Source organism: Ammospiza nelsoni, chromosome 4 (genome assembly GCF_027579445.1).
Source record: "Ammospiza nelsoni isolate bAmmNel1 chromosome 4, bAmmNel1.pri, whole genome shotgun sequence".
NCBI lineage: Eukaryota > Metazoa > Chordata > Aves > Passeriformes > Passerellidae > Ammospiza > Ammospiza nelsoni.
In genome coordinates this window covers 16119397-16191485 of record NC_080636.1, presented here as the reverse complement: position 1 = coordinate 16191485, position 72089 = coordinate 16119397, and the positions used below count along the sequence as shown (strand labels likewise).

The 72089-nt window shown below is 38.5% G+C and overlaps 1 protein-coding gene across 2 annotated transcripts; it reads right to left on the bottom strand.

Moving 5' to 3' along the window:
• Nucleotides 1-44710: 44710 nt before the first annotated feature.
• HS3ST1 (heparan sulfate-glucosamine 3-sulfotransferase 1) lies at nucleotides 44711-55995 on the bottom strand. Of its 2 annotated transcripts, none has more exons than XM_059470781.1 (2): nucleotides 55904-55995; nucleotides 44711-47378 (listed from the first exon to the last, which is right to left on the bottom strand). In XM_059470781.1, the coding sequence occupies exon 2, from the start codon at nucleotides 47248-47250 to the stop codon at nucleotides 46288-46290; it is 963 nt and encodes a 320-aa protein (XP_059326764.1). In that variant the 5' UTR covers nucleotides 47251-47378; nucleotides 55904-55995; the 3' UTR covers nucleotides 44711-46287. The 2 variants fall into 2 exon arrangements, with proteins under 2 accessions (XP_059326764.1, XP_059326765.1); XM_059470782.1 differs by lacking the exon at nucleotides 55904-55995 and adding an exon at nucleotides 53774-55486 and having other exon boundaries at nucleotides 44711-48185.
• Between the last annotated feature and the right edge of the window lie 16094 nt (nucleotides 55996-72089).

Genomic DNA, 72089 nt, shown 5'->3' with positions numbered 1-72089 from the left:
ATCAGTTGTGTGGACCTGGATCAATAAACACATATGAATGAATAAACATGCATGGAAACACATGGCAAGGCTGTTTATGGTCTATGGAGAGACACTTGTCCTGATGGAAATTCCCTCCTGGGTGCAAAATTGGGTAGGTGGATGCACTTTAGCTATCCATCCACAGTGGCACTGGGAATTTGGTTTAGATGGCAAACACTTTAAAAAGTGCTTATTTAAAATTCTTCTGGCTTTCTTGTCCGTGGGAGTATCACACTGTCTGCATGCAGGCTGACTGACTGGCAGTTAGGGATAGGGTTGGTAATAAAAATAAATGATAATGAAAAATGCATGGGTAACTGGCACAAAACACAGACCTGGGGGAGAGCCTCTCCTGTGTGTACTCACACCAGAGTGCTGCTTCATCACTGCAGCATCTGCAAGTGGAGAGTAATTGCAGTACTGGCATCCTAAAAATGTTTTTAATGAATGCCCATGAAAAAAAAAGAGTCCAGAGTTGGCGTTCATATGTCTTGCTGTCTGAAAGACTACTTTCAAATTTGATGCCACTTTCATGGCAGTGGGACTAAGGAATTTAACGAGTAAAAAATTACTAAAAGTAATGAGTTCTAAATCAGGAATTTTTGTGGGAGATCTGGAGGAAGGGTGGGTATTGGGTTGTATTCAGTGTTGTTCACTCTGTAGATCTTTGGTTTAGGAGAAAGGGCCCTACTGGACTATCACTGTGACAATTTCAGGAACCACAGGATCCACAATTTATGCTGAAAGCTATCATGGGGAAAAAATAAGCAACCAAAAACCTGTATCCCAAATAAATGTACATGTCATCAGGGAGAAAAATGAAGATTTAAAGAAGAAAAGACGTAGGATTCTAAGTAAATTTAGAAATAGCTGGAGAGCTGGTGGGATGGAAAGATATGAAGTTTATCTTAGAAATGTGATATACACAATAGAGTTCTAATTCCAAAAGAGATATTGGACAGTTCTAAGTCCAAACAATGGAGACGAGTAAGTTTGTGTACACATTAGTGCAATCTTATTGAACAAGAGAACTAGAGATGAATAATTTTTTTTTTGTGTGTAGGCTGTATCACAGCTAGTGAGTAGTTTTGCAGTTTAACTTGCTGTTGCCTTCACTCTGTTTTCAAGGAGGAAAAAGACCACACTAAACCCCCTAAAATGGCCTACCAGCCAATCCATTTAAGTTACAGGACTGTGCTTGCTCACTTTCCAAACAACATACCTGTTCTTGTATTTTGAACGCTTGAGGGTTCAAAATACAAGAACAGGTATGTTGTTTCATACCTGTTCATTCCTGTTTCATACCTGTTTCATACCTCTCCAAAGCTCCAGGTCTTCCTTAAGAGTGGACCTAGAAAGTTTTGTTTCTTTTCTTAGAACTGTAACATAATTGGTAATTCAGGCTAGAAAGCATCCCTGGCCATCACCTAGCTTTTTTGGAAACAGGTTAATCTAGGTCAGACTTCTCTAAGCTTGTCCATGCATTTTCTGAGTAGTATCTTCAAGGATGGAAATTATGAATCCTTTGGGGACAACCTGGTCTAGTATTTGACCACATTTCTGCTGCAAGAGTTTTTCCTTACATGTAAATAGAATTTCCAGCCTGTTTCCTTTGTGTCTTTTCTTATCACTGGGTACTTCAAAAAGATTTTGCTTGTCCTTTCTGTATCCCTCTATTCAATATTTATTGGGGGTTAAGAGGTCCCTTTATCTTTCTCAGGGCTGAACAAACCCAGTTCTCTTGGCTTTGCCTCATAATTATTGCAGGTCTTTGTCCAGGTTCAGGAAGTTTGGACAGATAAGGTGTGACAAAGATCGAGCGCACTACAGACCAAACTGGGAGGTCTGTAGTGTTCAGAGTTCAACTTTTCCTAAGTGTAGCAGAGTTAATGTCCAGCCAAAGCTCAAAAGAAGTAAGCAGGGACATGAACAGCAGTCTATTCCTCCACTCTTTTCTTTGCTGTTATGACATTTCCTTATCACTGTTTAAGTTAATTATGCAGACATGCCCGAGGTCTGTCCCCAGAACCACAACTGAAATGTATGTACTGTTGTATTGCTAGAACATTCCCTAGAAAGCTTTGGGCCCAGATCAGCCTTTATGCTCTCAAATATTTGCCATGAGCCAACTGTTCAGAAGTTAGCCTGGGTCAGGAACCATTACCAATATCTAGTCAAGACATCATGGCACATCTTGGAATAATGTTTAACAGGAACATGGGCTCTTCTATGCCAGCTGGCCACAGGGCTAGTGAATGGTCCCACACAGAAATAATTTGTGGATAGAGCTGTAATTCTAGACTTGACACTGCTACAGCAATTGAAGGTAGCTTCAGTCCAGTGTAAGACATCTCTGCTGAAAAGGCATTGAAAGAGGGTAGTGAACTGGAGCATGTGGGAGCTGAGTGAAATTGAATTTGAATTGGGTAATACCAGAAAAGCATGCCTTGAAGAAAAGCACATAAATCTTTCTTTAGCATTCTTTTAATGTCCATTTTTTTTTTTTTTTACCAGAAAACTCTTTCAAGCTGAGCAGGATGCAAGCAAATGAAAGATAGGAACAGCTGAACCTTTAAGAGAATTCATGTTTCAGGAGATTTACAGCTTTCACCTCAAACTTTATTTCCTTGCAATTGATTCATTGGCCACTAGGTTATGTTGTTTTTGTATTTCAACACAACTTTATGAAAAATCATGCACGTCAGGCAGAATAACTTTGATTCTCAAAATGCACAGGAGAAGAACAATCTATGCCTGATTTAATTTATATTTTTCTCTACATTCAGATAATACTTAAATATTGAGAGTATGTGTAATGGAACATTTTAAAACCCAGGCACTGCTTATGGAACCACTTCACATTCTATTCATAAAGAAAGAATCCTGGAAATACTATGAGAAACGGGAAAATAACCACATATGAGAGCTGCTTTGGTACCCAGCATTATGATCTGATCTGATGGCTTACCCTGCTTGGAACAAGAGGTTGAAGTGGAGACCTTCTGAGGTCCCTTGCACCTGAATGATTCTGTGATTATCATAATTATTAGCTGCAGCCAAGTTCACACAAATAGTGTAACAAGGGGAAATGACATATCACTTGGGAGCTGATTTTATGAGCTGTCTGCAAGTGCTAGGTGCTCTTAACTCTTGCTGATTTTGATAGGAGGTGAGAGAACTCTGCAAGTTCATAGAATCACAGCATCATAGAATGGTTTGGGTTGGAAAGGACATTTAAAGTTTATCTAGTCCAATCCCCTGCAATGAGCAGGGACATCTTCAACTAGATCAAGTTTCTCAGGGCCCTGGCGAGCCTGGCCTTAAATGTTTCAAGGGATGGGGCATCCACCACCTTGTTGGGCAACCTGTTCCAGTGTTTTGCCACCCTCAGCATAAAATTTTCTTTCTTATATCTAGCCTAAATCTACCCAATTTTAGTTTACTACTTCTTGTCCTACCACAACAGGCCCTGCAAGAAAGTTTGTCCCCATCTTTGTCAAAGCCCCCTCTAAATGTCTGCTAAAAGGTCATCCCCGAGCCTTCTCTTCTGCAGGTTGAAAAACCCCAACTTTCTCAGCCTTTCTTCACAGGACAAGTGTTCCAGCTCTCTGGTATTTTTATGGCCCTTTTCTGGACATCTCAATTCAGTGGGCATTTAATTCATGAAATTGTCTTCCTCTACTTTCAGAGTGTCTAAAATAACACTAAGTGTAATGAAGTAACAAACTCTCCAACTAAGATTTTCCTAAAAGCAGTTCTAGCTGTGGTAAATGGAGAATGTTTAGATTGATTATGGGAAAAATTACTGATGGGCATTTACTTCTGCATGAATCACCAAGCTGGGGCAGGTTAAGGTTAGTAGAGATAATAGAGCTATATAAAATATATATATCATGGGTAGGCACCACCTGATTACCATGGGTCAAATCTAGATTTTCTGTACTTGCCAGGTCTTTAGACAGATACTGAGGCAACTGAGAACCAGGGGTTTTTGCCACATACAGTCTTGTTGACAGAAGAGATAACTCAACCTACCCAGGGAGAATTTTCCTTCAAATATCCAGTCACATTTTGACTTGGAGCCATTTACAACCGCGCTGTGGTTTAACCCCAGTCAGCAGCCAAGCCCCATACAGCCACTTGCTCACTCCCCCACCAGCAGGATTGGGGAGAAAATTGGAAGGATAAGAGCTAGAAAAGGCATGAGTTGAGCTGAAGAGAGTTTAATAGCGAAAGCAAAAGCCACACACAAGCAAAGCAAAACAAGGAATTATGTTACTGCTTCCCATGGGCAGGCAGGTGTTCAGCCATCTCCAGGAGAGCAGGGCCACATCACACATAACAATGACTTGAGAAGACAAAGGAAAACAAAGGCCATCACTCCAAACATCCCCCCCTCCCTTCCTTTTTATTCCTCCCACTTTATACACTGACCATGATGCCACATGCTCTGGAACACCCCTTTGGTCAGTTTGTGTCACCTGTCCTGGCAGTGTCTCCTCCCACCCTCCCATGCACCCCCAGCCTCCTCTCCAGTGTGGAGGTGCAGAAAGCAGGGAAGGCCTTGGTTCTGTTTAAAACCCGCTCAGCAATAACAAAAACACCTCTGTATTATCAACCCTGTGCTCAGCACAGATCCACACACAGCCCCATACCAGCCACTGTGAAGACAATTCTACCCCAGCTGAAACTAGCACAAAGCTGAATCACAGAAAACCCATACAAAATATTCTGGTTGGTATACATGTCAAAAATAGTAATTTAAATTAGTGATATATATTGATTACAGGAATAAATCAAACAGAGTTCAGTGGCTGGAGGAGTGTCCCACAAAGTTGTTCTCTCAGATGCTGTAGGCTCACAGCACTTCATTCAGTGGTGTCACAGTCCACTTTCCTTCTTCAGGTTAATTATGCCTGGCACTCTTCCTTCTCGTCCTACTTTTGTACCTGGCACAATTTCTGCAGCTGGAATGAACTGTATCAGATGGTGATCAGTTATAACCTTTTTCCTCAGTTATTCTTAACCTGGCCATTCTCTGACTCACTGCTCAGCTGCACAGATGCTGGTACGACTGAGTGGGCAGTGCTGAGATAAGGTATGAGCATGTCATCAGCAGGGGAAAAGGTGAAGCTATTGAAGCAGAGATACTGTTACAGAAAAAAAATCTGGTTGAATTACAGCCTGAAAATGTGGTTCAATGGAAGTTTAAAGCAATCTGAAGCAGCTCTTGCGTGGTTCTAATGTTTTTTTTAACAGAGAAGAACTGTAACTCAGCTTGTGGCATGAGTTTCTTCTGGTGGCTCATGGTGCAGTCATGCAAGGAGGAAGGAGTAATGCTCTGCTGTGGAACAGATGTTATCAGGATAAGCTGCTGTGGAACTCTGCCTTTTGTCATCAAAATCATCAGGAGGATTTACCAGCTGGTGAAGTACTGGATATATCACTATTCCCATCCAAAGGGTTGATGCAGTCCTTACTTCAAAGGGGGACATTAAAAATTATCTCCTGTTTAAGTCTGAGGTAAGTGTAGCCTCTGATTAGATAGATTCAGATCAATAAAAGGTATTTCAACTGCTGAACAAACTTCTCATCTCCTCAGCAGATTGGTCCAGTTTGTCCTCAGGAGAAATGGGGATGCATAAAAAATTATACATGCAGTTGTAAAAGCTGGTATCACAGATACTAGAAAAGAATGAAGTATCTTTCAGAAATCACCCATAACCAGTGTAAGAGAGATAGCAAATCTGATTTTGCAGGTAAATAAAAGAAGGTACACATCCCAAAAGACTACTGGCACTTATTTTTTTTGGAAACTAATAGCCTGAAAAAATGAAAAGCCTCATTTCCTTAGAGGAAATAAGACTGAGCTGTCTCATTTGTTATCACTGAGCAGGAAGTTTTGAATGAATTTGAGGCTACAGTTCATTTTGCCTCTGAAAAATATGAATGTTTGAGGTGGTGGTATTAGAGGCCCATAGGTTCTGATTCTGCAGCAGCCAGCAAACAACCTCACAGGGAAAATACGATTTTTTGAAAGATTTGACACACCAGATGCATTACTACATTTGCTTGGTTTCTGCAAATTAGCATTCTCCAAAGGAAAACCATTGATTCAGAACATTGCCAGCTACCACTAATTAATGAAACACTGTCTTCAAAGTTAATATTTGCACCTTTAAACGGAGGTTATCATACCTGAAAAAGTTCAGGAAAAAGCTACACAAATTAGTCAAAGTCTGAAGTATTCTGCTTATCACAACAGATTTAAACTCAGGCTGACTTGGGAACAAGGGGTTCAAGAGAAGTTTTGCTATAAAATACATACATAAAGAAGAAGTCTGAAGCAGATGCTTTTTTAAATTTATCGGACAAAGCAAGTTATTGGACTCTGAAGTGAGATAAATTCAAACTATGAACATGATGTGAGTTTTTTTTAATAAATCACTGAGCAGCTTAATTTTCTCCATAATTTATGTCCTATTAAGACTGGATCTGTTCTTGACAGATGTTCTTGCACATCCACAAATGCACTGGAAATACGACAAAATGAAGGAAGGTGTCCCCCTTACCCCACTCCCTGTCCCCAAATCCAGCACTGTTCCTAGAATGGGCTGTTGGCTGTGACAGGACTTTTTTTGTTGGGCCTGCTCATATCACAGCTGAGAGCTCTGGGTTGGGAATTGGGCAGAATTTCTGCTGCTTTGCTGGCTCAGGAGGCTGGGCTTGCTCCTCTGCTGTGCTGTGTAGCCTGTGCTGAATACCAAACTGGAGCTTTTTGCATGTTCACTCACTTTCTAGGATAAAAGTCAAAGGAAAAGCATGGCTTCTTATCCCAAATGGTATCATTGTATACTACAGCTTAGCCCTGAAAGCTGGCAGGGAGGGAGAGTATTAAGACAGAGGTGAAACACAGAATAGAATCAGTCTTGTCTTCTTGCATCACAAATAATGTTTTGGTGTATACAAAATTACTAGATGTTGGAAATCTGTCACCTTAAGTAAGTTTTGCTGACTTACCATAGATGAGGAATTGTCCTTTTTATTTGTGTGTGTTTACTTCTGTGATGTGCAGTCTCACTAGAAAAACATTTGGAAAAGCAACATGCATGAAAAACATTTACAGCTGTGTATCAAATTAGGTGAAAAGAATGAATGGCTGAGATATGAGAGACCAATGGAAGGAAACTAGTCTTATTTAAACCTCTATTAATATTTTCAGAACTTGCAGCCTCTTAATGAAACATCCAGGGAATAAATTAAAATCAACACGAGAAAGACCACAAAGTAGCAGTAGTCTTTCTAGAATAATATTCATCCAGGACACTATTGCCTGAAACTTGCAGCAACACATGGGAATATATTTAGTTAGTGAAAGTGTATTGAAAAACAATAAAGATCCTCAATCAACTTGAAAAGGGAATGGCTTGCCAATTAGATTTGACTTTTCAAATGGCTTGTGGAATCATAGTCTTATTTAGGTTGAAAGGGACCTTTAAGACCATTAAGTCTAGTGATTAACCCAGCCCTGTCAAGCCCACCATTAAACCATGTACCAAAGCATCACATCTAAACACTTTTTGAACACTTACAGGGATGGTGATCTCACCACTTCTCTGTGCAGTCTATTCCAATGTTTGCAACCCTTTCTGTGAAGACATTTTTCCCAATATCCAATCTAAACCTCCCCTTCTATATTCTCTCATCCAGTTAATTGCTGCCTGGGAGAAGAGGTTGACCCCCACCTCACTGCAGGTTTCAGGTAGGAACAAAGTCTCCCCTGAGCCTACATTTTTCCAGGCTGAGTACCCCAGCTCCCACAGCTGCTCCTCTCAGGACTTGTGCTCCAGACCCTTCACCAGCTCCATTCCCTCCTCTGGACATGCTCCAGCACTTTAATATTGTTCTTGAACTGAGTGGCCCAGAACTGGACACAGGATTCAAGGTGTGGCCTCACCAAGCCCAGTACAGGGCGAAAATCACTGCCCTGGTCCTGCTGGACGCATTATTCCTGATATAAACCAGGTTGCCATTGGCCTTCTTGGCCACCTGGACACACTCTGGCTCACATTCAGTCACTGTCACCAGCACCCCCAGGTCCTTTTTCCCCGGGCAGCTTTCCGGCCACTCTGCCCCAGTCTGTAGCACTGCCTGGGGCTGTTGTGAACCAAGGGCAGGGCCTGGCATTTGGACTGTTTGAACCTCATAAACTCAGCCTTGACCCATCAATCCAGCCTGCAGAATTGCAGAGTCTTTCCACTCTTCAGCAGATCAACACTGCTTCCCAACTTAGTGTCATCTGCAGATTGACAGAGGGTGCACTCAATCTGCTTGTCCAGGTTGTCCATATTGAACTGTCCTGGCCTCAGCACTTGAGGTGCCCTGGGGAGCACCTCTGGTGAGCAGCCACCAGCTGGATGTAACTCCATCCACCACCATTCTCTGAGTTTGGCCATCCAGCCAGTTTAGTACCCAGTAAACAGTGTGGCTGTCCAAATCATGACTAGAGTGTTACTTCACAAGAATGTTGAAGAAAACTGAGTCAAAGACTTGCCAGGCAAACCCATTCACACCCTTTCCCTCATCCACTAAGTGGGTCAGCTGCTGACCCCCCTCCTTAGTTCTCCAAGGATCAAAAAACTATAATTTCACAATTGCTATAAGGTTTAGTTTTTTTGCTTTCAGATTGTCAGATTGAGTTATTTTTTCTATAATTCTAATAATGATTTTTTTTCCTGCTTCACTCTCCATTCTTCTTCTGACACAGATACCTTTTCAGAACCTTGAATTTCAGGCAGATTTTTCACTGGCCATTATGTCTTTCATTTTGTTCTTTCTATATTTTCAGAAAGGTATATCTATTTTTGTAATGTCGCATGTGTTATTTTGTTTGCTGAAGGTAATCATTCTCATGATGATTTTGTATGTGTGAGATGAAAATATGCACATCAGCTTCATCAAGTATTCCATTAAAATGGGACTACCGAGCTCAGTGACATACAGCTAGATGCAGTGGTGAATTTATGTTGAATTGCAAAAATATTTGGATTTAGATGCATGTTGGCAAGCAATCAATAATTTTATAACTGATAGCCTGCCTGTACAGAAGAAATAAGAAAGGGTCTACCCTCCCAATATACTGGGGCAAAAATTACACAGTGAACCTGCTAAAGTGAAAATGGTTTCTCAGCTAGTACAATGAATTTGAGAAGCAGCTGGGTAATAGCAGTGCTGTTTTATAGAAGTTTCTTGGATTTCAAAATTTGTTCTTATTCCATGTTAGAATTAAAAAGCTTCTCTTTTTCATTTGTTTTTGAGAAGGAAATGGCACTTAAAATGGCATTTAATGCTTTTTTTAGAGTAAGGCAGGTCAGGTTTTGTCTTGTTCCCCCAGAACTTGAATCACAGAAACTTACAGCTCACAACTTTGTTGAATCAAATTTGTCAGCTTTCCATATTCCTAAAATATTTTAGCAGCTCTACTATGTAGGTGTTTAGTTAAATGTACCTTTTCTACATGGATATTCCAAGGAGACTTTAAGAATTCACTTTAAAAGAGGTGCCTCTCTTCTGCTGTGTGTTTTTCAGAGTTTGTCAGCTTGAGAAAAAGCAACAACTAGATTTACGCAGAGAAACAGAATGGAAATAAGATGCAGTGATCACCTGAGGCATCAAAATGAAAATTGATTATTCACTTATAAAGATAAATATATTTTCCATTTTGTGTTTGGAAGTTATTTGTTCATCTAGAGTTGACAGAAAACGTAACTGGACTGCAACATGCAGAACTGTGCCTATTTACAGTGACTGAAGTTCACTTCACTTCTGTGTCCTGTCTGATTTTGCCTCTCCTTTTTTTCTTTAGGCTCCAATTTTCTTCTTGCTTCGTTTCTTCCTCTGCATAACCCAGCTTTTAAGTTGCCTTTGGCCATCTGTATTTTCTTGCATTCCCAAATGTGGCATTCTCCCTGGAAATACTGTATGTTCTGCTTTGACTGCTGGCAGCAAAGAAGACTTTACTCAAATTCTGCTCACTGAAGCACCAGCTCCACATGGCCATCGGGATGTGAGTAAATTTCACTTTGCTGCCAGCACTCAGAGCAAAAAGCTGCATCAAGAGAAAACAACAAAAGCTGTAAGTTCTAAAAGGATTTTCTGAAAAGCATTAGTTCGTTTATATGATGTGCCTTACATAATATCAAAAGAAACAGCATAGCTGCTGGGCTATTTGGTTCATGATTCTTCTTATTCTTCATCAGCATTGTAGAAGTTACTGCCCTCACTAACTCATGCCATTTTAGTGGCATGAAACAATTCAGTTTATGAGACTACAGCTTTAAAACCTTTTTCTACTGTGGTCTGTCTGTGATACTACATAAGTTAATTACTGACTTTGCTTCATTTTTCCTCATGTAAATGAACATACCTAATTTAAAGCATTGATAAGATTCAAAATATGTTTAAAGGTTTTGCTGTGCTGGAGAACATGACAGCAGCTTGTATGGATGTGTCAGAAGTGGAACAACCAGCTCTGTTGGCAGCAAAGATCTGTGGTGACAGCATAGGTGGCATATTTGGAGCCCTGGGAAATATTTGGTGGTGGAAATCAACCTAACATAGTGACAGGGCTGTCAGTATAGGACTGAATTATGAAGCTGACCTACCTGAGTTACAAACAAAATGTGGAGCTTACACATCCCTTAGACTCCAATGACAAGTGTAACCTCCAATTCTGCCTTACAAATCAGGGCCCTTTATTTGGATTAGTCATGTTCATGCAGATGATATTTTTTTGTCCTGTAACTGAAAAATTCCAGCTATTTCTGGTACAAATATGGCACCTTTTTGGCTTAACAGGAAATTTGCTGTCCTCACACATCCAAGAGCCTTCTTCAACTTAGTCTCCATACAGAATTTGCATAAATTGCAACTGGAAAGTAAACCAGACAAAAAGTGAAAAGAAATTATTTTCCCAAAAGAGATGAAAATGTAAATATTTTTGTGATGTTTGCTAGTCCCTGTCATGTTACTGACTCTCTAATGGAGGTTACAGTCTGCAACAGGACACTTTGGGAAATTGAGTCATATAGATAGGACAAAAAAGTAATTGGCAGAAGGATTCTCTGCAGACTTATGCACAACTTTGGCAGGAGCTGCTTCAATTTTCAGCTCCCTTTCTCATTTATTGTTTCAAAGCAACAGAAGAAATAACTTCTACTCTTGTGTACTTTCAGTGATATAATTCTGCCAAGGTGATGGAAGAGAAGAAAAATCAGGGCAGTCTAACCTAGAAAATGCAATTCCTGAATTTCTGAATAACTGAGTTTGTGGGATCTACAGTGTCTTTAAATGTATTTTTTAACAGTGTAATCCACAAAGCCAAATTTCTAGTTTTGAAACTGAGCCTTTTCAGAATCAATAGCACACAAATGCATTCCTGTATGTGAAGATGAGGAGCCTTAAGAACTAGGTGGTCATGTGAATTATTGTTGCTATTCCTATTAAAATAGCTTTTAGAAGACCCTTGCTCTGTCCTCCAGTAGGATACCACTCAATAAGTCACTGCAGTGAAGGAAAAAACCTTCTAGCAAAATCTAAAATAAATAAATTTTGAATGAAGAAAAAGGAATGTCCCTATTTATTTGCAGGAGTATGAGGAACAAGTTCTGTTGAACAGTTTAAGAAAAATTGTCTAAAATCCCTTCCTTCCCTGTACATAACTCACTGCAGGCATTTAAACATCTGATGATGTCTGCAGTTTCACAGTGTCTTGGCTGAGTGAAGTATCAGAGTGCCTATGCAGCATCTAAAAAGCTTTGGATCTATAGGGAAGATGGATCCTAGCCTGTGTCCATCAGTTCCTAAGAACATTAGGAGTTCAAAAGGAACAAAGTGAGTCTTTTGAATAACTCTGTTTTGTGAATTGCCTCAAATTCAGGGTGCCTGAACTGGCACTCCAAGCAATCTTCCAAGCAGAAAGCTTTGTTGAGGGTGGAGAGGAAGGTCAGGAGAAGCTCAGCTCTAAGGTGCTGAGGAAGTGGAGTACACTTAAGAAAGGTACACTTAATACCAGACTGAGTGACCTACATATAGCATTGTTCTTGGCATGTTTGGACTCATAAATCTTGTGCTTGGCCCTAGCCAAGAAAATAATCTTTTGCACAAAGGATGTTGAAATAGATTGACTTGCATAAGGATTTGTTCACAGAATCCGTAGCATTAACTGAAATGGTGAAAGAAAACAAAGAACCCAAAACAAAATCAAAGAGGAATGAGAGGTAATAAAACTTGCCATCCATTCCTAGGCCATCTAGAATGAGACAAAGAAGGAAAGAGAGCTGTTCCTAGACATGCATCCTCTTCTGGGTCTTTCACAGTGCAGCAGGGGCCCTCCGCAGTGCTTTCCCTTAGTGATTATGTAGCTGTCATTAAAGACACAGACTCCCTTCCAGCAGTGCCTGCTCCAACAAGGGTGCCTGCTGCACCCTGCTTAATAGCCCAGGGCTGTGCAGGCAGTGGAATGTGAACCAAAAGCTATAACAAAATGGTAGGAAAAGTGTGAGGGAGAAGAGGTAAATCTCAGATTTGATCCAGGCCAGGGAATCTAAGGCTTCAGTTAACGTGCAGCTTGCTGGCTGCACTGACTCCAGACACCTGCAAGGTTCTGTAGTAGAAAATTTGTCCCAAAGAGTCACTGGAACATAGGCAAAGCTGCCATTTAGGAGTATCTAAAGTAATCAGGGTCTTTTGGCCTTGTTTAACTTATTCCATGCATGCCATGCATTCTCTTTTGCAGAAATAGTACTGAAACCTTTCCACATGAGCCTGAATAAGCAGTGGGTGGACAAGGTACATGCAAGCATTAAGCCACATGAGTGCAAAGAAAGGCACCAATAAATGTACCCAAAATAGTGATAAATTAGGCAGGAGCTATTTATTTTCTTTATAAGTTAATTGTGAAAGTAATGCTTTCAACAGTCCTGATGACATTAACCTTCTACTTAAATTTCCCTTGAGACTGATCCCTTCTCTTCACAGAACCAAATTTGATTAGAATGTTTTGGTCCCTGATGTTTTAAGCTTTAAATTGTTCAACTAGTGGGAAATAAAATCCTTACTATTGTAAAACCCTCAAAAATGTGGATAGGGAATCAGAGAAAAATATATTATTGAATTATTAAACAGGGCAAGTACTTTACATCACCTATTAGAGGCAGTGGAAAACACTGGAAAACAAAGAATTTTATTCCATACAAAATGGTATCTGTGTTTTTAGTCTAAGCATTCAAAGGTACTGTTTTAGAATGTTAAATGGAGTGTGAAAACTTTATTTTTTAAAGGGATATAATTTTTGGAAAGAGTTATTAAACCATGTCTAATATATCTTGTCAAATGCCTAATCCTTAGCATCCCATCCTTTACTCAATATCATAAATAGGAACATTATCACCTATGTAGTTTATTAATGAATCTTAAAGGGAGAGAGTTTTCCTTGAGACTTGAGCTAAACTTTCTTTTTACTGTTTCCTCTCTCTTTTCATGTCCCAAAGCCCATCACTTTACATATTTCCTGTGTTATTATGCTAAATAATTCCTGTTCATCCTCATTATGTACTTTTCATATTGAAATGCTTTCCTAAACTACACTGAAAATGGTGATTGTGTCATTAAAAATTATAATAATGCTATTCTGCCTCCCCCAAAGTCTACTTAACACAACACCAAGAGGGATCAAAAGCACTTACCAATGGGTAAAAGAGCAGAGCCTTTCCAAAAGGCCAGCCCAATGTCTGATATGTACAATTTTCAGGAAAGAGGTGTTTTGGAGCCTGCTCTTTCCTCTCAGAGACACTTACCAGCCCCATGCCAACTGCTGCTTCATGCTGTGAGTTTCTCCCAACCCTTACATTGACCCTAATCCTTACCCTAGTGCCACGAGGACTCTGAGACTAAGGTTTTCAGCCACACAAAAAAAGAAATTCTCAGTTAAGAACTGTTTTTATAGTCCACTGATTCTCTCAGTTTTTCCCTGCTCCAGCTGCAGTTGTGCTCCTTTTCCCTTTCCCAACTTTAGCCCTACACATTAACACTGTACCTAGGACGCTGTTTAATTTTGAGCCCATGTCACAAATCGCTGTATAATTCCAGCTGCACCTCTGGGTTCTGTCTCTATTGCACCTCCTGAGATGAAGTTAAGGTAACTTGTGTATTTATTGCTGGGTGAAGGAAAAAGCCTAGAGCTGTAACTTCAATGGGGCTGGGAAGTGACTGCCAAAGCAAGTACTGGATTTCAGGGCTCTCCTGAGAACCTTTTCTTCTTGCCATGCATTGTGTCTGCAGCTAAGGCCAAGCCTCAGCCCCTGCACTAGGTTTAGGTTTAGGATTCATGCTAAAGTTAGGGTTTGGATTAGGATTGGCATTGGAGAGAAGGAATGCCCACAGCAACATCAAATGACTGTGAAGGAACTTCCAGGGTATAAGCACATGGAGGGAGTCAGAAACGGTATAAAAAATATGGAGATTGAAGTTGTATTGAAGTCTTTATAGTTATTTGTACCCCAGGCATTTGAGCTTGCTTTTTGGGTTTAGTAAGACCTTTTGTATAACTGAACCTGCATAATATTTTTTGACTGGAAAATGTATCTTAAATTGAGAGGCATTCCTGCTTAAGTTGTTTTTGACTGGCAGATATTCCTGTCTCACTAGGAGTCTCATACTGAAGCAAACAGGGTGTATATCAATACCTATGCTCCTGAAAGAAAAATAGTCAATGTAATGGAAGTAGTTTATGTCCCAGAAGAGGTCTTTCTGTCTGAGAAATTCTAGAGCATGGCAATAGACATTTTTTATCTTTACAGCAGCTTTGAAATATTTCTTGTTGCAGTTGTCTTTTTTTTCCCCTCATTTTTTCCTTTATAATCATCTCTCCTATTGAATGCACATCTAACCAGGAAGAGGTTTTGCAATAGAATGAGCTGCAGTGCCACCAATAATTAATGCCATTCAACTTCACAGCCATGATTTTCTATTTTCTTTCATCTTTGGTAGCTATTTACCCCTGTGCAAAGTGAGTACAACACTAACAAATCAGATTGCTTCTCAATTTACATATATACAATGTCATTGCTTAGGAAAACAGTACTTACATGAGTAAATGAACAGTTAAACAGCTGACTTACCATTTGCATCTGCAATCATAATAATGGCTTGCATAGACTAACTGTGCAATTGTGCATCTCTTTGTGTGTATGCACCTGCCTTATAGTTCTCTTCACCTCTGCTGCACTTATATTTATGAAAATTTAGCAACTAATGTGTTTTAGTCCCCATTTCTGTTTTTTATTTAAAAGATGGCACCTCTATCAACACCAATTTTGCAATTATCTTGGGTCATTTATTCAATCAATATATAGTCTGAAGTAAACATACCAGATAACAGTTTATCACATCTTTTCTCACTATATTTAAAAATAATAAAAGGAAAAAGAAAATGAAAGAATTTATTTGGATTTCTCTCAGCCAGTTACTGAAAAAGATCAATGTATGTATGACCACAGAGTAAAGCATAACTAACTGGCAAAATTATACAGTATTGATGGCGAAAGCTTACTCATGAATGATTTTAAACAGACAAGATCTTAAACAAGCACATTTTTTACCATGCAAAGTATTTACATAGCTGGATAAATGTTTTTTCTTTATTTAGACTTAACAAACACTGTCAGTGGAAGAAGTTGACCCTTTAAGGGGTCTTTGATGCCTCATGAGTGCTGTCTGCTTACCCTGACTCTAAGCAGGCATGCTAAATCAATTCAAAGAGATAAATTATTTTTTCCAAAAGCAGTGTCCTTGCTTTTGCCTTCCTGTTGAAAAGCAACTGAAATAACACAGCTTTCTGGACTTATGTGGGGATTATACAGTACATTAACTTTGTTCTTATCTCCACAACAAGGTGAATTTAATCCTTTTAGGGTGCATACAGGGGATGCTATTTGATCTACTGTATGTTGCTTCATTATTGTTGCTAATAATAATGCTATCTACAGTAGGTAGATACTAGTTTTATATCTTCTGCATCTTGTCGCTCTCTTCCTGTAGAAAATAAATTTGAAGATGTGTCTCAGATATTTTGATTACCACAGAAATCTACCAAATTGAGCATATTCTGGTATTATAGTGATTCCAGCCATGCAAGGCACCTTATTAATTAAGTTTTCTTTTTAATACCTCTGGACTTGAAGCACAATTCTACAAAGAGAAGTAAAATGTAACACCTGCCAGTCTCCTCTGTTTTGCACTTTATTCCTCTGGTAACTTCAGTCAGTGTTGATGTCATCAGCAAATAGCAAGACATAAAACACTAGTGAGCTGAATCACAAAACTTCTTTCATATGATAGTGTCCCTTTAAACTACATCTAATTATTTTAACTGTGATAACAAGATATTATATTTTTCAAAGAAAGATTTCAAAACTGAGTGCTAATACAATGTATTTTCTTTTTGCAGATGATACTGAATCTGAATCCTACTTGAATGGCATCATGTACTGCATTCACATTCTGAATAGAGAAACTAATTCCATATGGAGTACACTTACTGCAGATGCCTTCCCATTGAAACTGAAATACTCTGCATTTACAGTTTTGTGAAATGTTCTAGTTTCAAATTAATTATAAAGGGGAACAAAGAAGTCCAACTACAGGAAAAGTAGCCCATTGTTGTGAAGACTCTCTCCAATATAGCAGCAGCTCCATTTGAACAAGTAATCACTGATTCCTTTAGGGATACAGCAGCTCTTGCCAAGATATGTAGCAGGACTGAAGGAAGCTGACAGGACAAACTGAAATGCAGTGGCTGCTTATATAAATGGAAAAGGATTATATAAACACCAGTGGACATCAAATAGAGTCATGATCAGCCAATTTGCCTGCACCTTAGAACACAAACAGACCACACTTTTTGGGTTTTTTTGCCCCAGGTGGAAAAACCCATACGGCTCATTACTTTACATACAAAATCTGTGAAGATTGGAACTGGCGTGCTTGGAACATACTGCCAGGAATCAGTGTTGATTAGTGGCTTGGCCAGTGGACTGATATTCAGAGAATCCAGATCTAAGTGCAAGATAAATTGGTGTCTTGTACATTCATTAAGCACCATTGGCTCAGTTTCTTTTGTTTCAAAGAGGGAAATAACACTATTTATCTTGTACAGTACTTAAAGTACTCTGGACCCATGCAAGAAAGCAAGCTATGCATGAAACTTAGTATTTTTATTTATTTTTATTGAATCTCTGCCTGCATTTTAAAATTGGTGGGGTTTTTTTTTGTTTTTTTTTTTTTTTTTTTTTTTTTTTGTGGTTTTTTTTTTTTTTTTTTTTTTTTTTTTAAATCAAGCCCAAGATGGTAAAATACTCACTCAGTAAGAAGGTACTTTTAAAGGATTGGGGGATTTCATCCTCCCCAAGATCCCAGCAATATAAATTGGTTATTAACATTAGACCAAGGCTGTTCATATTTGGGATCTGATTTTTCAAATCTCATTTTGAGTAGCTTTCAGCAGGGAAATTCTTCCCTCCTAGGACAGGCATATTGCTTCAAAGTGAGGCTTTGCAACTTCTCCACTTTTGGACCTTATGTCTTTGTTGGTCCAGTTGATATTTGAAAATTAATGCACTTCAACAATCATTAATAACTTGTAACATAAAACTTCTCATCTCGACATAAATATTTTTTCATGATAAAGCCTGATGTGCATCTCTCAGCATGAAAATGAGAATTCTAGAAGAATATAGTAACAATGCTAGTAAAAATAAGCTAGTTCATAATACTTATTTTTGTATTAAAAAACAATTCAGAATTTTAGAGATCTTTTTTGGCCCTGCTACAACAGTTTGAGAATACAAGATTCTCACTGAGGTAGAAAGTGTTTCTTGACTCTTTGCATACCTTTGCAAAGGGATTGTGTCTCCACCTTCTCTAAATCCTTGCATTAGGCAGTAGCTGTGCATAGCAAGGAGATGTCCCCAAAGCTTTCTCTCTCTAATGCTGAACAAACACAGCTCTCTCAGCTTCTCATTAATCACATGTTCCAACTCCCTGTCTATTTTAGTGCCTTATCTCCTGTACTAGTTGCAGCAAACAACATCTTTCTTATCTCAAATAACCCAAAACTCGATTGCAGTACTACAGATGCAGTCTCACAAGTGTCAGCTCAACAAGAATTGTTGATTCCCAGGACCTGTTGTCCACACTCTTGATAACACAATCTGGTAATTGAGCATCTTCTCTGCAAGGGCAAGTTTTTGTTCCATTTTGGTGTTCATGTTGTTTGTTACAGAACTAGAGTTTAATGAGCCAAGCTCACATGAATTGCAGATTTATTTCAGCATTAAAAAAAAAACAACAAAACCAGCTCCATGACAAAAAAACAAACCCTACACAATAATCTTTGATAAGCTCTAGACGGCAGGGTGGCTACTGTATAGGGATTATGTGTTATCTTGCTATTTGCAGACCTTTTGAGATGAAAGGGAAGTAGATGCTATGTTTTGAAAACAACAGATGAAATTTGAAGTAACTGAGAGGTTGTGTTTCACGATTCATGTATCGGTAATCTCAAGATAAAATGTCATCTGTTTGTTCATGTCAGCTACTCAAGAATAACTGAATCAGAGTCTCTGGGTTAGTCAGTCCAACATGTTATTCTATTCCTGACCACAGCACTAACAAGTTCAATCCTAAGATGCAAACTGAAACAGAAAACCTGAGATGCAACAACCCCACACAAATATTTTTAGCCCTGGATTTTACAGAACTGCTCAAGCATTTATGGCATGAAAATGTCAATTTTTAAGTCAAACCTGAAGTTGAGAGTTGGTCTTGACATAACTCAAGAAATTTGGTAACCAGCAATAAATTTAGCTTACAGAATGATGAACTGTACTTAATATATTTAAATTCAGTATTTTAATGACCTTAGAATTTATTGCTCAACTTCCAGTACAAGTAATATTTAGCATAACTCACAAGCTTTTCTATCACAGAGGCCTGATTCACATAACAACTTCAGTTTACTCTTTAATATCTCGCTGACTATATTCTTGCCCTCTTTTTGCTTATTATTTAAAATTTGTGCAAGAAAAAGTACAACTCTATAATTTCCCCTGTTCCTGTTTGGCAACTTCCCATTCATTTTCCCAATAACAATGTGTTAGGCTGTTCTTGGCTGGCTTCAATTGTTTACCAAAGCTCCCTTCTATCACTGCCTTCATAAACAGGACAGAGGAGAGAAAATGCAACACAAAACCTCTTGGGTCAAGAAAAAGATAGAGAGTTTTCACTCACCGGGTGCTGTCATGGGCAAAATAGGCTTGACTTGGGGAAAAAAAAAAGATTTAATCTTTTCCTAATCAAAGCAGAATGGAATAATTCTAATTCCTCCCTTCTTTCCTGGGCTTGGCTGTGCTCCTGAATTCTCTGCCTGATCCCCTCAGTGGCGCAGGTGGTTATTAACATTAGACCAAGGCGGTTCTTATTTGGTATCTGATTTTCCAAATATAGTGCCCCCAGCCTTCAGAGCACCTCCTGCCCCTCCCTCTTCACTGATCAAGATCTCTGTCACAGACATATTTTCTGAAAAATCCTTTTGCCAGGATCTTTTCTCCTGAGAAGCCGGGAAGCTTCAGCTTCTCCATGTTTTGCTGCTTTGGAATGTGATTTGGAGAATTTTTTACCCAGCATGTGAATTGTTTCTACTTGATGACCAATCACAGGTCCACCTGTGTCAGGACTCTGGTCAGTCACAAGATTTTACTATCATTCCTTTCTTTGCTAGCCTTCCGATGTCTCCTTTCTCTTTCTTTAGTATAGTTTTAGTATATAATTTTCTTTTAACATAATATATATCATAAAATAATAAATCAGCCTTCTGAAATATGGATTCAAGATTCTCATCTCTTCCCTTGTTGGCGTTGCCTGCAAATTCCCCAGATCTCGGCAGGGCTGTTCCTCTCACATATTCTCACTCCTCTCTAGAGTTTCATTGTGCAGCTTTTCTCCCTTCTTAACTATGCTGTCCCAGGGGAGCTGCCAGCATCTCCCACGGGCTCAGCCTTGGCCACTCTGGGTCCCTCCTAGAGCCAGCTGGCTCTGTCAGGCACAGGGGAAACTTCTGTCACCTCCTCACAAAGTCCCTCCTGCTACCAAAACCTAACCATTCAAACACAACAAACCCCAAAATGTTATGAAATTCATTTGAGTAAGAAACTTCAAATTTTTCCTAAATGTTTCCATATTTCTTATATTAGCAGTGTATACACTGGAATGTATTCATAAAACCAGGCCAGAAGTCCATTTCATCAAGTATATTTTCTCTGCTTGACTACATATTGCACTGAGAGGTGTAAAAATAAATTATATAGGATATTGTTCTGGTCAAATTTCAATCCTAAATCTGGGAAGGTAGCTAAGGGAAAGTTTTTACAGTATCGTAGACTATATAAATGCCATCAAATTTTGAGGTAATTTGACTCTAAATCCCTATTGTCTTTTTCTGCATCAAAATTTTCTTCAGTTATAACTTGTCTAAATCCAATTAATGAAAATTTTTGTCTTCAGCAAGCTTTGTTATTTATTCTTTTTAACACTATTTTGAAATAAACTGCATCATTGAATCTTTCCCAAATTTTTAACCCTTACTGTGCTAAAAACTAACCCTTTCTGCATATAATTTGTCATTAAAATCCCTTGGGATTTAATTTTCTGTGTATCTTCTCCTAAGCTTTTAAAATATTCAAGTAGATTTTTTCCATTCCTTTTTGTACTTTCAACTGATAATTCTTCAAAGTTCTAAATAATTAAGACAGACATGAGTTTCCACTAGCAGAGCCATCTGACTTCAGGAGAAGCTATCTTATTCTACATCTTTAATACTCAGAAACATGATTTAAAAATTTATACAACACCAAAGTAACAGACACAGTTCTGTTATTCTAGACATCAGCCACATGTCAGAAGTAAGAGAAATGTGATTATACTTATGCTTTGGCACGCTGATGTGGTTACAGATTTTCAAAAGATCTCTGACAGTAGGTTTGTGTGTATCTCTTAATTCTGTTACATTTAGGGTTCATATACTCCCAGTGACAGTCAATTGGTTGTCCACTGTCTGCAAGGAACAATGTCTGTGTACCCACCCTTCTCCTGTGCTGTACACAAGTATCTATATGTCTTTATCACAGATGCAGCCCAGTAAAAATAGTTTTTTTTCATTACTCGTAAAAAGTCTGGGAATGTGGCACCTTATAACTTGTCTGGGTTTGTCTTAGCCTGATCTGATTTTAGCTTGTTTTAGAAGTGTGTAGATGTATTTGGTAACGAACACCACCCTTTTCTATTAATTGGTAAAAAGAAATAAAATTTATTTTAAGCAAATTCACAACTGTACATAAAGCATGATTTCTGATATCATTATTTTAGTATAAAACTTGAACAGCTTGTCAAAACCTCACTATGTATGTGCTAAACTTTAAAATCTTAAACAATTTTCATTGACACTAAAAGGGACAATCCATGTTCAGTTACACAGGTGCTGAAGTTTGGATTTTATTTACTGAACCTTAAACAATACATCTTCATTTTTGATGCTAACTCTTCATGGGAAATACACTTTAACTTGTTGCCAATGCATATGTTATTGTTCAGAATGCTGGAGTAGCCCTAGTGAATATTATCTGAGCTTAATCACTTGACAAATTGCAAGAGCTATTTTTCTACTAATGTCCTAACAATTCTATCAATGTTTTTGTCTTTTTATCTTTATTTCTTTATTCTTCTGTCATTTTTTCAGGTATTTATTCAATTATTTGCACTCCCTATCCTGATATTCTTTGATGTATGATCATTAAAAATTTTGGGCAGTTTTATAGAGTTCAGAAGTTCTTTTTCCATTATACTACAGTTAATATCTCATTACAAGTATTATGTCTGATCCCTTGTATTGGCAAAGGATGGTTTCATTTAAAGCTGTGGAAATGGTAGGAATAGAAGGGACTTTTCATCATCAGTCAGACGGAGTAAGCAAAGATTGCATCATGGTGTTGAGTAAGTAAGCCAAACCTGCCTTGCTGTTGTTATTCCTGTGATATTTATTTTGTTATGGTTACTGAACCCTAGTTGAGGATCAGCTAGGATCAACAGTTACCTGAAGCATCATACCAGATTAGAGCAGATGTTTAGAAAGATTATATGATGCACAGCAAAGTATGCAGAATTTTCCTCTGAAATTGTGGGGAAGGAGAAGTTGCAAACACCTCTTCTCCATTTTTCCTTTGTTAAAGGGACATCTTTTGCTACAGTAAGTATTTTTTTATGCTAAGGATGTTAAATGTTTTACATATGCCCAGTTTCTTCCTTGCTCATGGATTTTTCCCCGGTGAGATTATTTTCCAGGCAGATGTAAATGCTCAAAAGAGACAAGCAGGAAATATAGTGATGAAATTGAGGGTAAGTTACAAAGGCACTGAGTAATGTGCACATTGAATTTAGAATCATTGCACAGGTGAGAATGCTGTGGTTGTTTTGGACACCTTCTAATTCAAATTTTGCTGGTATAAGGGAATCCAGTGATGCTGTTGAATATAATGCCCCTTTTATCAGAATTATGTGCATGTTGTGTTTACACCATGCACAGAGATAATATTGATTTATTATAATTCATATTATGAATTATGATAATCCAGATTATGAATTATGATAATCAAGATAATAATACTGGAAATATGGCAGCATGGCAGCATACAGAGCATTGGATCTAGAAGACTTCTGAATGCTTTTATCTAATTAACCAGGAAAAGCCACTTGTTTTACTGAACTTTTTTCTTCATCTGTTTTAGAAAACTTCTATCAGTACTGAAGATTGTATTCCTTTTATGGCGAAGGATGTCTCATGACTTCATAGTTCCTGAGCAATTATTTATAAATTCTTCATAATCTGAATGAAAACTTTTATTGTTTTAGTACTTGGAATTGTCAAAATGTAAAGAGAAATGGGTTTATGCCTTCAAACTTCCAACCAAATGCAAACCCTCCACGCAACATCATTATCAGAGGCAATCCATGCATGCTTTTCCACATGGATGTTAAATCTCATTTCATTGTCTTACTTACAATATTTCATCTTGTTTTTTGGTTTTGGGTTGTCTCAGCTTGCCTAGTTGTTGGTACTTTTTCTATGCTCAGTGTCTGTTACTGTCATGGAGTTTATTTAGTAATTTCTCCTTAGACAGAGTTTCTGGATTCCAAAATCCTATGATCTGCAGCATGCCTTTTTCTCTTTTTTTTTTTTAAATTGTTGACAGAAGACAACAAATGAGGTAAAATTTCTTTTAAAATGTCACTGATGCATTCGCCAAACATACTCTAGGAATTGTCATTTTTGATTGCACCAACTAGGCCCCCAGGGGAATTCTATAGCAAAAAGTAAGCTGTGAGGCATAAGCACCCTCTAAATAAGTATTTATTTTTATATAATGGAAAACATTAGTGAATCAATTTTTTTGGCCAATTTAGGTAATGGCAGAGCTTGAGTATGTGTTTGTTGGGCTGGGTAGCTGTATCTGTTTCAGAGTTGAAAATGAAGTTTAAAAGAAAATCAGTGAAGGAGACTGTGTGCCTACTCCCCACGAGCTTTCTCTTTTTTAATGTTCTTCCTAACTTGAGCAGAAAATAAGAACGATGAGATTTCCTGTACAGTGGAAGTATTTGAAATACTGCACCTTAGGAAACTCCCCCATGGAGCTCCTGAAACATTTATGAGCCCTGCCTGTCAGCCTCATGGTGTGTTTCTCCGTGGCACGGCCGGCGTGTGCAGGCAGCTCCCACCGGAGCCGCGGGAAGCAGAGCAGGGAAGCCTGGCAGCACAGCTAAGGGTAAAACAATACTTAAGGAGAGCTCTGTTTTTTTGGTGGGCTGCCAAAGGAATGGGGAAGTGACATTACAGCAGTGCAAATTCCTGAGCTAGCTGGAATGATGTGAGATGGAGTTCTTAGTAGTGGAATGACTTGAACATCTGCAGCAAGCTTTTTCTCTAGGAAAATGACAATTTACTTGAAAGAACTCCAGTTCTTGAAGGAAGTGTACAGTCTTAGCAGCTTCCTTCCTTCTCCCTCTCCATTCCCCAGAAATATTTTTATTCTCCAAGATAAAATTATGTATTAAAAAACCACGTATGTTCTCTTCTGTACTCTCAGGTGTGTGACCTACATGCTGATTTATTTAGTCCAATGTACGATAAATATTTAATTATTTTTATAAAGTGGAAGATCTTCACATGGAAGCAAAAGAAATAGCACCTCTTGAAATTCTAGTTCCCAGAGACCTGGAAGGAGACGGAAGTTCCATGTATGACAGGAGGAATAAGCAGATCATGTATTTGGAATGAAATATTTTCTGTTCTTGGCTTTAATGGTCTGAGCAATACTAAAAAATCTTGTTCAATTTCATAAGTTTATTGTATTCCGAGGTTTGGGGTTTCTCTCCTTTTTTTCTAGATTTTTTTCCAGGGCTTGCTGTTCCTAGCTAACTACAGACTGCAAGACACACAGATGTTAATAAGAGAGGTTGATGATCTGCCTCACGTGCAGTCCCAACACCTTGATCCAGTCCTAGAACTTTGTTGGACAAAATGTCCAGTTGAAAATATGTATTAAATTCTGCAGGTTAATAATTTGCCTGCTTGCACTTTCCATGTTTTCTACTAAACATTTCTCCAATAAAAGGTTAATTTTCTGAAGTCATTTCCAGGCCCAAACCAGCAAAGTCATTGAAGCTTCACAGATTCTCAGGATATTTAATGTTACGGTTGGGTGCCCACGCACTGTGGCCCATTGAAATATGTAATTACCTTCAGTAGGAGACAGAAGATTTTAAAAATCTTTCCGCATTTGAATGAATGAAACTCATTTCTCCTAGAAAGAAATTTATTGAACTCTTGTCTTTCTGATGGAATAAAACCACAAAGAATCATATATAGATTTCTCAAAAGCAAAATATTGATGAACCTCCATAAGCTCTCAGGACAGCAAAGTAGTGGTGGTGGTGTACAAATCCCTGGGCACATCCAGCCAGCACATCCATCTTGGCTTCACTCAGTTCCCATGACCAAAACATTTCCAACTCCATTGCAGGGAGCTGTAAAGAGCTGATGCTTGAGGCTTCTTTAGTTGTTACTCTGCATTTGCCAGAATTGTGGCTATGTTTAGCTTTTCTGACACACTGCTGAGAAACTGGGTGACCTGCCAGCAAATGTGCTCTCCTCTGTAGGGAACCTGCCTGCTTCTGTCCACACCCTGTTCTTCTAGAACACTTCTGCACTGATGTAACAGTACAGTGACTAGCTTCCTAACCCTGCCAGGAATAGGAAGGTCACTAAAAGCTCTTTTGTCAGTGCTTCAGCCCAGCTCACTCTTCCAGCAATTTGCAGAGATAGACACTAAGTCAGGGTCCCTCACTTTTGGCCAAACCAGAAGCAAAGAAGTAAATCTTCTGGACAGAAGGGCCATCCATCCCCTTTCAGGTCTAAACTCTGTTTAAACCTCTCACACCTGGAGTTTCAAGGTACCAGTACACACAGCATCAGTCACAATGAGTTCAGCCAGTGGGAGTTAGAGACTGGAGGAGTTTATGTACTAGTTGTGTTAAGATCTTAAAGAAAATTTTGTCCTTCCTGAATATGTTTGTGTTCCTCAGATTTACAGACAGGACTGGTTCTTTAAGTGTATTTATACTCACTGTACACATGTGAAAACTCTAGGGAGATTATTAACACTGCCGTTGCTTTTGCAAGAATGAAGAGCTGTTTCTCACAAAAAGGAACTTTCTTCAACTGCTCTTGTTTCATCTTACACTTTTTGAGCTGCAACAGTCTGAGCTATTTTAAGCTTGTCACAAATTAGCAGAGAATTTTGTAACCCCTTGTTAGTATGGGAACTAATGGGTTAGGCCAGGTTCAGTGCCGATGTTAATTGCTCCATCTCTATTTGAAGTCAATGGCACTGAATTATTTCCTGATAACAGAGGATTCAACCTTTCATTTTTCTTTGGACACACAAGCATTGGTTTTGCTGAGTGGAAATCTCATTTGTGAAGCTTTATAGACCTGGGCTGAGACGCTTTGTATGCTAACACTAGATCTTATCTTGTATCCTTTTCTGTGGCTTTCAATGCAAAGCATAACCTCCTATTTCTCTCATATCCTCACACAGTTTTTTTGAAAAAAAATCAACAAGTGTTTTAGAAAGGAGAGGGCATCTCTTTCCCTCAACTTTTGTCCCCATCCTTCACATGCCTATGTGAATTTTCCATCTTCTTTATTTTCTTCTTTGATTCTGTTTCTAGACTCCTAACAGCAACCACATTCTCTGCTTTGCTGCTCAGTGATTAGATTTTACTTCTAGTTATTATCTTTCTATGTGAATTTTCTGAAAATATCTATCATCTGGAATTGCATCTAGTAATTTAAAATATTTCCATTTATGTGCCTTCCCTTCTACCCTCTCTCTGTCCACCTTTGTCATAAAGATTAAGAAATATTTGTTGACAAGAACTGAATTTTTCTTGTACTTTTACACACTCAGTTATTTGCTTTATATATGTCAAGAATTTCACTGATAACTGATTATTGAAGTTATACTTTTCACTTATTATATGGCAATAAATTAATGAAGAATGTATTATTCTGTTTGGCATTTACATGTGGATTTTTTCTGCCTTTAAAACCAAGGTTTAGTTGAAATTGAATTTTGTCTGCCAAATTCTTGTAAGTTCTTGGAATCTTCTTTGAAGATTAATAATTGTCTAATTATAATAATGTCCTTAATACAAGCAGTTTTCTGAAGCAGGATTTCTGCAGTCTTATCAGGGACACTTGCTTCATGAAAATATTCTGGGTTTAAAATACCCAGATATATGATAGAAATAGAAAAAAATATTGAAAAAATATTTCCAAGGGGATATAAAAATTTTAAATAATTTTAGTGTTGTAATTAATAGAAATGGCCTGCAACATACATATTGGCATAACATACTATGTTAGGATAAAGGAGAATATCCCTGAGGGGACAGTAAACTTCAGTGCAGAAGTAGGGACAAGAGGCTGAAGTGGCACAGGGCAGCACAGGCATGGAAATTCCTTAAGTTCACATTATTTTCAAAAAATAAACACACCTTGAACACGTAAATCTCCTCCCAGCATGTCTGTACCCTGTAGAGCATGTGGTGCTTGGTGTGCCTCAGCACTCTGGGTAGCTTGGGACACCATCATGCATACCCAGACTGCATGGCAGCAGTGGGGGCCAGCATTCACAGACAGCTTTCCAGCTCTGTTTGGTGCTTAAGCCACAGCTGTTGTGTAATATCCACCTTTGATGATGTGTTCTCTACTGAATGAGGACAAAGACAACCAAGTGCTTATGGTCTTCCAATACCTTCCCATAATGGACACTCAGAGATACAGTTCACTGCAAGAGTTATGGAGGAGTTCAGACTATAAAACTGCAAGAAAATTTAAATTATGGACTTGTATATGCTGATGCTTACATGATTATGATCACATAAACTTGAGCAACATCAGTGAAATAAATTTCATTTATTGTAGCTTCTTGCGTTTTAACATTGTTTAAATAACAGCTGACCCAGATGAACTAAACATCAAAAATTATCACTGCCTAGAAATCAAACCATAAAAATTATCTGTTCCTAATAACTGGGATTTTTTCAAAGAAAATTCTAGTCCATAATCTTTTTATTTGCGTGTCGCCTCTTAAGCTGTACAAAGAATTTGGAAAGCATGCAGGGGAGTGCAAACATACTTTTGGAGGCAAATGTGGAAATCATCTTTGGTACTTGACGATCATGGTTACATGAAGAGGTCAAAATGTGACAGATCCTAGTGAAGAAATAGCACAGTGCATGGAGGAGAGGTAGCCCAGTCCCAGTAATGACAGCCTCATCCTCAGATAAACATCTCTTACTGAGGGAAGCATGACCTCATATTTTCAAATTTATGAATGTATGACCTGCTTGTTTATTTCCATGTAATTTTCACCCAGATTCCTGATTCAAGCATCACATTGTTGCTTATATTCTAATTTTAGAGGGAAACTTAAATCTTTAACAGTGAATGGAGATTAATTATTTTTCCAGTTTTTATTTGTTCATACGTTTTGATCCAGGAAAGCTGCACATCAATAGAATAGGTCCTGGTTCCCCAACTGGAGGAGAGGTGAATATCTCCCATTTTGTAATCCTAGAAAGGAGATGGGCTGGCAAGTAGAGCAGTGAGTTTCTAAAAAGTGAGTTCTATCTGCTGCACAATGTTGAGAATTGCCTTCAGTAGTAGAAAAAGTAATTTTTTTTTTTTGAAAATTTATACTTCTGCTTCATTGAAATCCTCCACTTTTTTTTTATTTTAAATTTCATGTGTCTTTTTGTGTCTAAGTGGTGGCTAGACTTCTTTTTTCCTTTCTTTACTATTTTTATTGTTCACTCTTTGTTTTTGCTGTTATTTTCCTGTCTGAAATTCTGTAAATTTAGAAAAGTAGTAAGAGAAATAGGTTCTAAGGAAGTGAATTTGGTCAATGACAATGGTATGGCATACATTGTTTAATACAGAAGTAATAGAAGGTGACCAATGTAATAGTAAACCTTCTGAAGAAACAAAAAGGATCTGAAGTAACAAAGGGTCAATTAACCTGTTGCTTTTTTTTTCTAGCCAGATGTGTAGATTCATGCAGCCTTTTTGTCTAATTATCTTAATAACCATCTAAATGACAATACCCTTTTGCATTTTAAATATATTTTAAGGATTCTCTCAGAGAAAATGTAGAGATATGAAATCATCACTTAACCAGGCAAACACACCTGATAGTGAGTGATGAGTGTCCTGTGTACTGGAGTTAATGGAGAAGTGGTGAGAGGTTATTTGAGGGAAGAGTTGCTCCATAGGGGGAACTCCTGATCCACACATCTGCCGGGGTCTTCTGAAGTCAACAGCATATCAGTAGGGATGATAAAACTAATATTACTGGAGAAATGAAGCTGCCACAGGAAATAAAGTCCCTTTATAGGTCAGCAACTGTTTAAAAGGTATGAAATAGAAGGTAGAGTATATACTTGGTTGTGACTATAGAAGACAGAACTGAAATCCAAGTGCTACGTCGCATAATTTTTAAAAATCTGGAAGAAGTATTAATAGATAAATAAGAGGGTTTGTACATTATTTTTATGATATCATATTTAAACCAGAAATATTTAGGGTGGCTGTCAAAAGTTATAGAAATTGTCATGCTAACTAAATGCTGTAGTGGCAAAAATGCAGTGTCATAGATGCAAAGCAATGTAAATGAATAATAATAGTCACTGGTAGTATCTAGGTAACTATGGCTAAAGCTATTATTATGAATGAAAAGAAAGAGAAAAGTTCTTCATATTTTAAAAAAAGCCTAGAAGAGGGATGAAGCGGAGCACAGATATCTCATTAAAACTTTCAGTGCTAAAGAGACTCTCCAGTGAAACTCAAATTTTGACTGCATTTTTTTGGCTAATCCAGTTACTCTTCACCTATACATTCATAAAGGTGGAGAGAAATTTTCTCTTTAATAAGAGTTCAACTCTAAGGACAGAAAGGAGCTTTTCAAAGCTGCATAAGCAGAAGCTGGGACTCCAAATTCCCTGACTTTCAGCAGAGATGAAGTGCCATATAAACATATGTGTCTTTATTTATCTCCTCCCTGTAACCACCTACACACAAACTAGCCTAGTTTCTTATCCACACCATGTGGGCAGAGGATGGGAAAATAGCTCCTGGGAGAAGCTCCTGCTCTCTCCTTGCAGGAAAGAGGGAAGTCTAGGTTGTTCCTAAGGTGCTCTGACTGCAGCTGCTCGGTAGCAAACCAAGGCTCTGCCCTGGCAGCAGAATTACACATCCCACCCCTGCCACAAGTGAAAACCTGGGTCAAATGCATGGGTGCCAGCACAGCCACAAATATCAGCCTCTCCTGACAAGACCTGTTCTCTTTACTTAGCTAATGAATACAGCTGAGGTTTAGCGCTTTCTCTTCCCTCTTTACCCCACACCCAGACTGTCAGACTTCAGATGGCTGAATTGGCTTCCCCAAGTTAAAAACCTCACAATTTTGATTTAAGCATTATCAAAATCGTCTTCAAAGATATTCCCTAGCTTTCCATAACAGGAAATATGTTTTTATTCATCAAAATGTATTTATACCTATCTAAAGATGAGTAGCAGTTTTCTTATGTTATCTAGAGGCCATGGAAAATAAACATTTCATTTAGTACAAAACAACTGTATTGAACAGAAAATACTTTATCTTTATTTCAAGTATTTTTAAAATGAGGAAATGGTATCAGCAGGATCAAAGGATGTTGCAATACAAAAACATGAAAATCAGTGATTTCATGTTGAAATTATTTTGCAGCTTTTTTCCAGATATTTTTAGCGTGTAAAATTTGAATGACTACCCAATGTTACCAAATATTTTGCTCAGGAAAATAAAGCAGTCGTTGTAAAAAACTCTCTATTTTTCAAACAGCCTCTCATCCTTAGAATCTACCATTAATAATAATAATAATTTTAAGAAGATGATATTTTAGTCCAAGTTTCCACCTTGGGGGAGTTTTCTTTTTATCTTGGCATTGCAAACCTTTGAAAAGAAGCATTTCGAATGGAAGGCATGACAGATCTTTTAAATGGAATATGCAGCTACTGAGCTCCACACTATAATTACTGTCATACTGAAGAAGGTTAAATATTTATGAAGAATGTGCTTTTTATCAGTCAGTCTAATTTTTAAACCTGAATTCTGTAATTGCATTGAAATGCCAATAATCAAAGGGGGGTTCTTTCTTGGCAGGCATAAGATTTTCACCAGCCTCATTTATTTGTGAAGTGTGGCCAATATAAACAAAGTCTGTGTAGTTTTTTTTCATTTTGGATCAAAATTAAATTGAAACCAATTATGCCAGATAACATCTTTGGCAATTCCTGACTGGTTTTTGGTTTGTTTTTTTTTCTTTTTTCCTCCAGTGATCAGAAACTGGATTTAATGTATATTGAGGCTTTTTTTGGTCACCAAATCTGGTTAGGCTAAATAGCAAATAAATCTTAGAATCTTAGTAACATATTTTGCTGTATTGAAATAATGTAGTAAACTTCTGAATATCTTCCTGCCAAAACTTACTTCATGACCCGAATTTCCCTGATGCTTGCTCTTTGATAAGTTTGTTGAAAATATGTTCCAAATTCCAGTTTTACCAAGGTTATTACAGGTAACTTTTACCTCATATAGAAATCCTATAATAAAAATACTAATATAACAAAGAGGTGAAAATATTTGTTTAATCATTTGATTGATTCACATCAAGCCCCACTATTTTCATGTGACTCTTTTGTGTGAATTAATGTAGAACATTGGTCTGAAGGGATATACTAGAAAAAATGCCCTGAAGGATGTAAAGACTGTGATTTTATAGTTAATCAGGCTTTTAAAACTTCTGATGAGTTGTCCATCTGGAGAAGCAATGCATGGTGCTGAGCCCACTTAGTCTAGAGAGGGTCCTCATGAAGTGCTCAGGTTACTGGGAGGAGGTGAGGGGTGCTTGGTTTTGGGGTGGAAACTGCCTCAACTCCCTAAGCAGCACCTTCAGGATGTGATGAATAGAATAACAATAAATGTCTACAGAATGTCAGGTCAGCCAGCCTTCCAATGTTTTCCTCTCTTCCGAAGAAAACTCCATGTTTTCTTCTTTCTGTGAACTGCAAAGGAACAGACCCAGCCATTTGAAGCTGCATGAAAATAATGCTGCCCCTTTGTATTCACAGGAATCCTGACACAGCACAGCTGTTTTCTAAAAGAAAACAAGTCCTTCTCAGCTGTGTGAAAGACATGCTCTTGTCCTTGGGAAGAGGTGCTGGACCCCAGGAGAGCTGCAAGGAGCATCCCCAGAGTAATAGAAGCAAGCACCCCATAAATGCAGTGTTTTCTGATGGGTATTCAGAGCAACTTTCTATTAGCAGTGCAGGGCAGCCCTTCTGTGGGATAAATCTCATTGTGCACCAGGATAGGGAAGGTAAAGGACAAAATTCTGGTGTGAGTTCCATGAAGTAAAGCATTTTTCATCCTAAGGAGGCCTGGTTTTTCACAACTTCCAGAAAATATTGTAAGGGATAAAAGTGTCAGTAAAGCTGAGTCATTAAACATCTTGTACTTAAAATAAATTTCCTCTTTTTAATTTCATTACAGTTTAAGTAACAACTTAGAATTTTAAAAAAATGGCATTTAAGGAATTAATTTTCTTCTCTTCAAGCTATAAAGCTTGGAGTATATACTTTCAGAATTTGTTATAAATTTAATATTGACTATTTATTACTCTTTCAGGGCTCAATTTTGTTTGGTTGCCAGTCTGAATGAAAAGAGTTAAATCCTGGGAAATGGCAACAAGGTTGTTAAAGGAGTGCCTTAGAAGGTAGAACAATGACACAGATAAGGCAGCCTAAGGTACATAACTTCAAAGAATTTTAGATATGAGTGGCTTCTGGGCTGTTGGGATACAAACTGGCTCCGTGTAGGCTGCAGTGGGGCACTCTTCCTAGGGCTATGCCTGGGTTCAGCAGAGATCTGAAACTTCAAAGACTTTAGGAAAGGGGAGGGGGCATTAATAGATTAGGATAGTCTATGAGGGATGAATCAATGGAAAGCTGACAGTCAGGTTGCAAGAGACATGGGAAGTGTGGCGAGCTGAGTGGGATGTTGGGGTATTTTGCTTTGTTTCGTTTTGTTTTACTTCTGGAAATGAGGTTAGTTCAGCTCATGAGAAAATAAAAGTTTCACACAGTTCTGTGTTAGTTTCAGAATTCATGTTTCAGTTCTTGTTTCCCAGGTGCAATAATATAGCTGTGACTCTGTACATATGTTTAAGAAACAGTTCTGTCCAATGTTTTATTGTTACTCACAAAAATTCTGGGAGAAGTTAAGCTGCAAATCCCACTGAAGAGGGACAGAATAAAGGTCTAGTATCTCTGGTTTACATTCTTGAAGGTCCAAAAGAAAGAGATTCTCATATATCCATTACCTGTCACAGTGATATTCATAATTGTTTCTCCAACATTACTGTAAAAGAATTGTATAAATATGATTCTTCCCCTCAAAAAAGGCAGACTGAGGACAGTCAAGATTATCACAGACTAGTAGGATTGTGTCTGTTTTGTCCAGAGTGACCTTGTACAGAAGTTATCTGTGTTGGTAACACAGAAAATGAAAACATTAAATCATTTAAGCTTTGTCATCTACTCTGTTAATTTTATTCTTTTATCCATTCTCTACTAAGTAAAAATGTTTCTTACAAAACTATTCTTCAGCATCAGTCACTGCTTTATATTCACAGATGCATAAGGGATTAACTTTTAACTCCTTTTGTATTGTGTTAATAGAATTTCATTATATATATTGCTGGTCAGCTTCTAGCAGGTGCAAATGCCTTTTGGTATTTTCTTGTGGATTTTTTTTTTTTTCTATTCCTGTAGTTTTTAGTTGAAGATGATTTAAAGGGGCAATAAATGTTGAACCAGGTTGCTACATTCAGGGAAGAATAGTCGCAGTAGAAGGGTCTGGAAGGAAAGCTTTATGAGGAGCAGCTGAGGTCACTTGTTCTGGTCAGCCTGGGGAAGAGGAGACTGAGGGGAGACCTCACTGCAGTTACAGCTTCCTCGTGAGGAGAGGCAGCTACAGATCTCTGCAATTTTGTGACCAGGGACAGGACTCAAGGAAATGGCATGAAGTTGTGTCAGGAGACCTTTAGGGTCGGATAACAGAAAAGTGTTTTTCACCAGAGGGTGTTTGGGCACTGGAACAGGCTCCTCAGGGAAGTGGTGACAGCACCAGCCTGTCTGAGTTCCAGAAGCATTTGGACAATGCTCTCAGGCCCATGGTGTGATTTTTGGGGTGTCCTGTGCAGGTCCAGGAGTTGGACTCAACAGTCTTGATGGATTCCTTCCAACTCAGTATATGCTGTGATTCTAGGATTCCATTATATGAATTCTAACAAGACAATATTGGTTTTGCTTAAAACATGCTAGCCTGATCTCTTTTCTTCAAAACTATTTTAGTGTCCTCGAAAATATAGGGATTATATGAAAACTGTATAATATTTGAGGAATTCTGAATAAATAAATCATTAAATACAAGTTTTAGCATTCAAGTGGAGTCTGTTATACCTCTAGCAAGTAGCTCATCGGAAGTCTTTAACTTCAGTTACATCCCTTCAAGTATCAGTGATTTAAAAGGCACTGGCAGTCAGGGGCAAATTGCAGTAATGATAAAGATTAGAATTATTTTATTTAAGGGGTATAATTTACAAGATCTGAAGAAAAGCTGTTTGTTTCCAAAAATATCACCGTAGGAGTCCTTAGGGGAAATTCTATTGTTCTCTTTCCAGAATCACAATCTTTTTTCATACTCAAACAGTTTTGAAGGATGATGGTGAGGTACTTGTAGGCTTTTAAATTCTGTTTTGGAATTTTGCCTGACAACATTCATGCAAGAATGTTCTAAATTACACTTAGCAGAAAAAAAAGATCAGCTTTATGTGACTGATTTTGCAAGTAAAGCTGTAAAGGTCTTTGTTGTACATCATCTGGATATTTGAGGCAATGTTGTCACAAACATTCAGATGTTGTTTAAATCCTGTTCATGATTTTTACAGCCAATCAGGCAGAACAACAATAGAACATAATTTTTGCAAACAGCATTGTAAATGGTATAACACATTGCATTGCATACTTTTTAAAAGAAGACGAGGTACATCTTACTACCAGGTGTATAAATATTGAAGCAATTTACTGCCAGTTTATTTAGGTGAAAAATTAACTTCAATTCTGATATTGACCTACAAAAGTCAATCAGAAAAAGGCTTTGCTTATTTTATAGGACTATTAACTAAACAATGGCAATTTATATTTCCTGTGTTACTCTGCAGAACAGCAGTCTACAGCCAGATATGTCCAATTACTGTCAATGATTTAAAGAAACATTGTTGCCTCCTGCAAGTGAAATATCCATATGGGCACTTCAAAAATATTGAAAAGCTTGATTCTATTGGCAGTTTATTTTTTTTAACAAACATTTTAAAATTTGTTATGTTTTATGTATTTTTTGCTTTCTTTGTTGTGTTTATTAGAAAAGAATGTAGTCCGAAATTTAGTTTAACTTAGGTAAGCCTATAAATCTAATAGTCATTGACCTCATTGCTGCAGCATCTTTTTCTTCCTGGCTGCTATTTTCTTCTCCTTTTCATAATTTCTACAGAAGTAGGGCAATATAGCCCTTTTCCAGTGACATCATAGTTCACCTAAACCTACACTTTCTTTCATAAATCTTGTTTTTTTCCCAGATGACAATCAAGACAAGTGACCTTAGCAAACAGCACAAACGGCACCACTATTTCTCAATAAGTCTGTATTCTAATGATTTTGAGGCAAAACATCTTTTGAGGTACACAGTCCATAAACTCATCTCAAGAAAGGAATTACTTAAAATGTCAGTTTGTTGTGGGAGGGCTACTAATGACCAATTCTGAAGCCCGTGCTTTCACCTTTTCCCCCCAAGCTAACCTCCATTTGATGGTAACATCATGTGCTCTTTTGAGGCCACCTCTTGACCTAGACCAAATTGAGAGAAAATAGTTAAAGATGCTGCAGTATTCCTCTGGGTGCGTTGTAGGCAGAGCTGGTTGTCTTTCTTCTGTGAACATGTACATGAATTATATAATTTTAAAAAAAGCAAGAAAAATGCTTAGCAACTTTTACATTTCTACGACCTCTTATGTAAATTACAGTTGACATCTGAGCACAGTTATGACCTTGCTTTGCAGTTTATGAAAGTCTTTGTTCACCATGGCCATTGTGTGAGAGACCTCTCTTACCAGATCAGCACCATCCTGCAGACATTTCATGCAATGAAATGAATGAAAATGTTTGTGGTTGTGGCAGTTGGTGGTGGCTTCTTCTGCTTTTCAGACTAGCATTTTAGCCTGCAAACTCAGATTGCAAGGTATAGCTTTTTCCTGACTGTCTGTGGAGGATAATAAATTGTCAGGAGATGAATAATGATTAACGATTTCAAGGGAAAGATGACTGTCTTTGTAATTCACATCCCATAAACCAATCTGCACTTGCCTGCTTTATCTTGTCTGCTTATCTTGCCTGCATGAGCAAGTTGGAATCTGCCTTGGTAACCACTTGCATAGTCTTTTTGTTTTATTTTGAAGTATTAAATGGAGAGAAGGAAATTGGCATTTCCTTTTCCTGAGGCATTCACTGAATATGCTAGAAAAGGCAAAAAAGCCTGGTAACTTCTTTACTGCTCTACAAGCTCCAAGAAAGCCAGAAGAAAAATCTGTTTTCATTCTCTCCCTTATACTTGAATTACAGGTGTCAAAATATGGGTAATTTAGTAGAATTTTCTAGGGATATAAAATAAAAATAGCTCGATCCACCATAAGACTTCAGTTTGAGCTGCAGAATACACTATCAGTGAACCATAACTGCTGGGACTGTCTGCATCCTTCTGCTGCATTTAACTTAATTGTCTGTTTTAAGATAAATTGTAAAGCAACATATCAAGTTAGCAGCTTATTGACTGTCCTACTGGAAAATATGTAGAGCAGGCATGTTTTTAAATTAAGTCTGTAAAAGAGTGAACAAGTCTGTCTGTACAAGACAAGCAAGCATATGTCTGTACATAGCAAGCACTGGGCTGATAGGCAGTAACTCAAAAATGAACTTACTTGGGTGGAGGGGATTTTATTAGACAAGGGTTGTTTCCGTGAACACATTGATTATAGATAATTTCTACATGATTTCTTGTTCTTTGAAAGATATCTGGCTCTATACAACTCTGCTTGTAATTTAAAAAATGCCTTTTTTCCCTCATGCTGTTTGGCTAGTTTAAGGTTTTAGCTATATAACCTTGGTATTCTTTTCTGGGGCCAGAGAGGGAGGAATTTAGTTTCATTTTAATAAAGTCCTTTACACCATTTCAGAAATGAAGAGGCGCTATGGAATCACTACAGACAATTTTGTTTAACATCTGTTTTCTTAACATCTTTTCCAATGGTAAAAATGTTACGACATCAAATTGTGTAGTGTTTAATGAACCTATGTTAATTTAAACAATATTAAAGTTTGGCTTACCATCTGTAAAATTCTAGTGCATTTCTAATGTTTGGGTATTTTATTTGATTATTTGGGTTTCTTCCATTATTTAACTTGCTATAATGCTAAATTCCTGTGAGACATTTACAACTGTTCCATAGAAAATAGAGCTGAGGTAGGTCTCCCTTGCCTTCTGGTTGGTTCTTTTTAACTTTCGCCTATGGAGAAAGCAAAACTTCAGAAAAGTTTAGCTAAGCTAAGGGGGGTTTATCACTGGAGACAGCATAAACAGAAAAATGAAACTAACTAACTGATATGCTTTTCGATGTTTTTAAAGATGAGATTTTATTTTCATTGCTTCAGTTTGTAGATATTTAAAATGTAGTGGTTCTTTCTTCAGTTGTGGACTCCTTGAATTGGGTTTTGGCTCTTTGTGTGTGTGTGGTTTTGGCTTGGTGGGGTTTTTTTAAAGTGGAGTCTATTTCCCTGTGACAATATTCACAAAGCCTTCAGGAGGCAATCAGAGCCACCATAAAAGAATCCAGTACTTTTGGAAGTTGCTTTTCAAAATGCCAAAGGTTACCTTTCTGCATTTTCTGAATAAAATGTAGTTTATGTCTATGGATCTAAAGAATTGTCTCCCTTTCCACAGATGATTATATGGAGGATGGCACATTTAATCAGTGCATCTGAGAGCCAAGCAAGATAACAATCCTGCTGATTAGAATAAACGTTTTCCCAATTACTGATATTTTGTTTAAAATTGATCAATAATTTTATATTCTTTTAGAAAAGGAAAGACTTTTTCTTGTCATTATTTTTCTGGTTTGTTGCAGCCATCAAATATTCAGTTATAAATATACAAAATTGTGGCACAATTCCCTTGTGAAATTGGCTAAGGGTGGTACTAAAAGTGTCTCCTTCAAAAACAGGAATTATCTTAGACTGTCTACTCTTTGTTGGCAGATGGACAAAATGTTAAGGATTGAATGGAAAGGCAAAAATTGAATGGAAAACACAACCCATTGAAAGATGAACATTTTAAGACATGTGGGGAATTGTGCACTTCCACAGTTGCAGTGTCCTCACAGACAGGTTTGGGGGCCATTTACCACCACCTCCTCTTCACCCAGAGTGTTTGAACACTGTTAGGTCTAACATCAGTAAAGTGGAAAAAATGAGCCCTGGGCATTCATTCAGTTTAAAATGTTTTTATCAAAAGCGTTTGTCAGTTCATGGATTGGTCTGAACTAGAGGAGTCAGTGGGCGCAGATAGGTCATGCTGAAAGGTACATACAAAGGCTGTGGTGTCACACCACAAAGTGTTCCATGGAGCAATTCATAGCAACCTCCAAAATGGCCACTGCATGCCACTTCTCTAGTCCTCTTTGCATGACCTGTGCTTTAAAGCAAATTTATAAAAAGACACATCAGTTCCCTGATCCAATTCAAAGGATAACTGCCCACAAAGTTCTACCTAAGACAGCAAAAATAGAGGGCAGGAATATCTCAAGGTACTGCAATAGACTTTTGTAGTTTGTAGTTTAATGAGCTAGTTTTTGGTGGCAGTGTTGGAATGAAAGGCTGTCTGACATTCAGGGATGCTTCTGTTTGCAGAACTGTGATAACCTGAATGAGGGACCTGATGCAGCTGAAAAAACAAGTTTTGTTTGGGTTCCTTTTCAGCTGAATTCACTCCTGTTCTGGCACAGCTCTGAACAGCTTTGGCCAGAATAAGCAATATCTCTGAGTGTTCAACCATGGCTTGTATCTGCTGAAATCACATTCTGAATTACAGGTTTGGGGAATAGGAAATTCAGGGGCATCATTCCCAGCAAGTATTTATTACTAGACAATCAAACACACGGCATAACGGCCTGTGTGCCAAAGAAATGGATGCAATTTTAAAGGCTGAGCTCCTTCACTTAGTAGGAACAACAAAGCTATCGCCTGAATAAGGCAATGAGGAGTTTAGCAGCAATCCCAGTGAAATGTATTCCTTCTGTCTGCACTGGGCACATTGTCCTCCCAGCTGGTTCAGCTAACTGTTTATAAGGCAAGCAGTTCTGTGGGTGGAGTAGAGAGCTGCTTCCCTAAACCACTTTCTCCTTTCTGTCTACACTGTTATTTCCAGTATACTCACAGCTAAACAGACCAATTTAAGGCTGGTAATCTGGAGCACAGCGGAAGAAAAGGAATCTTTTTGAGGTGACAGATGAGAGGCAGTAAAACTCTCATGCTTGTGCTAAGGTGGAGGAAACACACCAGAACTCTGCAAGTCCCCACAGAGGCTCTGACACCATTTTACCCTTGCTCTGAGAACAAGAAAGGATTTCCTTTTCATTTTCACGAGCTGTCAATCTCTGTACAATGACATGAACAGTTAATTTGCTTGCTAAAATCCATTTTTCATGCACTGCCATCTTTTTAAAGGAGAGTAAATCCTTTCCTTTACTTACCATGCTTGAAATTTAACTTTCTTGCATAAGGCTGAAGAAAAATGGTTGTTCTGTGAGTCAAAAAAGGAGCATCAGAGGCAGTTCAACTTTTACTTTTTTTTCCAGTTTATGAATGTCTGAGAATTAAAAATGCAAGTTTATTGTCAAAAAATGGCACTAGGATTTTAATATCATTTGATGTTAAATAATTAAGTTAGGAAATGAATGCCAACATCATACACAGTCATATGCACGATATTCAACATATAGTTACATTCAATAATAAATATCTTATGGAATTCATACAGCTGAAGCCCACACAAGAATAAGGAAGCTGCCAAAATAGTATCATATCCAGTTGGCTTAGTCAGCAAGAAACCAACTGGTCCACAGATGCTCTTTTTTCTATGAGAAAATATCCTCTTTTGCAAGTCTCTTTTCGGCAAAACGTTTCATATGAACTCTTCTCCTCCTGCAGGCTGTAAATAATTTATTCATCAAACCTTTTTATTTGTAGCAGATGGAAAACTCAGTACAAATTTAAAAACAAAAAAGGGGAAGATTAGAAACTGAGGTGAATGACTCTAATTGCATTATAGCATGCTAACTTGTAAAAAATGCCTCAAGGCATGGGAATCAATGGACACCCAGATGGATTTGGATGCCTTTTCTCTGGCACAGACAAGAATTGGAAAAGAAGTTGTTTTGAGAATTGAGAGTTGAGAGTGCTTGTTCATCATATGTAAGGATATGAACAGAAGTAATGAGGTTATGACAAGATGTTCACCTGTATCCAGTGTTCCCTTTCTATCCACTTCCAGTATCCTTTATTCACAGAGCTGCCTAGCTGCAGATCCAGCCAGTGTCACTGTAAAATAGAGTAGGTGCTCTATTTTTGTAGCATGTGTCCTTTTTTTCCCTCTATTATTCTCTTTGCAGAGGAACACATTGGTATGGTATCCAATTCCCTTTCTTTCAGAACATGCACACTTTTGATACCTTAGGTTTAGCAAAACTTCACCAACTGTTGTAAATTGATTATAGAACATAATTGGCATTCCTGCACTTTGTATTTTACATAAGGTCACACAGGGAACAAAGACAGACCCTATTCCTGCATGTATTAAGAGATGGTTCTCAAAATGCTTTTGTCACTTCCAAAGAAACAGTGATACCATTTGTATTATGGGGGAAAGTCTCATAATATGTCAAATAACATAGTTGCTACTGTAGCAACAAGAAAGTTTTGTTACTTTGATTATACATTTCTATTTATATCATTTGCCATTAGATAACTACATAGATGTGATAATGGTGTGACAATAGCTCCTCCTGAAATGCAATGACACAGACCAAATAAGCTGAATTTTATTCAAATAAAATTTAAAACATATCAGAGCAAACACATATAAAGTATTTTTGAGCTCCATAATGCTGTGATTTCACATTCATTTGAATAGTATTCTATAAAAACACCATCAGATAATGGAACTATTTCTGATAGGGTGATAATATAATAGTTAACAGCACAGATGTGACAGGACAGTAGCATACAGGGGAGGAAAGAAGAATTACACAAATTACAAAAATAGGAGATACCCTGAAAAGTGTTTGGTTAAGAATATCTGCAAGAACTCTTTCTTTTGAGAGTTATCTGGACTGAACTGTGCTGGATCCTAAAAGCTGGTCTGATCTTTATTGATGAAATACTGCTGACTGATTGATTGGAAACCAAGGAGGGGAGGGCATGTTAGTTGTTCTGTTTTTTGTGAATGTACACATGTTCCTGTTTCTGTAATCTTCATCCAAATTAAGAAAAGAAGACTTTTGCCATCAGTTTCAGAATACTCCTTTGTGCAAGGCAATGTGCCTTTGTAATCGAAGCCATGTGTCAGAGTTGTATTACAATGTTTTTTTCTTATACTAAGGGATGCACCTGCTATCGGGGGTTTAGCTCTTAAAATACATTTTTGCAGAGAATAATATAAATACTGAGTATAAAGGTGATGTAATTATGATAGGATTATTGACTTGGAAGTTAAAGGAAGACATTGCTTTTCATAGACAACATAAAGTTATCTCCAAGCCAAAAATTTCATGTTCCTTACCATTAAAAATAAAAAGCTTTCTCAAACCAATGAGATCAGATGTTCCTATGCATCCAGCTGCTCCCCACCCTGACTTGCATATTTTATACTTCCCAGAAGGCATTTAAAATCTGCAGCATCACTGTTGAGTTTATTGCACTATTAACTTAAAAACTGTATCAACTGTTGTGTGGTATTTAAGTAGAAAATTTACTGTGGATGGGTTATTGTTGCAGGAAAAGAGTAATGTTCGCTGCTAAAATTCTAGGAGACATAGACAATCTCATTTATTTTTTGTAAGGAAATTATTAATGATTTTTTTTTTCTATTCACATGATATTTGCATGGCTTCCACCCATAACTGGCCTCTCCAATCAATTGAAAAATGAAGGAATTAATATCGAAAATACAATATTTTGAGCATAACTGGGAATTAGAGTTATATAAATAAAAGTTGCTGGCATAAGAATGAGAAAATATTTTTACAGCTGTAGAGGCACATCCTTGCAACTATTTCAGCAGGTATATACCTAGTACCAAGTTCAACACATTTTGTTGACTTATTTTAGTTTAATTTAATGCTTTGGCCTTATTTTAGTTTTATTACTTTGTTACTGTATTAGAAAACATATAATAACATACTTCTGAAAAATTTCATTCACAAGGTGGTCATAATTAGGACTTTCAAGTCACAGACTTCAGAAAAAAGAATGGAGAAGGAATATTCCTACGAGAAATAGTTTTGATGTACAGTCTCTTACTCATAGAGTACATCTGTGATATTTTTAATACATGGTCAGCCATGCTAGATAAAACAGAAGATACATGGAAATATGCCATATGCCATATTCCATAATCCATATTTCTCCTTTGAAATCTGTTTGAATGATAACAGGGAATGAAATCCTGGCTTTCTGCAGACTCTGAACATGGCAGTAGACAAGGAAACACAAAATCATCAGCTTTGAGAACCAAACTAGAAAAGTTTTCATCTAAAATATTCTATAGTGTTAAGTTTCACACATTTATCAATGAATGCAGCAAGATTTAAAAATGGATAGATTTTTTTACTATATGTTCCAAAGAAATGTTGATTTATTCAAGCACAGTAGATGTTTTTTCACCTGTAACTGCAGGAAAAATATACAAGGAAGAGCCAAGCACATGTAATAAGATCATGCAGCATCAGCAGTACATGTAGAAATACTCTTGATGAAATAATAGCTTTGGTGTTCTTTTCCCTTTCCATAAACTTCCAGCATTGTTCCTGGAATAATCATTACAGTCTAATCTTTGTCCTCTGCAGGTACAATATCTGGCTTTCACACTAATCTGTGTTGTGACGCAAAGGGCAAGACAGTCCTGCAGTGCCACCCTGAATAATTATTTGGTTGGCATTTCTTTTTGTACTCAAGGGGAGTGCCCGGCTTTTAATTCTCATAAAGTCTTGTATTTATTTTAGTTTTCAAGAGTGATCACAGGCTTGGCTAGGTGCCCTGAGAAAACAGGTCTCTGGAGCAACACCCAAGTGGTTGTACTTTAAACCTGAGCTAGTAGAGCTTTACAGAAATAAATACCTGTGTTGCATAACACTGGAAAGGTATTTCAGGGACTTTTTTCTTTTATGAGCAGATATGACATGCCTTCAAAGGTCCTTATTAATTTTTCTAGAGTCCCAAATGGAATGTGCTTTTGTCTTCTTCTTTCATTCTCTTTTCACTTTCTGATGGCTTTTGTTATTGTCTAACACCTCTTTAGAAACAGCCTAGTCAATATATTTAGGTACAGTAACTAGTGTGGAAAATGAATGTTGCTCTGATTAAACAGAACATTCACATGGAATAGTTTTCAGAATTGGAACTCTTGAACTCTTGAACCTATGGCAGGTAAACATTAATACTATTATTGGTGTGGGTGTGATTTATTGTTCATCACCATCACAGCTAACAGAAAGCTACCTCCAGGATAAGGTATTGTACAGTCAGGCCGTCCCTGCACAAGGTGTAAGCATTGGGTATGATATACTTTCTGTGAGACCCTCTGAACTTGGTGTTGAGGATGTGACTCCTGTGATATTGTGCTTCAGAATGTCCCCTGAAGTGGTCACTTCACCTCTGGATCCTGCAGACAACACTCTATGAGGTCCTAGCACTGTACACGTAATAGTGACCTAATGCTTCATGCTGCACTTCTCTTTCTATAGAGACAAGCCATGTTGTGTGTGGGGAAATGTGTGCATGTGACCTGCTTAGAGACAGGCAAACTACTGGTATCAAGCAGCACTAGGCACTAGGAGTATCCTCAGTACCACCATCAGCAGTATTGCACAGGCATTTCCAATTCAACACTGATACCCTGTTCAACCTGCTGCAGGTGCACTTGTTGCAGCCCTGCCTCCATGTACTCCTCCAATTCCTGGTCACATGCCTGCTAGTATTTTTCCTTTCTCAGCAAAGCATTGGTAAATGTGGTGAGCTTAATCTGAGACTGCAGGAAGGCGCTAATGGAAGCCTTTTGTCTGGGCCAAAATCACTTTGGTCCAGCTGGCTCCTGCAGAGATAACATTACCAAGGTAATGGGGTAAATGTAGGAAAAAATACTGCCCCACCTTACACAAAATTCCCTGAATTTCTCTCTTCTAAAACTTTAAGAGAAACTTGATGGTACTGTGATTCTGTTATTTTTGGTATCTGCCTCATGTAAGATTTGACATTATTGCCACCAGAAACTTTGCCTCCTTGTTGTATATCCTGGGTCAGCAGTGAATCATTCAGACACAACCCAGCAGCAAACAACAGCTTTCATATCAATAGCAACACACTATTCAATCAATAGCTAAGCTCTTAAGTAACATTTAGCTGAAATCTAAACTGGAATTGAATCCTAAATTCTGGTCTTCCAAACTAGAAACTGAAGAAAAAATACAGAAGGAAAAATGCAATTCAGAAAATATTTTATTGAGTACAATACCATTTCATTGTAGGCTTTATAAAACACTGCCAACCTCTCTGAGGTTGAATACAGCTTGGGCAGGTGCACAAGGAGTGGGAGAGAGGGACAGCATCTGCAAATTTTCATGCAAAAGGCATAATATGGGATATTTGCATCCAGATGATACCTTGTTATAGTGCCCAAGTCTGCACTAGCTCACCAGAAAATAAATGAATGAATTCACATTTAAATTTTATAAAGGATTGTAGCAAGTTCAAATTTACTGGGTGTTGCCATTGCACATTCAACAACTAAACTCAAGGTCATGAAACAAAAATCAGTATCTTGGATTGAAAGTACTGTGAGAAGCCTTGTGTGAAAACTGGATTAACTCTAACTCCAGAAACTGATGGCGAACAACACATCATAACCACTGTAGATAAGGACAACTGCAGTTTTTACCAATGTACCAACATCTATTTTCCATTTTTAGCAGATGAAAAACAAGGCAATTTCCTGGAATTTGGGTTAATCCCACAACAAACATCTCATCAAGACCTGGCATCGTTGTTCTTGGAAGGAGATTAAACAAATAGTAGTCCATAGGCAATCTGCAGTTGCACAAAGCAACTGAAAACTCATAGAAAGCAGCCTTAAGTAGGGGACAAATGTAGAAATATTTATATGAAAGAAGTTCCTGCTTACTGGAATGTAGACCAACTAATTTTTCTGGTGTGTTCATTTTCAGCGATGGTAAAGCATAAATGCGCTATGAAATGTAGGAACAGTCAAAAGCAGCCTTGAAAAAGTCTCTATATTGCTTAAATTCTCTCAACCATACCTCTTTATGAAGTATACATACATTCAGAGACTGGAAGTTTTCAGGTTGACCGTATTTCTACAGCTAACTGTATTTTATGAGCTGGTCCCCACATAATCTTTAAAATTCTTCCATGAAACCTGCACTGTACTGCCAAAGAATTGAGGAGCACTTGTTATAACAGTGAATATGAATGTTAAGTACAGCAGTTAATATATCAAATTACACAGAGACATCCATTGTCCTTTGGGTGTGCATTTCCCAACACGTGTAAGTACCAACACTTTGACAGGAAATAATTTCATAAAGCAGGATTGAACAATTTGTTAGCTACAACAGTATTTGCAAAAGGAAAAGAAATTATTAATCTTTAAGAAAAATGGAAAGGTAAAATTTAGCATATTCATTAGCAATTAGAGAAAATAGTCCAGGAAGGCCAAAGTATTCAAATAATTCAGAAATGTTCTGTCGAAATGAATTTCTTATTTATTAAAAAGACAACACATTCTCAAGAGAGCACCTTCTGCAATGAAATAATTTAGTTTCTTCATATAGACACATCATACACAATGTTAACAACCATGAAAAACAATACAAAATGCTTTCAAATTTAACAAGTAGAAAAATATAACTAGTATATATGGCAATTGTGAATCTAATACTGTACAGAAGTATTTATGGATTTTACAAATAAATAATAGCTTAAATGCCCTTTTTAAATCTTCTAGCTGTACACTGGAACATAGGTTCTGAAGCTTACCACTAACTTGCCACAAATGTGTGCCAGTCAAATGTTCTGCCCACAAGCTCAAAAAACTTCTTGTTGGGCTCATGGAAATATTCCTGCAGTTTCTCCAGTAACCGGGTGTCCACTTGCGGGTGTGCTCGTCCTTTGGACTCGTGCAAACAGCGCTCTCTACCACCGTCCCTCAGGCAGTAGAACCCCTTAGTTTTATTGAAGTAAAAGTTTGAAGCATTTATCTGTGGTGATAACTTCAGAAATCTCTCTACCTTTTCTATTTCTGGAAAGGGATCTTTGATTAGTCTGTCCCCATCTACAATGTGGATATGATCGAGAGGAAAATACTTCAGCCAGTTCTGCATGTGAATGTAGTATAAGCTTCTGTTTATTGCCTTGTAGTCCACATTGAGTTCACCATTTTTTATCAGGAATTGCTCAATGGATGGGTACGGCTTGTGCTTCTGCATGTGGTTGTAGAACACTTGGGTATAATCTGACAGCACTCTCTCGCTTGGGTCTCTTAAAATAAGGAGTAGTCTCATGGATTGGTTCATGTTATAAACTCTTTCAGGCACTTTAGGTGATGTGAAATACGCTGGAGTTTTTTCCACGGTGATCTGATGGGGATACGAGAATGGCATTTGATTAATATACCACTGCAATCCATTCCTGTAATGGTCTTCCCAGTCAAAGAAGTGAACTTCACTTTCTGCGGCTGCAATATCTGGATGGAGACTCAACATTTCTAACAAAGCCCTTGTTCCACCTTTTCTCACTCCAATAATAATAGTCTGTGGCAGCTGCTGACATGATCCATTAGAATGAATGTTTTCCTTGAAGTCATTTTTCTGAGATGTTTTCTTTAAAAGCTCTCTCTGAACAGACTGAGAAGAAGTCTCAGCATTTGAATTTATAGCTGGTCTGGAAGGCACTATCTGAGGTTGAACAATAAGCAACACAGCTCCCAGCAGAAAAGCTGCCATGACAGAAGTTCTTAGTCTGGTTTCACTCAACTAGGTGATAGGGCATAGAGCAATTTCCACCAAGAACAACCCTTAAAAGTGGTTTTTGTTTTGCTGAGCAAATGTGTTTTTCTCAAGCAAAAACTTTGCTGAAAGAGGGAAAAGAAAAAGCACGTTATTTTATATCCAGGCACACTGCAAATTATCTTTTTCTGTTCAAAGCTGAACAAACTTTAGCTTTCCCAACTCCAGGCTCATAGATAATTTAGTGCAATTAAATGTTTTAAAAGACAGGCATGTGCAACGATGCCATAAGAAAATTATTTCCTGACATCAAGAGACATGAATATTATGAATCTTTCATTTGCACACAGGGTGTTATTAGTTATTATTTTTTAAAAATCTGATTTCCTTCGAGTTGAACCACAATCATAAAAGAATTGTTTTTTTAGTCTACAAGAACAGATTTGTCTAAGAAACAAAACATAAAAAGGAAAAGGTGTGAAGGGGACCAAAAGAGCATGCCTAAAAGCTGAGTGTCTTGTAGGATGTCTGGGAATTACAGCCTCTCAAAGAATCATGTAACAGCAACCTTAGAAATCAAACCTCCTGGGAAAAACGCTAATGCAATGTAGATAGAACTGTCCAACATGAGAAGGCAACACCATCCTGGGCAGGAATTAGGAAGAGCTCTAGATAAATAGCACACCAAGGAAAAGTTGAATTTTGTGTAATTTTTAAGTGAAGTTAACTTTTGCTTTGTGCTTACTTGTTTCTAAGGATAAAATAGGTGGCTTGCACACTGGCCCTGCAAAGAAGTGAGATAATAAAACCATAGACTATAGTATGACTGAATCAAAAAAACACTAGAATACCTGTGGTTCCCAACTCCATACTCAGGAAAGAAAATGCACAATGGGTACTTCTGAAGGTCATTTCAAGAGTTAGCCAGCAAGCTGCTGTGATGTAAAGAACTAAGTTTAGGCTTTATCAAAAGACTACTAAATACCACCACTGAACACCCTTTAAAGGTCAGGGTATTTTTAACACAATGTTTGAAGTGAAATTGTAATGGTTTCACACATAGTAGAGCTATTAGATTGTTGCAGTATGAGCAGGCTGTGTACACAAGCTCCCTGAATTACAACGTCTTCCAAAGACTTTATAACCTCAGTGAAGGGCTGGTGTGGATTTCAGTATTTGCTAACTCCACTTAGAAGCAGAGGCCATGACAGCCGAGTACCTGACTGCTTTGCCTTAGCAGGCTACTGTAATTATGAATTTAAGCCTGGAACAGCACATACTGTGCCAGTTAACAAGGGCTGAAATATGAAATTACATATGAACAACCTGAGGAAATGCAAGGGCTAGGTTTTGGAAATTCTCCAGAGAATGTGAAAAGGAACTAATGACTTTTCCACAATAACCTAAGTCCCAGTGCAACAAGGACTAATGATGTGTTTCTAAGTAATCTAAAGTTCTGTTTGATAGCTTTGCATTTACAGAGGTCGTGACTCCATCCTGAACGGAACAGGTCTGCTTCCTGATGTTTTCTACTGATTATCACTTATTTGCTTTCCCTTTTTCCATTTTTAACGGGCTACCAGGCAGCAATATTGTTCGGAAGCAGAAATTAAGGCTGCGAAGAAAGAGAAGCAAAGTGTCATGATGTGAAGTTAAGAGAGGGCCTCCTTGTATGCCCACAGGCTTTGAGCTTATGGGCATACCTTGTCTCAGGCTATTCTGTAATGTCTGATGTGAGGCAATTCTGCAGAGGAATTTGGTTTTTTCCCATTTTTGGCCACTGTTAAGTTTTCTCTGTCTGGAAGAGTTCCATTTCATCTGTCATCATTAGTCTTCTGATCTCTTTCCCTGTCCCCACCATTCCTCCTATTCATTCTCAGCTTAATCTAAATCACTTTTAACAAGAAATAGTATTAACAGCCCCACAGTGTGGCTGTTGATGGAGGAAGACACTGGGTGACAGAAAATTCGATGTAGGTAAATTCCCTGAGCTTTGCTGCCACAATATTCAGCAGCAATGGGAGCACAGGATACAGCACCAGCCAGATTGGATCAGCGACTGATGGGCAGCTCAGTACACAAGAACAACAAAACATCAACTCTGCTGAATTTTAAGGTCACAGATTAAAAGGAATAGCCACTTACTTCACAGTATATTTTAAGTCACTGGCTCCATAAATAGTAAGCCGGAGCAGTTGTCTTAACACCTTATTGGAAAAGCATAATAGGATTCTAGCAAGGAACAGGTTGAACTGTGTGGAAAGAAGTGAATTTAAAGCCTTCTGGTAGGAACACTTATTTCTTAATAGTCAGGTTGAAATATGCTATGCTAGCAGCCAAGTTCTCTAACAGACTATCTCTGGAAAAATTAAATTTTAGCTGCTGGTCTCAGTGACAGCACACCACTGGATTGGAAAGGGGGGGGGGGTGGTTTTTTTTTTTCCTGCTGTTGTTGGGGGATTTTTAGGGTGTTTTGTTTTCTCTTTGAAAAAGAAAATTAATGCTATATATTAATTCATTCGGATTCTTAATTTGTAACTCATAGTTTGCATACGAGTCAGTCACCAACTTTTTTATTCAAGCCTTCCTGTAGCTGACTATAGCATAGGAACTTTTGAGAAAAAGACATAGGAAGGTGTCTCTTCATTCTAGCTCTACTCTTGTCTTAGCCAGCATCTTTGAAATCAGAATACGTGGGATATTACAGGTGTGGTACCAGGGGCCCCACCTCAGGCAGGCTTTTGAGTCTCAGTGGAGCTCTGCCTCAATTGTCTTCCATTGTTAAAGACTTCTGTAGGGCACAGCTTTTTCTAAATACACAAAAGCAACTGTTTCCTGTTGCAATATGAAATCCCATTGTAACATTGGAATATCTTTTGTTTCAGACATACAGAACTTCATTGTTCCTCCTCAGCTATTTGTTCAGGTGCACATCCTCCACTGCAGAACACCTCTACTGTACTGATAGCATTTATTTTATGCACTTCCAAAAAACCACATCAGTAACTATGCCATTCAGAGTACCTATACGCTATTGTTGTTTTGTTTTCAAGTAATAGAGCTTTGTCTGCCTTTTCTTTCCATTCTATTTTGTTTCTCACAAACTGTATAGGCCTGATATCTAGATCAATTATTTTGTTTTGTTAGATTAATGCAACACAAAGGACATGACTGTGCCTCTAAATTCAGCATAAAATACACAATGTGTGAGAAGAGTGGTCTTCAGGAATAAAGCAGCATGTAAATGGGTTGTCATTCAGCTCTTATGTCCTACATTCTCTTTAATGCTTTAGGTCAATCTGTAGTTTGCTGTCTAGAATTACAGTGGTTTATATAAAATGATGCAATTGTGTATTCCATAGCTTTATAATTTGTGGGTCTGAAAAACTCTTTCAACAATAAGAAGCATGCACTGAGGAGTTTAAAGCAGGCACTTTGCCAAGCTACTTTTCTGCTTTAAGAATTCTCTTCACTGCATCCACAAGTCATGCAGAGCATATATGACTTCACTTCATGACCCTGTGTTCCAGATTAGTTCAAAAACTTTAACTGACAGCCATTACTTTTGTATTTGCTACAACTAAATGAGCAAGTTGTAAAAGAAACACAGTTTATGTTAAATGGTGCTTTGAAGATTATACCAAGACTTTTCAAAAACTCTGATTGCTTTTGCTTAATCTTTTCTTCAGCTTTCTCCAATTAATTAGTGAAATGTGCCATCCTGTTTATTTAACCAGATTCAATATGGACTTTATTATTAAAGCCTATTCAACAGTAATAGTAACTTGGAAATAAATAGAAAATTTAATCAGTAAATGCAGAATGACGGCCAGAGGCTGCCATATGTCATTGACTTTTAAGCCTGTTTCAGTACTCTTTGAAACATGTATCACTATTTTGTAATTTCTGATATTTCTTACTATTCTACAAAGGTATTTCTATGCCTCTATATGTGTGTCACCAGTGACACTGCCTAAACCATCTAGATTATACAGACTTCTTAGTTTAATATGCATTAACAAAATAAGGTAGTTTTTTCCTAAAGTGATAACTTAATTTTTGCTGGGAATTGGATAGGGTTAGATTTAGCTTTGAACTTTCACAAGAGCCTCTGAGTCAGCTGCCCAAGTGGTAGGAAGAGGCATAAGAAGTGTCTGTAGGGCAGTCAGTAAGCATCAGGCAGAGTCATACCTCACAAAAAAAAGCCCACAGCAACACACTGAGAGATTCAGCAGAGCTAACGGGACCCAGGTACCAGCAGGACAGTCACTAGGAGAGGTAAGACATCATCCTTTCCATAAGCATGCAAATGACTTCACCTTCATTAAAGAGAAGTAGTGTTTTCCTGGCTCTTTAGGGACTGTGGACAAACAGGTTAAGTTTCAGATAGCCTCATTTTATTTCCTCGCAGAACTGAATCCCTTCACTGGAGAGATCTCTGCACAGCCATCTAAAAATACAGTCTGGACTGAATGAGAACTATACTTCACTTGCTGAAGTTTGTCTGTAGAGGGAGATTAGAGCTGAAAATCTGAGCAAGACAGTCTGTTCCCATAAAGAATACTTAGTTTTGCTGATGTGATAGAACCTCAGGACAATTTGTGGACTATATTTTCCCTTGCACATATTTGGGTACAGAGTACTGCAAAATATAAGACTAACATTGCTGGTTAAACCAAGCTGTGCAGTACAGCCCACACATCTGCTATGCTGGCTTCTTCTCTTAGTGAAAAAAATTCCCCTAACTTAGATAACCAACTTCCTAAACTGATAAAGACTCAGTGTTCTGAACATTTGTATTCAGTGATGTGCTTTAAAAAAACCCAACTAGAGCAATTGCAGTGTACTTGAAATCCTTCAAGAACTCATTGATATGAACAGTATATCCTCTAATAGTAGACTCTGTCCACCACAAGATGTATTGCTTAGTTGTTTATATTAGTTCAAGTGCCACTTTGTACTCTGGTAACATAAAAATTCCCAGTAAAGCTATCACTTAAAGCTCAGCCAAGAGCAGGAAAAGATAGGGAGCAGGTTTTTGGGTTTTTTAAATTTAATTCAAATTACGAAATGTTTTTTCTTAAAAATATATTCTGCATTTTTTTTTACTTTTATCTATTAAACTGTATCACAATGCCCTCTCTATGAAGAAATTCTTCCTATACTTCCAACTGCATACACTTGTGGTTTTTAAACCCATTTTAACAAAAGTTTTACACAACATTTGCCAATGAAATGCTTGAATTCTAGTTTCCAGTAATTAACTACAAATAAAATACTTTCCTACATTAGTGAGTGCTATGGGGATAGGTGGAAGGAAAGAGGTAAGTAAAGGAAATAGAACTACATACTACTGAAGGTCTCCAAAACCATAAACTATTGATCACATCATGAAATATCAAAAGTTATTTGCACATTGAGCCATGAAACTACATGCAACTGTATAAACCTGTCCCACAGTGCCTAGATGATATGTACATTTCCCAAATTACATAAAAACTGCTGCACAACCAGCAAAGATTAAATCATGGCTTTAACTTTTATAGTCAGATGTTAAGAAATCTAATAATAATTTCAGTGCTGTTAAGATGAGATACTGTCTATCAGCACTAAAACTTCAGAAATACACTTTAAAAGGCTGTTAAATTTTGGGAAGGGGAAATTCACAAAATGAGAAAGGCTGACTTGGTAGGAAGTATTTTTGGCTGAAATCTGCTGCATTTCTGCACCTGCTGTGATAAATAGAGTTTATGCAAATTAGATAGGCCACCAGTTCATGACTTCCAAAGGAGTTCGGCTCCAGTGTGAGCAGTAAGGTAGCAAATTTACAATAGACTATGGTTATATATGACATGCTCTCTTTCTTAAGGCCAGAAGGGATCATTCTAATCTTTCATGGCAAGAGATCATAAAAAGTGTTAGAAAATACCCTAGATTTCAGAGAACCTCATGCAGGTTAAAAAAAAAAAATGGGACATTACACCAGAATAAAAATAACTTGAAAAGCTCAGGATGCACAGAATTTTTTTTTTTTTTGTACTGAACAGTACTATGGAATCTCCTTAACCCCTTTTACCAATTTTTTAAAATACCTGTCAGGATTCAGTTTTGTAAAGAGGGTACACTGTACCACTACCTCCTCTACCCCCTCCATAAATCCAAATGCTCAATTCAAAATCCAGAAATTGCTCCCCACCCCACTTTCCAAGCAAAATGGGCCACATTCTAATTAGGAAGCAGAAATCTACTGCACAGTTAATAGAGCTGCTTCCTAATTCATCAAAGCTGTCCCCAAGAAAACAGCATGTGTGAAAAGATGGCTCTGCCCTGTCTTGCCCCCTCTCAGGACAAAGGCTCACCTTAACTGGATGTATTAAAATAGGGAACACAGGAGACTAATCAATCCCATTTTCATTTCCTCTGCCAGGCAATTTCTTGCCTCTTACACAGGGATGTAAGCCCTGTTTCAAATACCAGTAATTTACAGCAAAAATAAAAACAACAACAAAAATCTCCACACCTCAAAATATTAATTTAGTTCATATTCTGAGTAGATTTCTGTATCTTCCACTCTCCTGCCTTCAGAATAACATTGGAGCAGGGTGAATACTGGTGAGGTCATCACTGTATTAGACTCAGCTAAACCAATCAATTTACTGAGCAAAGCTCTACACAGTGACCTGGAGGGAACCCTCCTGTTCTGGAGTGACAAATGAGATGACCAGCAGGATCTCCCATCTTGGTCTGCCTTAGCATACTGCAGTTTTGTTTTTCTCATTATCAAAAGTTTTCATGGAAATCCATCAGCTCTGACATGTTTTTGCGTTCTGATATCTTATGCGATGTGAGTGGCATTTCTGGATGAGGGAAGGGAGAGATCCCAGGTTAGTAAGACTAATAAAACATTTTTTTATTTCCTCTAATAAAAAGCAGAAGAGTTGTATTTATTGTACCTACATGCATGTATTAGAAAGTGTTTTCCACACATTCTGGTTTTCTGTAATGCCTGTGCAAGCATATGGCTAGTTCAGAGCAACCAAGGTAGTATCCTGACAAGGAAAGGGACACAGATGGGAACCTGGCAATCCTCAGGCTGGAATTTGCTCTGTCAAATTAGGGTCTCTCCACTGCAACAAACAGCTGGCCTTGCTTCAGATGCATAACCTTCCTGCTGACCTACCAGAGGTAATTTTGGTTATGTAGTATCAAAACCCGCTGCGTTTTTGAAAGAGGAGAAAAAAAGAGGGTGGGTCCTGAAAGGATGGATGTGCAAGAGAGAGCTGAAGTTGATGCCAGTGACTGTGCTCTTACTGAGAGGTGCTCGTTTCTGAGCATTGTGAGAAATTCACTTATTCAAGAGTGCAACAAATGCTGGCAGATGTAAATTGCAGCAGTTATTATACTTATACTTACAAATTAGGGTTGATAGCCAGAGAATATATATATTCACCAAAATGAATGTGTTCTACTATGTTCCATTTGCCATACATACTGCAGAGGCTCTCTCTCAGTGGGAGTGGGCACTGCATGGGATCTCTCACGCCAGAAAGATGCTCCCTGCAGACATTCTATCCCCGTGCCATTCAAGCATGATATTACTGGAACTTCACAGGTATTTTTTCTTTCCACACCAAAATCCAAAGAGGAACAGTCTTGAGACTGGGAAAGCCCTTAACCCACTACACTGACAGAGAAAGGAAGGAGAATAATGTACTTTAATTCCCAGCCAGCTGAGATGATTGAACTGCCTGTACTCAGCTGTGTGCCCCCTCCTGATCTTTTGAATTTCTGGCTGGAAGATGAGACCAAATCCAAACTCTTCCATCTGAAGGCTACCACCCGTCCCTCTCGGCATCCTTTTACCCCCACAAGACTTGAACTGCACACACCTTTATCCTAGCAAAGCACACCGAGAACTGCAGTAACCAAGCCTTTGCTGTAGTGCTTTAAGGTGCCAGTCCTTCAGAACAGAAACGAGCTCGAATCAAGGCTTTGTGCCCTCCTGCCAAGCCCCAAGGACCACTGTGCCCCCAGCCCTATGCCGCTCGCAGGTTCTAGCTCAGCACGCTGCATCCCGCCGGCTCCAGCATTATGTGAGGAGCGAGCGGATCGAAGATGCTCAGCAGAGCTTTTGCGAGTGTTCTCCCGTCAGGCAGGCGCCTCGCTTCCAGAGCCCCACCACTCTGCCCTTACTTGCGCTTGTTATTTTGCCACAGGAGAAAGAAGATGAAGAAAGTGCCCAGAAGCCGCACCTGGCCAGGTGCTGCCGAGCACTTTGCTTTTCCCCGCAGCTTTCTCTCCTATCCCCACGGGCAGCGCTGCCTCCCAGAGCCTGGCTCCGTGAGTCCGGAGGGCTGAGGCAGCTCGGCGCGTCCCTGCCGAGGCTGGGCACAGCTCTCCGGTACCGCCGGGCCGGGCAGTCGCTCCGCAGCCCCACAGCGGCGCTCTCCTGCCGCGGCCGCGGGGCTCCCACCTGCCGGCAGCAGGTGCCGGGCAGGCGGCGGCGCCGGGCGGCAGCGCCAGCGCTCCCCGGGGCCGGCAGAGCCCACCCACGGCCGCCGGCACCCTCGCCCACCCCGAACTTCCCACACGGGCACGGCAGCGCCCGGCCCGGCGCGCCGCTCCCCTCCGCGGCACCCGCCTCACTCACCGCCGGGGCGCGGGGCCGGGGGGCAGCGCTCGCCCCGCTCTTCCATGGGCGCCCGCGGGTGGCAGCGGCGGCGTCCGGGGCAGCGCGCCCGGCGGCGGCGTGCAGGGGCTGCGGGGGGCTGCGAGCGCCCGCTGTCGCCCGCCTCGCCCGGCCGGCAGCGCCGCAGCCCGAGCCTGGCGCCGGCTCGTTTGTAGGGCCCCGCCCGGGCCGCGTCACGGGCAGGCCCCGCCCGGCCCGCGGGCTGCGAGCGCCGCGCCGGGTGCGGGCTGCGAGGCGGCGGCCCCTGAGCCCGGGTGTGCGGGCCCGCGACACAGGACTGTGTGCTAACAGGGAGTTCGCCCAGATAATGCCACAGGTCCGGGGAAAGGAACGGCTGTGCGCAGCAAACGCACCTGCCCCGCCTCCATAAAATCCTGGAATATCTTTAACTGGAAGGGACGCACAAGGATCAGTCCAGAAGGGACGCACAAGGATCAAGGAGTTCCAAGTCCTTCGATTGCCTCCTTCCTGTACTTATAAAAATACCACCCATGCGAGGCTGCATGAATAACAGACTTATAGTACTTGTATTTACTTCTTCTACTTCTTGTTTACTTTCTTGGGACTTTACAAAATGGCTCTGATTTTTTTTTTTTCTTCCTGAAATGCTTTCTGTTTAGCCAGATGAATTTGAAGCAGTATGGATGTCTGAAATGACTGAAATACTGTTCCTTAAGGGCAGTGGGGAAAAGAACTTCTGGGGATTTAAGTCCTAAGATTAATTTATTGAAATAGATCTTTATTTACCATAAACTGAACTGGTTTTTTTTTTAAAGACAAAATGAGTTTAAACTGGCATTAACACACTGCATCCATTATTTCAAGTGCCAAACTCTTGAAATTTACAAAATTTCAATGTGAGCAAAATACAGACCCAAATAAATTTTAAAAATAAAATTAAGTTCTCAGTTGATTTTGATAAATTCCTTGTAGTTTAACAAATCTGACACAGGTAGGGTATTCCCAAACAAAGTCTATTAGCACTGGTTGTACACAGGTCGTAGGGTTTTTGCCTGAAGTGATGAAGTGAAGACAATTCTGTCAGGACTCTGGGATGTATCTCATCAAGTTCCACAAAGCTGTGTGGTGGTGACAAATGTGATCTGTACTTACAGTGGGAGGTACTTTGTTCCCCCAGTCCCCATCCTACTGTCCATCCATGACAGAAGAGTGGGAAAAGGTTGCCATTGAAGCTGAGGCAAAAAAGTGTTTTTTTCAATCTCCTCATCCATGGAGCAGTGTTGTTTATCAGGTGGTTACACCTTCCTGACCCTCTCAGCAGGGCTGTATCTTCTTTAACCACGGGCTATGGCCTGCTCACACCTCATTTACTCCCTGGAGTGCTGGGCTGTGGGAATGTTGGGTCTCACTTACTCACTCCACCAAAACTCAGCTTAGTGCATTAGTGTTATGCACAAATATTCATGTTGTAAGTTTTCTTATATCCTTTACCTTCAGCCTTGGCCTGCACTGATAACAGGAGGCAAAGCTACCAATTATGAAACTCTGCTTTCTAAGCATGACTTCTGTTGGGGGAAGCAGAACAAAGATGATGTGTTTATAAAAGTATCACCAGCAATTTCAAGTGGTTTAGAGGAAGTAGCTGTGTTTGTGGAGTTATTTTGTTTACAACCATTTACCTCCAGCCTTGAAATATGTAACAGAACATCTGAGGAGTGAAAAGTACTCAATTATGTTTTTAAAAGAGTACTGCCAAGTAGAATTTTGTTAAAGGTTTTCAAGAAACAAATGTAAGTACTTAAGGAAAAATAGGATGGTATAACTATAAATGTATTTTATTTTATGGTTTTGCATATTTAACATGCTTTCTGTATTTAAGTGTACTATATCATTGCAGTGTGGTTGCTTTAGCACCAAGAGATATGTACAAATACTTTACTTTTAATGTTTCAAAATAGAGCATTTCACAAGAGCGTTTACTGAAAAAGCCCCAAAACAATAATACTGTCTTTTTACTTTGTATTTTTATACATTTCCATATGTTTTACTGTAAATCTGAGAGTCTAGTAGAGAAATACATTAATTTGTGATTAGCCTTGCTGTTTAACACTGATATGCATGTCATGAATGTGGGTTTTGATTGTCTTGGAAACAGGTTAAAACAAAAAACTTAAATGTTGTTCAGCTATAGACCTGCATAGTTCAGTCATAAGGGATCACTGTTTCTTCCATGTGATCTATAGATCAGATATCATAATACTCATTTCATTTTTAATACCCAGTCTTGATATAAAAGAATCAAAAGATGAAAAAATCATCATTTCTTTATTGTTCCAATCATGAACTATCTTTGGTGTCAAAATAATAACAGAAAGCATCTGTGTACCCTTTTATCTGAAGGTATCTAAGGGTAACTTCAAGCCACTGTTTTATATTATCACCTTCCCAGGTAGATTAAAGATATGTTTTGCCCAAAAACATACTTTCTTATTCTAATTAGGTCATTTCTCAGTATTCTTTTTCCTTTTTAATAAGCTAAACAAAGTGATCTCTTGCAGCGTCTCACAGATAGGCTCAAGAAAGTTTAGATTTAATTACTTTTCTTCACTTTTCACAAGATCTCATCAGTGAGTACAATACTGATGCTAAATATTGACAATGGAAGCATTTCCACAATGCTTTGATAACGAATCCCAATTGCCAATAAGGTTTCAAGATTTACTGGTTGTGCAGTTCTTAAGGTATTTCAAGTACATTTCATTGTTATGTAATCCTTACTTTTTAAATTCAGATGTTCCAAGCCACTAAATCTGGTGCCTTATGAGAGTATTTTGCCTTCACACTTCTCTTTATCAAGCAAATTTGTAATTTCCTCAAAGGAGATTTATTTGACATGATGGTGGTAGTTTCTCTTCAACTGTGGGTAAAGTGGTAAGAGAGAGTGACATTGAGTCAACAGTGCCATATTTTTATTTTGCTAATTGATTAATGAGTAATGTAGAAAAAGGAAATGAGACTTCTTAAAGCCAAAGGAATGAGAAAGGAAATGAAAACAACATTGCCAATACTTATTTATGCTTCCCTCAATAGTCCAAAAATGAAGATGTGAGAAATGGGGTTACCAAAGTTCTAGCACATCCTGAATGACTGACATGTGCCATACAGGCAAAAGGAAGGCTGTTCTGCCCAAAGATTAAATTAAATGTGAGAGCCTGCTTAGAGGAAAAACTCTGCTGAAGGAGATAGCAAATGATTCAGAGCCAAGACTGACTACTTTGGGGATTGAGCTGAGGACAGGAGCCGTGTTGGAGACAGGAGGGCAGCAGAGGTGGGATGGCTGCACAGCAGGGAAGGAGAAGGTGGTGACTCACTGGAAGCAATGTTCCTCCCAGGACAGACCCCAGGGCCTCTCAGCCAGCCCTGGAGGTGGCTTTACTGCTGGCTCAGCCCTGAGCTGGCTGAAGCAGCTCCCAGTACAGCCTGGGGAGCATTGGATTCGTGCTATCATAAGCATCAGAGGGATCTGAAAACTTTATTTCAAACACTGTGCTTCTCACAATAGGTGTATTGGAGATGCGGAGGTGGAAAGTAGCTGAAGGAGCAAAGACATGAAAATTTTTTAATAGAAGAAGTAGTTAGAGCTTTCTCTGTACGGTCTATGTTGGAGCTACCTGTTACGCAACAAAATTCACATTTGTCAGGTTGAAATAATGCAGATATGACTTAAGAATTCAGACTCACAGGTTTCTATTTTGTCACCAGGGAATGCTCTAGGGAAATCAGGGAGGAATTAGTAGAGTTATCCAGTCAGCTAATGGAATTCGGGTGTAGAATTTTAAAATACAATTAAATAGGTATACATTGTAATGTTATTTTAAATTCAGGAAATAAAAGGTGTGTTACTTCAGGTCCAAAATTTACAGAAAATGTGTCTAACTTAGGGCAAGAGTGTAAGGACATGAATAAGGCACCATTTTGACTAGAAAAGCAAAGTGAAAAGGGTAGGAAAGTATGGAAAGAGGTTTGGGGTTGGGAGTGTAATGCTATAAGCCAGCCTTTGCACAGGTGAAGTACCTCTGAGGAGAAGAGCTGTCCATGAGGTGGAAAAAGCAGGTTGGTTGCTGACAGTAGAAGGCACAACTGAAATAGAGAAACAAACTATGGGAATGAGACTAGTTCTGAATGCGTAGCAGCTTTGAACAAAAATGCAAAAGGCTAATCTGTAAACTTTTTGACAGCTGAGTTTGCTTGTCAAGTGTTCAGTGCTGTCAATAGCCAGTTCTACTTCCCAGAAGTAGTGATGGTACATTTAGAAATAGTAATATTGAGGAGATGTACTATTGTGGTCCAGGCTGGAAAGGAACTGTGTGAGAAGTACCAGACTAGTCTAGGTACAATACTGAAGGAGGTGCAAGGAAAATCTTAAAAGCCTAATTTCCTAAAAATATTTTCAGGGATGATTTAACTACAGAGAATGAGTGAGAGCTTGCAGTATAGATGAGCTTATGGTCGAAGTGAAGCATGCAGAGAGGAACCTTACAGTGAAAAGAGAGGACAAATGATAATTAAGTGTTAATATTGAACATTTCTAGAGAAATAAATAAAGGCCTAGTCTGAAGATCCCTCACAGCTATGCCTCATAGTTCAGTTTAGATTTTTATTTAAAATGACTCTGTGAAACATGCAGGGGTGCCATGGCCTTCTAATTCATTTTCTTTAGTCAAACATTCTCAGGTTGTTACTTGAAGCTCCAGGAGTTGAATATTGAGCATGGAGCTTTATACTGCTGTAAGAAAGAGGCCTGTCAAAATCCTGTAGTTCAGCATAAACTTTTAAGACTTTTCCTTTCCCTAACTGTAGTGTTGTTCACAATAAGAAACAGATTATCATTTGGTGACTCAAGACTCTGAATCATGGCTTTTACATGATCTGAAGAATGCTGGTTATAACAAAGTAAAGGAAGAAAAAGATTAGTGGTAACTTGAAAATGGATAAGATTTAAATTCCAGTTCCATGTCAGACTTGTCATAGCTTTGCAAGCAATTAAGACTCTTTCCTTGAGAATGTAGGGTACCCCTTTCAAGGTGTTGCTATATAAAGAGAAGTGAATAGGTACAAAATTATAATTTTTGCAATGTCATCTTCCCAAACAGCTGTGTGAGTCCTGCAGAGGTGCAGCTGCACAGGATTTCCCACCTTTCTGTTCTAGGTGACATCCTAAGTCTAGCAGAGCCTTGCAAAGGCAGCACAGCTTGCAGGTGCTGAAAAGGCAGGTACATGACTTTCCTCATCTTCACCTTGGTGCTGCTGGACTCAGGCAGCTGAGCTTGCTAAAGCAGGAGAAAACCACCAGCAAAGAGAATCTTTTCTTGATGGTTTTGTGCAAACTACCCTGAGAAGACTCCCTTGTGGTGAGAAAAAGTTAGGATCCATATTTTCAGTGGTACTTAGCCGCTTGATATTGGAAGGGAAAAGTCAAATGCTGTTATATCCATTGGAAATTGCTAGCAGCACACAGACCCTTTTGCTCAGAGCAGGTGACAGCAATCCATGCATCTGTGTCCTGCTGTGCAGATTCAAATCCAGAAAAAATGCTAAAGATGGTGGAAGGAAGCAGTGTAAACAACAGGTTGTCTTCCCATTTAAGCATTACTATGCTTCCAGACTTGCAATTTCAGACATCTCTCAATGTCAAAAAGCCTCTCGTATTATTTGGGTTTATTATGCCTTCAGCCTGAGAGCTGTATTTTTTTTTCTACTCACAGCCTTGCACAAATGTAAAGAAATTGCCAGAAGGTCTCTGTAAGAAAAGTTAGTCCATTGCTCAGTCTTCAGGCTACTCTAAATTAGGAATGATTGGCCTCAGGTTATTTTAAGAGAAAGATATTAATGATAGGTATTTATGATCTTCAGAATGACAGTTTCCGTCAGTTTTTAAAGGGCATTGCTGTGATGGAAAGAACCGTTTTGCATTTGTTCTACCCCTCTTTGTTTTCTGTGCCTGCTGCCTGATGGAATATATTGTACCAGATGGATTTTTTGGTTTTATTTGTTTAATTGGGTTTTTTTGTTTGGTTTGTATTGGGTTTGATACTTTGTGTGTGTGTGTATATATCTATTACTTTCTTTAGAAGCAAATCCCTGTTGAGCCAAAGTTACATGATTTGTGAGAACTTTTTAGTAATAGGTCAGAACTGATCTGCATGCTCTATTTGAATTGTACTCTACTGACATTCTTGCTTAGGTGAAGAAACAACTTTGTGTTGAACTTATACTCTGCAACTCAAATGAAAACTTGCATGGTAGTAAACACAAACATATTTCTTCTAGTACTACAGTGTATTGTTGAGGGTTAGCCTTTACTCAGCCTTTAGTGTGTGACATGGGCAGGGAATCAGGAATCAGAGTGTGTGCTGTACACAGCTCACTCCTAGACAGAGCCTGATAGCACTGCAGCTCTCTGGGATGCCTGCTGGCTTTAAGGGGATTCAAGAGAGGCAAGGCCATGGCCCACTTTTCTTTCATACAACCAGCAGGAGGTGAATCATACCATGTGTTTTCAGGAGCAGTAGGAAGTGATGGGACACTTTGAAGCCATCCTTCCCATGGACAGTGTGCAAGTGTTTACCTGCTCAGGGGCAAGACTGGGACCCACTGTGTGGTTGTTTTGTCCCCTTGATTTATGCTACAGGAAAAATGCCTTTTGACTGCAGGGTCTTTTTCTTATTTCAAATAGAATGTTACATCACTAAATGGACTAGAAGCCTAAAAAACGCTGTCATTGCTCTTAACACCAAAAAGATGTTCAAGTTGCTTGTGATAGCTCCAGCAGGGGTATGATTACCTTAGATGAAAAGAACATACCCAGACACACAGATGCTTTGTAGCCTTTATTAGACAGAGCTCAAGGTTGAATGCTTTCACCTGCAGATGGTATCCAGTAGGACTGTGTTCCTTGAAGGCCACTGTTGCTTTTAAAAGAATTTGTTGGATATGTTTTTTTTTTCCTGTGGTGCACTCTAAACCTGAACACTCAGCTGTGGCGCTATGATTCAAAGTGCTGCCTACGTTTGCAAGTGATTCAGTGGAAATCAACTGACCTTACAGAGCAAAGTACATTTAATAGAGAAAAAGAAAGCATGACCCAGGCTTTCGTCAAAGGCCACCCGTGTAACGTGGGCTGTGTTCGCCTTTGTTGGCTGTAACTGCCAGTAACACCATCAGGATTTCCAGGGACAGACCAGCTGGGTTGTGAAACCTGAAATGCAGAGTGAAGTCCGAGGAAATTGGATGACCCATGCTGCAGACAGAATACAAGTTCAGTGTAAAATATTTATTGCTCCAAATTATCGTTGTAAGAGTAATAAAATGAAGCCATATTTGTAGGCTTCACAGTGATATATTTTTATGAGCTTGGAGCTGCTGCTTTTGTAAATTCAATAGAGAAGATGTTTGGACTTGTTTCAAATTTCTGTAGCTACGGGGGAAGAACATTTATTCCCTATTTCACTTGTTAGAAACAATGAAAAGCAAATCTTTTATCTGTTTACTAAAAGATACAGCTTTAATGAAAGTCACTACCTTTCTGAGTCTGGTTCTTTGACTTCTCCAGAGATGGATCCAGGTTACCTAGACGCTGAGTGATAGGGCTGACACCAATTCTTTATGGGCCTTTTTAGAAGTACAGATGAAAACTTTTTTAGATAGATTCAGAAGAAGTACTGCCCCAAATCATGTAGTCAAATTAGAGTATTTCAACTGGTTTTGCTGGAGATTGAAGGAAACAGTTATTTGTGAAATTCTGCCTAGACCTTCCTGGTTTCTTGGATTGATTCTTTCCCCAGGTCCTCAGCATCCTGGGGGCTGGCTGCACTGGTGGGGTCCCTAAATTATCCTGGCTCCCTGGTTGCAAGAGTCTTTATTAGGCAGGAATCCAGCCCTTGGAATGGTTAAATATTGAATGGTAGTTGGTAGAAGCTTTTTATGGAAGAATCAAAATCATTACAAAGATGGAGTGACCCTTATCTTTCTAAGCCTGTAGCAGTGTGCCTTTCATGGGGCTGTCCTGACAGAAAGGCAGTCCCACTGGATGGGTGAAAGAGCCTTTATTATATGCTCAGGGTTAGTGCTATTCAGACTTCTTTTATGGTGTGGGAAAGGAACCGAAACCCACAACTGCTTCATGCTCAGTTGCTTTGGGTAACTCTTGGTTTTTCTGGCCCAATTCAGCTATTGATCTGATTGTGATTGGGACCAATTTCAATATGGTAAAGGTTGTAGAGGTGGTAGTGCCCTTGGGTTGTGCACTGGCTGTATAAGAAAGCTGTTCCTGGGATCCTCATTGGGGATGCCCCCACATTCCTAGAGAAGCCTTATTGTTTGAGCCGGTTCAGTTCTTTCAGTGACAGAAAAGAGGGTTGATCCCAACTTCATAATTAAAAGCAAAATCTAACATGATTGAATAGAAAATATATATATACATATATATGTATATATATATGTGTGTGTGTGTATATGTATATACATATAACCTGCAGCTTTTTCCTGAAAAGTCTTTTCCTCCCCTGCCATTATTTTTCTTGCTTCTCTGTTGCATATGTCTCAGTTTAATGATCACTATAGAAAAAGAGGGAAAATACATTTTAATTCAAGTAATTCACTGGGGTTTTTTTGGAGAAAAAAATTTCCAAAGAAAAAATAGATTGTTTTTTATCTCCCTCTGTATTTTCTTCCTTCCAGCTTTTCTCCCTCAGTGGAAGAGGGGTAAGATATATTGCACTGATTGTAAGATAGGCTTTTCAAATAGCTGTTTGTATATGAATAGTAACCAGTTTGCTCCAAGGCAGTATTTGATAAGATATGGCAGTTTTAAAATTCAGCTGCCTTTTTAGGCTCTTGTGTCTTTGTGTAAACACCTGAAACCTCTCATTCTGCCTGCTGTTCTTCAATACAGGCAAGATAGAAGCATCTCAACTCACATAGTTCAGGGAAAGAAATGACCAGTGGCACAGACCCATCATGAGCCTTCCTCAGCAGCTTCCAGCAAATAAATGTGTCTATGTCTAACTAATATAAATTTTACATCTCTTAACACATTTATAGACCTACTGTTTGAAAAATTCTGTGCTAGGATAATTGTGTTATATGTCTTTTACTCCAGTTTTGCCATTCAAAGAAACTAATTTTGTCCTTATGTCGCAGCAGAGCCGTAGTAAAGGAAGGGTGGCAGATGAGGTAAACACACCCAAATATTGGGAATTGCTGTTTCTGATATAATTTCCTCTGAAGAGTAGGGGCTGAATTTCAGAGATTTGGAATGAGCAGGACACAGCACAGCTCAGAGATGCTGGAAAGAGAAAGCACAAGAAGATTGTGGGCATCAGGGGTGCTGAGGGACCAATACTTTTAGCAGAGATAGGCCTTGAGTTGTCCAAATCTTACTGTGATCCAAATTGTACTTTTGAGAATACAAGGTTCCACCTCTTCATAATTCATCCTGCTAATCACCAAATAGATTGATGAAACTATGTAATAAAAACAATTAAAACTTTATTTACAAGTCATCTTTCTACAAATGCTGTGGGTTTGGAGCACCATCATTAACATGAGTTCCCATTTAGATCAGTAGCAGTTCAGGTTGAGAGGGATCTTGTGTAATCTAGTGCAGCCTGCCCAAAGCCAGAGACTGGTCAACTGCCACATATTGCTACTAATTCTTGTGATTTTAGATGCATACAAGCTATTTATTCAGTGCAAATCTCTTGGGCAGACTATGCTATGTCTAACTTATTTGTCAGTCTATCACCTCCCTGATTTCAGTGATTTCCTTTCCATTGAAATTTTTTCAGGTGCAGTCAGTTCTCAGCTTGCCCTATTGCTTTACTATAGGATCCTCCCTTTCTATCTTCTTTTATTATAGGAACCATTTCTGTCACATTAGTCTGCCATATTTCTTTCTTAAACCCCTGCTGAGATTTTCTTTTTCAGCAGAAAAATATTCTATACTTAAAATAGTCATTATTAAGGCTGCTTTTTTACCCACAGAGCTAAAACCTATTTTAATTTCTCATCAAAGTCTGAGATGTTTTTAAAAAATGGATCTAATTACATATTTCTGATTTCTGCTAAGAATATTTTCTAGTATTTACATTTTCTAGGTTGCTTTTTCTGTCCATGGGTCCTGGTGTGTACTGTAGCATATTTCATTACTAAAGTGTGTCTGGCTAATATATCCATATGTAAATAATTGTGTGTATATAAATATTTATATTTTATGTAAATTCCTGCATAATGAAAATATTATTAGAAAGATATGGGTTTTTTTAAAATATAAAATATATTTTTGTTTGTTTGTATATTTGTTTAAAAAGTTGTAAGAAAATAAACTTCCTGATTTGTGAGCATCAGCTCACATGATCTATTTTCTAAATCAAATTAAGAGAAGAGTAAGCAGAAATTACCTGGAGTTAATTAATTAAAGTTTAGTTTTAAGCAGTCTCACTACAAAAGCTTAAAATACCTATTAATTGCACCTATTAAGTTGCATGTATCAATGAGGTGCAACTTGGTTACAAAGTTGCTTTAAATCCATTGCCTGTTTTCAGTTTTCTGGGAGTACAGCAGAAAGAATGGTTGAGTCCCACTGTGTAGAACTCATTAATAAAAGAGTGCTAATGCACGTTTGCTACCCTGGTAAGCTGTGTCTTATATAAGTCTGATTCAACTAGACAAATGACCTGCTTTTAAAAGGAGATGGAAACATTTGCAGTAAAACTGTGCTGTCAGATGTGCAGGGGGTATAGAGCTCCTACAGAAAAAATGTTTATTCAAATTCTTTAGACACAGAAGGTCAGACAAGCCTAATTAAAAGTCAAGAAAATAAAATCAGCATTTGGGACTGAATCCTTGTCTCAGTGCATAGGTTAAATACCCTACCCGTCCTCTTGGGATGTCTGGGCTGGTCTCTGGGCTGCATTGCTCGATCAGTCCTGGAGTGGTGCAGAAGTAATCTGTGGTGACTACACAGCTGCTGTGCAGAAATGTTGGTGTGTTAGCTCAGGTGTGTGCCATTTCTAGTTCTAGTGGAATTCAGCTCCTTAGGATAGAAATGAGTGCCTTTGTTATGAAACAACATAGGAGATAAACAGGCCCAGAGAAGAATAACAAGAGATAAAGAGCACCAGGGAAAGTTCTGTATTTTTCTTAGTGGGGTGAGTAGTGTCCCAGAACACATCTTTCAACACTGCCATTAATACTAGAGGAAGAAACCAATTTAATGCATTAGTGATAACTGTAGACTTTAAAACATGCAAATTTCTTGCAAATAGCATTGATCATTTATTCAAGCAATTACTTTACAATTCTTTTTTTAACTTGGCTACCAGTCTAATACAATGGAACAACAACATACAGTTCTGATCTTTTTTCCCATGTAGTTCATTAACTGTATGGAAATTATTTCGAAATTGCTCCACCAAGCCAAGATTTTCAAATGTAGGTTTACGAAATAGATTTCTTTCCTGTTTGTCACAGAATCATAGAATGCTTAAATTTGGAAGGAACCCCTGGAGGTCATCTGGTCACGTCCCCTGCTCAAGCAGAGCCATGTACTGACAGTTGCCCAGGACCATATCCAGATATCTTTTGAGTATCTGCCAGGTTGGGGACTCCACAAACTATTTGGGCAATCTGTTCAGTGCTTAGTCACCCTTACAGTAAAAAAAGTGTTTCCTCATGTTCAGAGGGAACCTCCTGTATCTTAATTTATCCTGTCATTTGGCACCACTGGAAAGAACCTGGTTCTGTCTTCTTTTCACCCTCCCTTTAGGTATAATACTTTGACCTGCTGGCACCCCATAATAGGGACCTTGTAAACACTTCCTTGGTTACTTTTGGAAAGAGGCATAGAAAAATATTTGCAGCTATTTTGTGTTCCGTTTATGTTCTGCATCTATTGTCTTCCTCATGCTGACATGTTCTTCCTGTATCACATCTTTGAACAATGCTGAAGACAGCAGAATTTCAGGTTTTGTTGAGTCATCCCACATCTAAGGAAAAGCAAAGGGACCATTTTCTTATTACTTTCTGAAAAATGGAAGAATGACACAGTAGAATAATGGAATCCCTTTCTTCTTCAAATACCTGCCAATGCACCCAATTTTCCATATTACACCCACACTGCAGAGGAGAGACCTAATCAGTGATCTTCACATTTGTGTAATTCTCCTTCAACTCCAGGATTCCATGCAATTATACAAGTTCATGACTATATGAAATAAAACAATTTCACATACTTTATTAGAATACCTTCAGGAATTGTGGTTAGATAGACTGGATCCTAACAGAAGAAGTCACTTTTTTTCCACTCTTATGATTTCTTATGTTGGACAAGTTGAGCTGATTGCATGCCAGAGGATGAAGAGTGCTCCACCCACTTGTGGCTTTAGGCAGGCCATGCAAAAAATTGCAAAGTGGGTTTTACCTGTACCCAAAGTGATATTCTCAGCTGCCTACAAGATCCAGGCAATACAGCTTTGGACACGTGGTGCAAGAGGAAAAGGAATAGTTCAGCTCTAGTGCCCAAAGAAGAACAAAACTGCTGTGAAATATGAAACACTTTTCAATGATCTGATTCTTTATCTGTAGCTCCTTAGTTACAGTCAAAGAATCATGATGACCAGCTAACATTTATGTTTGTCTTTCTGAACTGATCAATCTTCAGTGAAGATACATAGGTCTGTCTTTTTCAGCTGTCTGTATTTGACTTAGAGCTTTCCATGCCTATTTCCCCAGTTCTGTAGATTACTTCCACTAGAATACTACTGGAAAAACATTCTGTCATTTCTGCTAGTAGCTGAATGAATGCGTGCTACTGTTGAGTGATTATGAATTTGACCCAAAGGCAAGTGTCATGTGGCTTTTTAGGAATGCAGCATAAAATGCAACTATGTGAAGAACTACAGTAGACAGTACAGTCTACTGAGAGGAGATGCCACAAAATGTTATGAAATACTCCTAGCTTAGTTTAATATTTCTTCTGTGTTCTCCCACACAGTGTTTGGAACAAGTTAAGTGACATGAAGAATATTACGTGTTTTTTAAAACAGATGGAGGACATAATTTTTATGGATTGGAACAATTCATTAAAAGTTAGTTTCTGTTGAGCTTTACCATGCTGTGATTTTTCTCACATCTTTTCTGCCTAATCCAGGCTCACCCTAATCCAAGTAGGGGACTGAGGGAGTCCTCTCAGTGGGTAGAGAAAGTTGTGGTCAACCTTCCTCAGCACCCAGCAAGTCTCTGGTGCTGGTGATCACAATCAGCCCATCTCAAAGGCTTTCCACAAAGACACATTCACAATATTTGACACGTATTTTACACTCAATGTACTCATCTATTTCTAGGACTAAGTTACTCCCTTATGCTATAGGGCTAACTAAAGTTCATATGCCAACAGTTCTTGTCAACAAAGTACCCTACTCCAATAGACAGAAGGAGCAACTTTTTAGGCTTGAATTATTTTGTGCTGAGGTTGGTGAGTTGCTTCCATGTCAGATCTAAGGAAACAATGCCAAAATCTAATGCCCTTTAATACTTGCACTGAAACTCAACTGTGATATGTCTGCAAATTTTTTGCAGTTTATTATTTTTCTAATATATGAACTTATGCATGCAACACACATGTTTGTAGTGCTATAAAGAAATACTGCTGGACAACTTGATTAAATTTTCTCACTGATTTTATTTTCTTTGGACTTCAGTGGCATTTTGTTGTGTCTCTGCTGATCAGCTTGATGTTTAGCTCCATGCAGTGTTATGTTTTATCTTGGCTCCAAATATGTTCTCAAATTAACATGATGGTACAGATGGATTCTTGTCTCAGAGCCATATGATTGATTTCATCTCTCATATTCTGCTCCATCAACATGCAAGGAATTAGTCCTGACATCAAAGGGCAATCTGTTTACATTCAAAGTGCAAAATGTTGTGCTAAGCAATGCAAAACAGATTAAAAAAGAGAATGGCACTGCCACTGCTGTTTTGAAACAAAACACAAACTTATTAGGAAAGCCATATCCTCTCTTCTCTAAAGCAGTTATCTTAAATACTGAGAACATAAGAACATCTGTAATGAGTCAAACTAAAGGTCTGTTTGGACTGCTGTGCATGTATGCTGGTGGCCAATTTAGCATGCTAGAGAGATGAATGGGAGAAGCAAATGGTGATATACCTCCCCTCTTGAAGTCTTTCCAAAACAAAAATTCTAGAGTATTTCCAGGAAGTGGACCAGCAATAATTATGGTAAATTTACATAGATGACAATTTATCAGCCACTCAGAATAGGTTTTAAAATATTTTAGCATTAACAAAAAATTGCACTAGAGCTTGTAAATTAATACAGATTTAGGATATGTTTTTTCAAATCAGAGAAATTCTGGCAGAAAGAATTGTTATCTTCCATTTTGTTTTGGAACATAAATAGTATTGCATTCATTTTGCTTCAGAAGGTTGGTTTTTGTACTTGTTAGTGTAAAGGACAAAAATAAATAGCTAAATAAAATGTAATTCTGACCTTGACACTTGCAGTCAAAAAGGGTTTGTTTCACGTTTGAGACAGAAAAGATTTTATTTGATGACATAAATTACTTACTCTTACACTCCCCTTTTTAATATTTCCTTTGATTGATGTAAAATAGTTATAATAATAGCATTCCTTGAAAAAATCCCCGAGACTAAAATGGTGAATGTGAACTAGACTGACAGAGAAAGAATACAACAATAGGCTGGACAACGCATAATTCCTTTCGGTAATATAAAGCCCTTTGTCATGCCCATCGTTGTTTTTTTTTGCATTGAAGACCTTTCTTTTGTGTTTTACATTCCTCACAAATAATGAATTATCTCTTTTAGTCAGCTCTTGGTAACGAGTTGTTAATGAAAATTCAGTTTCAGAAGTAGAAAATGTTGTAGAGGGAAATATTTGTCTAGTGGAAACCATAGAAGTGTCTTGACAGGCTGAGAGAGTTGAAGCTGTTCAGCCTGGGAAAGAGAAAGTTTTGTGGAGACCTTATAGCACCTTCCAGTATCTCAAAGGGGCCACAAGAGAGCTGGTGAGGAATATTTTACAAAGGCATGTAGTGATAGCACAAGGGGGAATGGCTTTAAACTATACGAGTCGGTTCAGATTGGTTATTATTGACTATTCTTTGCTGTGAGGGTGGTAAGGTTGCCCAGGGAAGCTGTGGATGCCTCATCCCTGGAAATGTTCAAGGCCAGATTGGGTGGAGCTCTGAGCAGCCTGGTCTAGTGGAAGGTTGGAAGGTCTTTTCAGAGCAGGGGAGTTGGAACTGGATGACCTTTGAGGTTTCTTCCAGTTTAAAACATTCTATGATAAACTTTGTTTTTTTGTGCGTTCTGGCTCCAGCTTCCTTGAGAAGTCGTTTCTGTTTTAGGAGCTTTGGGGAAAGCAGTTCGAGAGTGTCCAATGCAGCACCATGGGGAGGGTGAAGGGCCTTGAGGGGGAGCCATGTGAGGAGCAGCTCAGATCACTTGGTCTGTTCAGCCTGGAGGAGACTGAGGGAAGGCCTCATTGTCTTCAACAGTCTTCAACATCCTCCTGTGGGGAAGAAGAGGGGCAGGTACTTTTCACTCTCATGACCTGTGACAGCACTCAAGGAAATGGCATGAAGCTGAGTTGGAAGAGGTTTAGTTTGGATATCAGAATATAGCTTTTCACACAGAGGATGTCTGGGCACTGGCAGAGGCTCCCCAGGGAAGTTCTCACAGCATCAAGCCTGGCAGAGTTCAAGGAACCTTTGTACAATGCTCTAAGGCACATGATGTGACTCTGGGTATTGTCCTGTGCAGGATCAGGAGTTAGAATTGATTGTCCTGATGGGTCTCTTCCAACTCGGCCTGTTCTATGATTCTCTGACATAGAAACTAGCATTTAGATTAAAACCAGAAATAAGAAACTGCTAAAACCCAGGTAGCATCTAAATATATATAGAAATACAAATAATATTGCACTTAGATGGACTCACATTAGTTGCGGATGGTTTATGCCAGGATAGGTTTCCTCTGATGAGATTTCAGTTTGCATCTTTGATTTTGAGTGAGGATCTGTAAGGCTTTTTGTAAGGAAAGTTGGCAATTCTTCCTCAGTAAACCATCACTGCATATGCAC

What these genes read in the sequence shown, in the direction of transcription:
- HS3ST1 (XM_059470781.1), bottom strand. Translation starts at nt 47,250, where the DNA reads ATGGCAGCTTTTCTGCTGGGAGCTGTGTTGCTTATTGTTCAACCTCAG.